A 72089-nucleotide genomic window follows, 5' to 3' on the forward strand; every position below is an offset into this window, starting at 1 on the left:
CCCGAACCATCTGAGTCTTGCTTCCCGCATCTTGTCCTCCATGGGGGCCACACCCACCTTCTCTCGAATATCTTCATTTCTAATCTTATCCTTCCTTGTATGCCCGCACATCCACCTCAACATCCTCATCTCTGCAACTTTCATCCTCTGGATGTGTGAGATCTTCACCGGCCAACACTCGGTCCCATACAACATAGCAGGCCTAACCACTGCCCTATAAAATTTACCTTTCAGTAACAGAGGCACTTTCTTGTCACACAGGACTCCCGTCGCTAACCTCCATTTCATCCACCCCACCCCTATACGGTGTGTGACATCCTCGTCGATCTCCCCGGACCCCTGAATAAACGACCCCAGGTACTTGAAACTACCCCTCTTAGGGATGACTTGAGAATCAAGCCTCACTTCCACTCCCGCTTCCGTCGGCTCTGCCCCAAATTTGCACTCAAGGTATTCCGTCTTCGTCTTGCTCAACCTGAAACATTTGGACTCAAGGATATGTCTCCAAACCTCTAACCTCTCGGTGATGCCACGTCGTGTCTCGTCGATTAGGACTATGTCATCAGCAAATAGCATGCACCATGGCACCTCCCCCTGAATATGATGCGTTATAGCATCCATCACCAGGGCAAATAGGAAAGGGCTGAACGCAGACCCTTGGTGCAACCCCGTAATAACCGGAAAATAATCTGAATCTCCTCCTGCTATCCTAACCCGAGTCTTAGCTCCATCATACATGTCCTTAATCGCCCTAATGTAGGCAACCAGGACCCCTTTAGCCTCTAAGCATCTCCATAAGACCTCCCTAGGAACCCTGTCGTACGCTTTCTCTAGATCGATAAACACCATGTGGAGATCCTTCTTCTTATCCCTGTATTGTTCCACCATCCTCCTAATAAGGTGGATAGCTTCTGTGGTAGATCGCCCCGGCATGAACCCGAACTGGTTGTCTGAAATAGACACCGTCCTTCGCACTCTCATTTCTACCACTCTCCCAGACTTTCATGGTATGACTTAGTAATTTAATACCCCTATAGTTGTTACAGATCTGGATATCGCCTTTGTTCTTATACAACGGGACCATTGTACTCCACCTCCACTCTTCGGGCATCCTATTAGTCTTGGATATAACATTAAGCAACTTAATAAGCCATTCCAAGCCTGCTCTACCCATACACCTCCAAAGCTCAACCGGAATTTCATCTGGTCCGGTAGCTCTGCCCCTTCTCATCTTACGCATTGCCTCCATGACCTCATCGACCTCAATGTCCCGACAATCACTTAGTTCATGGGGGCTGTCTGCGTTCCTCAATTCACCTAGTACAATATCCTGATCCCCTTCCTCATTTAGAAGTTTATGAAAGTAGGTCTGCCATCTCCTCTTTATCTGGTCATCCCCCAACAAAACTTTGCCGTCCTCATCTTTTATGCACCTCACTTGGTCCAAATCCCGAGCCGTCCTCTCTCTCGCCTTAGCGAGTCGGAGTAACTTCTTCTCCCCGTCTTTGTTCCCTAGTTCCTCATACAAACGAGCAAAAGCTGCCATCTTTGCCTCCGTCACTGCCATCTTTGCCTCTTTCCTAGCTACCTTATATCTCGCAATGTTCGCTCTCTTCTCCTCCTCTCCAGCGCTCCCCACTAACCGCAGGTAAGCCACCTTCTTCGCTTCCACTTTACCTTGTACAACTGCATTCCACCACCAGTCTCCTTTGTGGCCACCGGTGCGGCCTGAAGATACCCCTAACACCTCTCTCGCCGCCTTCCTTATATAGTCCGCCGTCGTCGACCACATAGTGTTTGCGTCCCCACTACTTCTCCAAGCTCCCATTGCCGACAACCTTCCTTCCAACTCCTGGGCTTTAACCTTAGTCAAGGCGTCCCACCTAATCCTCGGGCGGCCTCGTACTGACCTCTGTTTCCTTCTTATCCTAATACTAACGTCCATCACCAAGAGCCTATGTTGCGTTGCAAGGGTCTCACCTGGGATAACTTTGCAATCCTCGCACAACCTTCTGTCGCATCTCCTGAGGAGGAGATAGTCAATTTGAGTCTTCGCCACCGAACTTTGGTAAGTAACCAAATGCTCCTCTCGCTTCGGAAAACTCGAGTTTGCAATCACTAGATCGAATGCCTTGGCAAAATCCAGCAGTGAGATGCCCCTTCCATTCCGTTCCCCGAAACCAAAGCCGCCATGAACCTCCGTATAACCACCTGCAGACGACCCAATATGGCCATTGAAATCCCCTCCTATGAATAGCCTCTCGGAAGGCGGAATACTACGAACAATGTCATCCAACCCTTCCCAAAAATGCCTTTTAATCTCCTCCTCACAATCTACTTGCGGTGCGTACGCGCTAACGACGTTTAAAGTACACTCACCAACGTAATGATATTCATTATTCAGTCAAACTGGCATGTAATTACGAGTTTCCATAAAAAGTGATACTGATAGGAACCTTGAAAATAAAATAGATCACCTATTATAAGTTAAAATAGTAATAATTTTTACACTATCAACGTGTATATAAGTTAAGTTATATACATATTGGCAGGAGCATATTAAGTTATACACCTTGGCAGGGGCGTATCTAGGTTATTGTATACGGTAAACAATGTATTATAATGTTATATTTCTTCAAAACTATTAAAATATATGTGCGTGCACTCATGCTTAAAGAATAATTACTTGGTGCACCTCTACGAGCGAAATGGCAGATCAAATCCCACTCCAGACAGTCTTATTTTCGACACGAATTATAAATATATAAGTGAAAATCAATAAAATTTCAAAAAGAATATAATTTTGAACCTATAATTTCAAAAATATAGTGGGTTCATGGTAGACACTATAATTAAATTCGTCAATATAAATTCTTGATTCACCTCTTCATAATAGTGCACCTGTATGGGTCAAAATCGGCCATAGAATATTTAAAATAAGATAATACTAAAGAAAGAATTCTCGAGTAGTCGTTAGCCGAGGTGAACCAGGAAGCAGCAAGACTCATAGCCGAAGAATCGCCGAGAGCTGTGGTCAGATGTTAATAATAGTCGAGGTTGAGCACCCGTTGATGAAGTTGTAACAGCTAGTTTTCGAAATAGAATATTAAAGAGATTATTCTAGTGGATATTTTCTGCACTTGTACTATTAGGGTTTACTAGAAATATGTCTTATATATATATATATATATATATATATATATATATATATATATATATATAAAATAAAAAAAGACAATGATACGAGGCATGTGATATTCATTTGTAAAAATACACTTTGACAAAAAAGATTCTCTCTCTTTCTCCCTCACTAAGATATAAACACCGTCTTTTCACTAAGATTCTTGTCTGTGTTATTCCATACTTTTCCATCAGATCCGAGAATAACTCAAGCATTCAAGGATTTGTCTGTAGCTAATCATTTTCAGGAGGAATAACCATCTAGTTCATCCTTTATTAGGTGAATCGATTCTCCTTTTACTTAAATGACATTTATTGTTTATCATTGCCATTAAATGTTACATTGTTGTTCATGCTTTTTGGAATAGTTATTGCATACTGTTATCACTATTCGACCAAATCTATACGACTTTATCACACCCTTGGAAGCTACATCTAGAAATATTATTGTTAACTAAGTTTAATCTATAATCACAAAAATTTAATTATTTGAACCAAGAGTTATATTTTTTTTTCAAATAATTTGGCGTCGAATGTGAGGATTTATTAGTTAAATCCTTTGGCTCCTTCTAGATCTACAACTAGCACGGGTCACAAACGTAAAAAAAATTAAAAAGCAAGCAAAAACAAGATCTCCTTTCTTTGTGTGCACAAATCCTAACATGGCAGGTAACCGAGAAGAGAGAATGAGAATAATAAGTGACCTTCCAATCATCAGTGAAATTTGTGAAATGCCAGACGAAGGCACGACGCCCAGCACCTCCCTAAGGCGAGATGGGTCACCGCCCCTCGCTGTAACATCACAAAATCTCTTGGTAAGGGAGCCTCCATATCTGTAGGGGAAGAGACGGCCCCAACTATAAAAAAAACCTCCTCGAAACATGGTGATCTCGCCCAAACTCACACCACAATTATAGGTAGTGAGGCGGTCGAAACAATAATAAAACCCAACGCGAGTCGGGGTCGATTTCTCAGGGATTTAGAATTGGGATTAGGTATATAACTAGAGTAGTTGTATGATGTGACTCAATTTGTACTTCCACATATTCATTGGTTGTTTCTATTTCTATTTTAACTAATGATTGCAAATAATAAATTAGAAGATAATGTTTTTGGTTTTGGTTGTTTTCAAATGGTAAAGGATCTAGGGTCGTGACTTCCACCTAGGTGGCTACCTAACAGGTTATAAACTATAGGGCAAGTTTGATTAATTGGGATCGCGGTATAGCAATCACACGCAATTGCTCACTCTATACCTCTAGGTAGTTTGAGTGATTTTGCCCAATTTGACTTTCTCAAGCCCAAATGGGTTTTGCACAAATCAAATGATATATGCTCAAGTCGGATCTTACTAGCTCTAGATTTGACCCTTTAATTGGGGCTACCAATTTTTTGAGTTCACCCCAATTCTTTGTTAGCCAAGTTTTCCCAAACTTAGTCTCTCTTTCTCAAGTAAAGACTAGGTAAACTAGGCATGAATCAATATTTGCAACCATTAATTCTAGAATTCAAGCATAAACAAGGCTAAATATCACTAACCAATATCAAACAAGACCTAAATTTAAATACTCTCTTAGTACCTACACTAGGGTTGAGCCACAACCCTAGCTAAAGATTCAGCTACTCATGAAAAATAAAGAAATACAAGAAGAAATTAAGATAGAATGCGTAATAATTGATTAAACAAAGAAAATTTAATGTTGATAAGTTAATCTAGTACAAAATTACTCTAAAATGTAAAGAGAACGGCTCAGGTGCACTTCTGAAAATCGAATTTAACCTAAAAATGACAAAAAGTTCTATTTATACTAAGCTGAAAATATCTGACAAAAATGCCCCTGCGAAGGTTGCACGACCACATAATTCTGGTGTGGTCCGCATAATGGGCTTCTGCGGCCGCACAGTTATCGTGCGGTCTGCAATCTAGGGAATTTGAGCTTGGAACTTCAGGCTTCTGCGGTCCGTATAAAAGTGGGTGCGGCCTCGTTTAAGATTATGTGGCCGCACAAAAGTGATACGATCCACACTCCTTTACTTTTCAGCTCTCTGAATCTTCGATCCTGCGGATCGCATAATAATGGATGCGGTCGCACTTGATCTCCTACGGCTGCAAAATTTCAATGTGGTCCGCACTCCCTAAGTTGGACAAAACACTACTCTCTGAATCTCCCTTCTATGGCCGCACTGCTAGCCTTTTTGCCTTGTTTTGGTTCTTGTTCACTTTAGACTCCTTTATTAGTTGATTTTGACCTCTTTGGCCTGTTTCCCAATATTCCTGTAAGTAAGCACATTTCGTTAGTTTTCAGAAATACCTTTAAGCATTTTTGAGCTAAAACACAAGTAAAAGAGAGCAAATAAGCGGTCAAAATCCCTACTTATCAACTGCCCCAAACTTAAGCTTTTGCTTGTCCTCAAGCAAATAAGGCAATTCCCACCTCCATTAGAAAAAGGGATATTTCAGCTAGCCTAAGGTGAATCAATTACACATCAATTGGGACCAACAGTTGCCCATAACACATATGAATTATCAACAACGCAATGGTTTGACTTTTTGAGTACAATAGTTCTAGTGTGACACCAGAGCATCAAGAGTTAACTCTATTCATCAAGGAAGCTCGCTCTTTTAGGTAGGTCGTTGTGGATCCCAAACTCCTCCTCCTCTACTCTCCATTAGCAAATCTCACTTTAGAATGTAACAGTCGAAGCAAGGATTGTGAAAAATTCGCTCATCTCTCTCAAAAGAATGTCACAAGTCCGGCTTTAAATACCATAAGCTTGCCCCTCATGTAAATCACCACTAATATAAACTCACTCAACTTGAAATCATGTAGGGCTTTTGCGGGATGTAATGAATGCTTTTGGATCAATGTAGGACTTGTTGGAATAGAATTGTTTCATCTTTCCTTAAGCACTCAATTTTTTCTTTTTGGCTCATACTTTCTCGACTCTTTGAGTCATTTTCTTCTTCCTCGGGGGAATTAAAGAGACATAACGTCACTCTTTCTTGAGAATGACATTCATTTTTCTCCTTTTCTATTTACTTTCAGCCTTTCCTCCTTATTTTCTTTGGATTCCCTTCACTCTTCACTTAATTCACTTTCTTTTTGGAATTTTTGTTCTTTCTTTCTTTTCTTTGCCTTCCATTTTCTTTATTTCTTTCTCTTCTTTATACATTTTATCATTTTTAAACTCCTCTTCTCTCCCCCAAACTTACGTTTTTGCCAATTATTTCTCAAGAACGCTAAAGAAAGATCGGGTGCCAAGAGAGGGTCATTACAAAAGGGATAAAGGCGTGTAACGTGGTTATTGAAAGGAAAAGGGCTTCGGCTCAAAGGGGTTGATTAGGGATATCACATTGGTAGGATATGGAAGATTTCAAACTTCAATTTGGATCAAGCAGAGCCTACAATCATTTCTCAAGCCAAGCTACACTTAGAATTTTGCCTAGACAAACATTCGGGGCAAGTTCTAGACTATTAGCACGGGTACTTAGACTTGTAACTAAATATCTCACCTCTCATGCTTCTGGATTGCTAAAGAGAACATAGTCGAGGACCTACAACAACCCTAGCTAAGATTGAGAATCACAAATAGCTTGATTTGAACCACTGGATGACTACTTAAGTCAACACAAGAGTCAAAAGAGTCACAACTAGAACTGCCAACAACTTGTTTTTAACCATACGATCATATGTAAATGTGTTGGTACCAAGTGAAAGATGCTTGATATCCCTTTTATTCATTACTACTATATTTATCAAAACATAGTAGCAATACTCAATCTGTTAGAGAGGAGTTGGAGAAAAGGGACGAGGAACTAATGTGGTCTATCCGCAGATGCAGCGAGCTCGAGAAGTTACTCAATGCTAAATACAAGGAGCTTGAAGTGGGAAAAGGGGTTGTGGCAGAGTACGAAGACCTTCAGGCGAAGGTGTCGTCTTTGCGAGCCGAGCTTGAATAAAACACCACTAGAGTCGCCGATCTAAGTGTAGAATGGACGGAGAAAGTGGCTGAGCTAGAAAAGAAGGTGGCCGAGTTGGAGAGAGTCGAGGGGGCTCGAGTGTCGCCTTTGGAAAGGGCGGTGGCATTGGAAGACACTATCAGCATCCTTAGGTCTGAGCGGGAAGCCGAGAGGGAGACGACCATACTGAGGAAGGCACGACTCGAGGAGTGGATTAGTGAACTTTATCGGGAAGCTTCAACCCTAGGATATCGAGTTACGATTCTCGAGGCTGAGAAGGCGCAGTTATTGGCTCAAGCCCGCCCTCAAGAATCTGCCCATGTTGCTGTCCCCCGACGCTTGTATTAGCTGTGGGTTCATGCCGAGGCCCAACGATATATATATAAGGGCTTTTGGGAGGCGGGGAGCGTTCCTGAGGTCACTTTTAAAGATGCTCGGGCAAAGGCACGCGAGGCTCATCTTGCCTTTAGTTATGACCCTACGACAACGGAGGTTGGTGAGGGTGCTGAGATTGAAGATGGGCTTCCTTTTGATGACGACGATGCTGGGGAGAACGGCGGTGGAGATGATGCCGAGTGAAATATTTTTGCAGCTTTTGTACTTAGTTGTTTTTTTGTTATTTTATTGTCTGTTGCACATGTACATTTTTTGAATAGAATACTCGTTTTGCCTTTGGTTACATATCTTTTGACTTTCTTTCTCTCTATTTTTTTTGAAAAAGATCTTCGGGTTTCCCCGTGATGAGTCCCTGATTTTTAATTGGGAATTCAAATGAGGTCGAATTTAGTTCGCTTGATCCGTCTGAGATCAGATCTTGTTTTGTGAGTTCGAATGAAGTCACTTTTGATCTGCAAATTCGAGCGAGGTTGACTTCTGATTTGCCAATTTGGGCAAAATCAATTTTGACTTGTAAATTTGAGCGAGGTCAAAAGCAAACTTGCCGACTTGGGCAGAATCAGTTTTGACTTATATATTCTAGGGAGGTCGAATTCGGACTTGCCAACTTGGGAGAAGTCAGTTTTGACTTGTATATTCGAGCGAGGTTGAATTCAGACTTGCCAACTTGGCCGAGGTCAGACATATATATTTGAGCGAGGTTGAATTCAGACTTTCCAACTTGGGCGAGGTCAGTTTTGACTTGTATATTCGAGCGAGGTTGAATTTAGACTTGCCAACTTGGCCGAGGTTAGTTTTGATATGTATATTCGAGCGAGGTCGAATTCAGACTTGCCAACTTGGGCGAGGTCAGTTTTGACTTGTATATTCGAGTGAGGTCGAATTTTACTAACGCCAGGCGATGGCCAGGGGCCATAGGGGCATGAATTCGAGCGAGGTCGAATTATGACCCGTTATGAGTTCGACGCGGTCGAACTTTGACTTGTTAATTCGAGCGAGATCGAAATTAGACTTCCGTTTGCTGATGGTTGATAGCTGTAAGGGTGTAAATTTGAGCGAGGTCGAAATTGTAACCCGTTGTGAGTTCGAGAGAAGTCGAACTTTCCTTTCACTTGGCGATGGCCGATGGCCGTAAGGGTGTAAATTCGAGCGAGGTCGGAATTGTAACCTGTTGTGATTTATAGCAAAGTTAAACTTTCCTTTTACTTGGTGATGACTGATGGCCGTAAGGGTGTAAATTCGAACAAGGTAGAAATTGTAACTCGTTATGAGTTTGAGCGAAGTCAAACTTTCCTTTCACTTGGCGATAGCTGATGGACATAAGGGTGTAAATTCGAGTGAGGTCAAAATTGTAACCCGTTATGAGTTCGAGCGAAGTCGAACTTTCCTTTTACTTGGCGATGGCCAATGGCCGTAAGCTTGTAAATTTGAGTGAGGTCAAAATTGTAACCCGTTATGAGTTCGAGCGAAGTCAAACTTTCCTTTCACTTGGCGATGGTCGATGGCCGTAAGGGTGTAAATTCGAGTGAAGGCAAAATTGTAACCCATTATGAGTTCGAGCGAAGTCGAACTTTCCTTTCACTTGGCGATATGCGGGCTTGGTGGGATGGTGAGATTTGCTTGTTGCATTACTTTTATTGGTGAACATTTCTCGTTGCTGCATTATTTATGCGTGCATCGGGGTGAGTCCTGATTTGTTTAATTTTTCTTTTATTGGAGAGTACTATACATCGGGGTGAGTCCCAGTCTATTTAGTCCCTTCTTTGGTGGGATGGGCGATGAATTTTGTCGCTTGTGCTTCTGGACACCCTAGGACTCGATTAATTTCGAATGAAGTTAGGGCATGATTCGTAATATCTAGTTGACTGAACCGGCATATAACTGCCATGGCGAGCAGCCGTGCATACTTTTTGTGCTTATGTTCTGCTTGTGTTGGAGAGATTGTAAGCCATTTGTCCGTTATTAGTAATATGGTACGGTGTGGAGGGTTTTGCTCCACCGTCACCTACGGGATAGTGTGGTGCGGAACGTTGTCCTGATGTGTTTGGTGGCGTTTGTTCCTTGTTCGCGCACCTATAAGAATGCTCGTGTTCCTGTCCCGATCAAAAAAAGAAAAACAACAAGTTAAGCCCAAACTAAATTGCCTGTTACCTTAACTTGATAAGTCGGCGAAGGGAGAAGGGCGTTGTAGGACGACTCATTTTATCCCGTACTCAAATGGCGATTTGAGATTTGGTAGCCTCGTGTTTGGCTTTGCCGTTAGTTGCATCTAGGCTTTTTATGGGCTGAACATACTTTTTGCCCGTTGGGATCTCGATCTCGGGTCCCGGTCCAATCCCGTCTGATATGCACGAAAATAAGGAAAACATAAGTTATACTCGGTACATAAATTACTCACTAAGCATATAGGTACAAAAATAAGGCAGAATAAGCCGATTATTTCAAAGAATCACACAGCAGGCTATCGTCCTTCCCTAAGAGGTGGAAGTATAGATCGATATATAATGTTAATATAACAAATAGGATTGTGGACGTGCTAAGTGCGTAGTGGCTGTAATCCCACTTTGAGTACTCGTACGATGTACCAAACCCATCGCTACAACGAGACGTGGATTATATATAGATATCAGAGATAATTTCGATTTCATGCAAGGATCTGACCCTAATTGGTTTGGTTATTTTATAATCTTGTCTACCACTTTTTCAAGTTGGTGTTTATATTGAGATGGTGACGCTATGTCAACCGGGAAGTGATACTTTGGCTGGTTTTAGATCTAGAGAGAACTAAGATTTTGGCTAGAAAATCCCTATAGACAGCTCCAAATTGTTCGACCAAAAAGATTTAGACTTTAGGTTGAACTAAATAAATAAGAAGGTTTTGGGTAAATCCTTGTCACGACCCTAGTTCGCCCTCCGTGAACTATCGTGACGACACCTAGCCTCTATGACTAGGTAAGCCTAACAATTTGTGAAAAAAGAAAACAACAAATAAAAACTAATAGAAACTGCAGATAAACATAATGAAAATGTTTAAGATGCTGCTCGACATATACAAATACTCACTCTCAACTGAAAAGATCTCCCAAAACCCGGAATCTCATGAAATCACAAGCTATGGATACTACATAGTGCCCTAACTCCATAATGTATACATTAAAGAAGGGCTGTAACTACAAGAGAGAATGGAGAGGGACTCCTCAGTCTGCAAACGCGGTAGATATACCTCGAAGTCTCTGAAGAATTGCCTCGCCTCAAGGATGGGTAGGGCTGAGCCGAAGAACCTGAATCTACACATGAAAAATATGTGCAGGAAGGGCATGAGTACACCACAACGGTACTTAGTAAGTGCCAAGCCTAACCTCAGCCGAGTAGTGACGAGGAAAGTCAGGGCCCTACTGATTATAGATGAAAAATAAGGTAAAACATTATAGAATACGACAATGTAATGCTATCAGTCTATGACGAATAAAAACACAGAAAGAATCTAACTCAGTACACAGAAATAGCAATAGCGAATCTCCCGAGATATCGTTCCGTATTCCCAAACGTAAATATGCAAGGGAAACTCCCGGAATACCAAATCCGTAGTCCCAAAGTAAATATCCAGTATGGGGAATCTAATCGATGCTATCCTGTTGTCCTAATCATAAATGTGCAGGGGGGATCTACTGGAATACCGATCTGTAGTCCCCAAGTAAACAAGCAGGGATATCTCCCGGGATATCGTCCCCTAGTCCCAAAGTAAACACACAGCAGCAACACGAAGAGTATTCAAATCAATCAAATATCATACCAAGTAAAACATGTATTTCTAACCTAGCATGCTGCACAGAATTCAAATAAAGCAGTTTGAACAAGTAAGACAATTAAGTCACTTAGACATGCTTCCCTAACCTAACAGTAGGCTTAAATTGCAAATAATGTACAACAAGGAAGAAAAAAAACACATTTATAGTTACTTGATGAAAACCGGATTTTCCAAAAATTAGCACATGTACGCACTCGTCACCTCACGTACAAGACATTTCATATATCAACAATATCAAATCCTAAGGGGAGTTCCCCCCACAAGGTTAGACAAGCCACTTACGTCGAACCGGCTCAATCAACTCGATATCACGTTCTTGCCACGAGTACCCGACTCTAAATGGCCCAAATCTATTCAAATGAATTGCATAATGTAAATATAACTTCAAGTAACCAATTACACTAATTAATTCGAAGCTAACACGCGAAATTAGGAAAATCGCCTAAAACGTCCACCGGGTCCACATCTCAAAATCGGATAAAATTCGCAAAACTAGAATCCTCACACTCTCACGAGTTCATACATACCAAATACACGAAAATCTAACCACAAACAACCCCTCAAATCCCCAATTCCATGTCTCTAATTTCAAACCCTAAACCCCCAAATTTAACCCCTTATTTTCCATAAATTTCTTGCCAAATCAGTAGAAAAATACCATAATAACGAGTTTGGGTTCCAAAAATCTTACCTCCTTGAAGCTCCCTTGAATCCTCTCTCAAAAACTTCCCAAAAGCTCAAATTCGCGGATAAATGGTGAAAGAATAGGCCAAAATCGCGACAGAAACCTTATATAGGTTTTGGCCCAGGGTTTCCGCACTTGCGGCCATTTCCTCGCACATGCGGACTCGCACATGCGGTCCTAGGTGCGCATCTAGGATAATTCATTTAAAGCACCAAGCCGCACCTGCGCTTCTTCTACCGCACCTGCGGTCTCGCAGGTGCGCTCCAGCTCTCGCACCTACGACTTCAGAACTCCAAACGCCCAGCCGCATGCGGCTTCTCCATCATTTCTGCGGGCCTGCACCTGCGGTCCCATGCACGCAGGTGCGATTATGATAAGCCAACTTCAGATTTTTCCTAAGTCCAAGTCAACTTCCGTTAAGCACCCAAAACTCACCCGAGGCCCCCGGGACCTCAACCAAGCATGCCAACCAATCCTAAAACATCATACGAACTTATTCCAACCCTCGAATCACGTCAAACAATGCTAAAACCATAAATTGCTCTCCAATCCAAGCCTAAGGATTTCCAAAACTTCCAAATTCCGCTTTCGATCAAAAAGTCTATAAAACCTCGTCCAAATGACCTGAAATTTTGCACACACGTCACACTCAACACTACGGAGCTACTCTAACTCTCGGAATTCCATTCCAACCCCTAGATCAAAATCTCACAATTGAACCTGAAACTTCAAAAATTCAACTTTCAGCATTTCAAGCCTAAATAAGCTACGGTCATCCAAACACAATCCAAAAATGCCCCTAAGCCCGAAATCACCCAACGGAGCTAACGAAATCGATGGAATTCCATTCTGAGACCGTATTCACACTACTCCAACTCGGTCCAAATTCTAAAGCTTAAACTCTCTTTTAGGGACTAAGTGTCCTAAAACACTCCGAAACTCAAAACAAATCATCCTGGCAAATCAAAATAGAAGAAACAAACATGGGGAATGCAGTTAATAAGGGATCGGGACATTAATTCTTAAAACGACCGGTCGGGTCGTTACATCCTCCCTCTCTTAAAAAATCCGTTCGTCCTTGAATGGGCATAGAGACATACCTGAAGTGGTAGAAAGATGAGGGTAATAGCTACGCATATCCTGCTCGGTCTCCCAGGTCGCCTCCTCGACCGGCTAACTCCGCCACTGAACCTTCACTGATGCAATGTTCTTTGACCTCAATTTCTGAACCTGCATGTCCAATATTGCCACTGGCTCCTCAACATAAGATATATCCTTGTCCAACTGGACTGAACTGAAATACAATACATGTGATGGATCGTCGTGATACTTCCGGAGCATCGAAACATAAAATACCAGATGAACCCCTGCCAAGCTGGGAGGTAAGGCAAGCTTATAAGTAACCTCCCCAACACGTCGCAATATCTCAAAAGGACCAATAAACCTTAGACTCAACTTCCCTTTCTTCCCAAATATGATAACGCCTTCATAGGCAAAGCACGAAGCAGAACTCGCTCTCCCACCATATAGGAAACATCATGAACCTTCCGGTCCACGTAGCTTTTCTGTTTGAACTAGGCTGTACCGAGTCTATCCTTAATCATCCTAACCTTCTCCAAAGCATCCTGAACCAAGTCTATGCCCAATAATCTAGCCTTACCCGACTCAAACCAACCCACTGGGGATCTACACTGCCTACCATACAAGGCCTCATACGGTGCCATCTGAATGCTGGATTGCTAGCTGTTATTATAGGTAAACTCTGCCAGTGGTAAGAATTGATCCCAAGAACCTCCAAACTCCATCACACATGTACATAGTATATCCTCAAGAATCTGAATAGTGCGCTCGGACTCTCCATCCGTCTGGGGGTGAAAGCTGTGCTCAACTACACCCTAGTACCTAACTCATGCTGTACGTTCCTCCAGAACCGTGATGTGAACTGATTACCTTTTTCTGAAATGACGGAAACTGGAATATCATGTAGGCGAACAATCTCTCAGATATAAATCTCCGCCAACCGCTCCGAAGAATAGGTAGTACACACTGGAATGAAGTGCGCGGACTTGTTCAGCCGATCCATAATCACCCAAATGGCATCGAACTTTCTCAAAGTTTGTGGGAGCCCAACTACGAAGTCCATGGTGATCCGCTCCCACTTCTACTCCGGAATCTCTATCTGCTGAAACAACCTACCCAGTTTCTGGTGCTCATACTTTACCTGCTGACAATTGAGACACCAAGCTACAAACCCAACTATATCTTTCTTCATCCGCCTCCACCAATAGTGCTGCCTCAAATCCTGATACATCTTCACGACACCCGGATGAATGGAATACTGCGAACTATGGGCGTCCTCTAGAATCAACTCTTGAAGCCCATCAACATTGGGTACACATACCCGACCCTGCATCCTCAATACCCTGTCATCACTAATATTCATATCTCTAGCATCACCGTGAAGAACCTTGTCCTTGAGGACGAGCAAATGAGGGTTATCATATTGACGCTCCCTGATACGATCAAATAAGGAAGACCGAGAGACCGCGCAGGCTAGAACCCGATTGGGCTCCGAAAGATCCAATCTCACAAACTGGCTGGCTAAGGCCTGAACATCCATCGCTATGGGCCTCTTCGCTGCTGATAGATAAGCCAAACTCCCCAAACTCTCCGCCTGTCGACTCAAAGCATCGGCCACCACATTGGCCTTGCCCGGGTGATACAAGATAGTGATATCATAGTCCTTCAGTAGCTCTAACCGCCTCCTCTGGCGCAAATTAAGATCATTTTGCTTGAACATATGCTGCAAACTCTAGTGATCTGTATAGATCTCATAAGGAACACTGTACAAATAATGATGCCAGATCTTCAATGCGTGGACAATAACATCTAACTCGAGATCATGGACATGATAATTCTTCTCATGTACCTTCAACTGTCTGGATGCATAAGCAATCACCCTACCGTCCTACATCAATACTGCTCCAAGGACAATCCTCGAGACATCATAATAGACAGTATAATACCTCGAACCTGTAGGCAATATCAAAACTGGGGCTGTAGTAAAAGCTGTCTTGAGCTTCTGGAAGCTCACCTCACACTCTTCTATCCATTAGAACGGATCACCCTTCTAGGTCAGCCTAGTTATAGGTGCTACAATAGATGAAAACCCCTCAACAAATCGACGGTAATAACCCACCAAGCCAAGAAAACCGCAGATCTCTGTAGCTGAGGATGGTTTGGACTAACTCTGCACTACTTCCACTTTCTTCGGATCCACCTGTATACCCTCACTCAATACCACGTGACCCAAGAATGCCATGGAATCTAACCAAACTCACATTTCGAGAACTTTGCATATAACTTCTTTTCCCTTAAAGTTTGAAGTACTATCCTCAGGTGCTACTCATGATCCTCCCGACTCTGGGAGTATACCAGAATATCATTAATAAAGACAATGACGAACGAGTCGAGATATGGTCAGAACACACTGTGCATCAAATACATGAAGGCTGCTGGTCCATTGGTCATCCCAAACGACATAACAATGAACTCATAATGACCATACCGAGTCCTAAAAACAGTCTTCGGGATATCTGGATCCCGAATCTTCAACTGATGGTAACCTGACCGCAAGTCAATCTTAGAAAACACTTGTGCATCTGGTAACTGGTCAAACAGATCATCAATACGAGGCAAATGATAACAATTCTTCACTGTAACTTTGTTCAACTGGCGATAATCAATGCACATACGCATAGAACCATCCTTTTTCTTCACAAACAAGACAGGAGCACCCCAAGGTGATACATTGGGCCGAATAAAACCCTTATCAAACAATTACTGTATCTACTCCTTCAACTCCTTCAACTCAAGAGGAGCTATACGATACGGAGGAATAAAAATGGGCTGAGTGCTCGACAACAAATCAATGCCAAAATCAATATCTTTGTCAGGCGGCATACTCGGGAGATCAGTTGGAAACACATCAGGAAAGTCCCGTACTATTGGGACTGAATGAACTGTAGGGGTATCAACACTAACATCTCTTACATAGGCCAGATACGCGTCATACCCCTTCTTAACCATTCGCTGAGCTTTAAGGAAAGAGTTAACTCTACTGAGAGTGTGATCTAAAGTACCCCTCTACTCTACTCGGGGTACACCTGGCATAGCTAGTGTCACGGTTTTGGCGTGACAATCAAGAATAGCATAATGGGGTGACAACTAGTCCATGCCCAAGATAATATCAAAATCTACCATACTGAGCAATAATAAATCAGCTTTGGTCTCAAAACCACTAAGAGCAACCAAACATGACTGATAAACACGATCCACAACAAGAGAATCCCCCACAAGAGTGGAAACATAAATAGTGGAACTCAAAGAATCCCGAGATATGCCTAAATGCAGGGAAAAATAAGAAGAAACATAATAATAAGTGGAGCCTGAATCGAATAGAATCAATGCATCTCTATGACAAACCAGGATAATACCTGTGATGACAGAATTGGAGGAGACAACCTCGGTACGGGCAGGAAGGACATATTATCTGGCTTGGCCTCCCCCTCTTGGGCAACCTCTACCTCCCCGACCTCTACCTCTAGCTGGCTGAGCAAGTGGGGTAGCAACTGGTGCTGGAACCATAGCTTGGGAACTCTGCGGGGCATATTGTGGCTGAGGAGGCTGTGGAGGTACACCCCTCCTAAGTCTGGGGAAATCCCTCACTGATAGGTTACAAGTAACTTGGGCATAAGTACTTTACTTTATGTTTTGATGATGTAACAAACTTACCATCCAGAACTAGATAAGGAACCTGTTACACATTTGCAAGACCTTGAGATCGAAAGGTTCCAGGTTGGGACCCAACGTTAGATATAACTCAACTCTCCAGAGTGGAAGGAACAACTGAGGGAACATGTCCCTACCAGTTCTCGAGGAGACTGTATGAAGTCAACTCTCCAGCAGGAAAGTTGCTGCCTGCATACGCTACTACACAAGAACAGTACAACAGTCAACTTTCTGTGGAAGGCTCTTTACCTACCTTGCCTACATCATTGTAAGTGATATCACACACATATAAATACAATAAAGGAAGGTAAAACAACTTACTTTATGAGAGAACCAGATAAAGGATCTGAAGCATGTCTGGTACAATCATTCAAGTTAATCGACTCAAAATAATGTAGGCAGTGTGCCTTTAGATTTACAAGAACCAGATTAGGGACCTGATTCCTCAGTGTCCCCCTAACAGAAGTATAGTCAACTATACAGTTGGAAAGCAACTGCAGAAAGTGACTGCCTGCAACAGTACACACAACAGTACAGCAGACAATGCAGCAGACACTTTCCATTAGGAAGAGGCATGTACTAATCAAGAATTGACATCACTATTATGAATTGACATCACCATAGTGATGTCTTTTGTAGTATAAACCTAGTGCAAGGCACAAGACACTCTTCCAAACACTTACAAAATCAAAAGAAAATATTCTCTCAAGTGCTTGGCACAACCTCCCTCAAGAACAAAGTTGCTGCAATCTCAAGGACCAGATCCAAGATTAAAGATATCTTAAGTCCTTAGGTTTGTTGAGTCTTTGTTATTTGTTCTTCATTTGTAACTCCTACTTAGCTTAGTTAGAAGCATTGTGTAGGAAACCCTTTGTAAATCATAAACTCTTGTGTTTGTGTCTTTGCTAGAGTTAGTCGAGATATGAAGCCTTTGTAATAGAGTTATTACAAAGTGGCTTGTAATAATATTATTAAAAGTTAGAGTGATTAAATTCTTTGTAACTAGAGAGTGACAAAGTGGCTTGTGGTGAGTGTGAGCACGTGATTTTTGTTTACACGACAATCACTCCAAAAGAAATAAAAATAATGGCAAATGGTCTTGCTGTACAAGTTTTGGATTTTACGTGGCATTTTTGGTAGTTATTTGTGATCTTCCCCTTTTGTATTTTTATCAAACAAAACATAAAAAATATGTGTCGTGTGTAAAAAATATAAAGTGATGTTATTTTTTGTTAATTGTGTGATTGATTGTTGTTTAATATTTTTATTAGTATTTGTTTAATTTGATTAAGAGATTAAAGAGGAAAAGGGATTTTCGGATTGGGCCAGTCCAAATCAAATAAAAACAAGCCCAAACCAAATTATCCGGTCCAGATCAGTTCGGCCCCAGGTGTATCCCAACGACGTCGTTTGAGTCATGCCTGATCTGGGCCGTTGATCTCAGAATGATCAACGGCCAAGATCACATCCCCCATATCCACAAACAAACCCGACCCGTTCAACCCCGGACCAACCCAACCCCTTTGCGCTTGAAACGACACCGTTCCCCACCAGCTGAAAGATCCTGGCCCTTCATCTCGTCTCATCCGACGGCCAGGATCTATTCACTCACTAACTATATAAGCCTATAACCTTACCCTACGCCCCATCCAAACACCCCTCTACCTTTCATCGTCCTCACCACAGACCCAAACCCTTTAGAACCCTAGCCGCCCCCTTTCCCCTCACCATTAATCCCGGCGGCATGGACGCCGATAACCCCCACCTTAACACCATAGGACCGCCTCACCACCCTGAACATAGATCTGTTGTCCCTTCGTCTCGAATCCCCTCCCACCTTCTCGAATCTTCATTTGAAGATTCGAGTCGGACCTCGCTTACACCAAACCCCCCCGGTTTCATACCAGGCCCTCCTCTGACCTCCCTCGTGACCAAACCATGCTTGGTTTGGTCCGAATCTAACCAGGGAAACATAAATCCCAAATCTGCCTTTAGGAGCCCTAGGAGTCCTCATGTCTGATCTGTGTCCGTTTGAGCCAAATGATTAGGGTCTAATGGACCTTAATCGAAGTGTTCTCAGTTGAGAACACTTCGATTAAAGTCCGTTCAACCCCAATAAAGGTCGATTCAAATCTGAGCTAGGGTTTGCTGATTTCTCAAGATTTCAGGTATTTTTTGTTTTCTTTTTTTTATCAGTTCATGAGTTTTTGTTGTAATTGAATGTCTGTTCATATGTCTAAATGTTTTGTTTAATTTATGTTTTGAATTTTTATCGACTGTGTTGTCCACCTTGCCCGGACCTCTGTATTTGGCCAAGTTTTCTCCATTTGCTGATCATGTGTATATGTATAAGCTGTACAATCAATCGAACTTAAATTTGACTGATTAATTAATCCCCCAGTACAACTTTTACTTAGTCAGTACAATTTGAATCGCATGTTGATACTGTTAGATTTCTGATCATGGGCTTCGATTGTATGTGTTGCAATTAGTATAGTCGAGTCGATATACGTCGTCATAAGTTCAGCTTTGAATGATAATAATTTGATTGGTTTTTCTGCTGAAGTTCTACTTAAATCAAATTAGGAATTGAGTATAGCTACTTATATTTGATGTATTTGAATCAGAAAAATCTAAGGATTGGTTTGTTTAGCTGCAGTCTGAATTGATAGCATGTGCATTTGTGGACAGCATGTACATTAAGGCTTCTTAGAAATTAAAATAACCTGACAACATGTGCTGTCAGGCCATTTTCAGCTTGCCCATACCTTTGTTTAGTTTAATAAGTGGATTAAAAGGGGCTGTCAGGGAATATCATGGGAGGGGTTTCTTTTTCTTATTTTAAGTAGTTGAGTGGAAAGACAGCAGACCACATGGGAGGGGTTTCTGATTGCTTAACAGGATGTTAAATGGCCTGATGTTAGGCCATAAATAGGGGGATCCAGGAAAGGAACAAGGGGGGACCAGATATAGATTCAGAAAAGAGAGAGAGAGGCATATACATACATACACAGAGAGAGACCACAAAAACAGGTATAACATAGACACATATTGAGAAAAGACATATACAGATAGATAGAGGAGGAGAGATAGGAATCACAGAGACAAAAATCAGAAACTATTTTTCCCATTGTTTGTCTTGATTTCACTTGTTTCGACTTGTTTTAACCAATACTGATCTTTCCAAGTCCTAACTGAGTTTACTGGTTGAGTGTTTTTCATTGGTTTATTTCTGGATTTGGTCTGTCTGGAGTTCTGATTCTACTCCACTGCTTGCTGCTGTCATTTTGCTACCTTTTCCATCGGCCATAACTGCATCTTGCACTGGAACTTGTTTTGCTGTTACTTATCTGTTACTATTGTTGTTCGTTTACACTGCTGCTCAACTGACTCTCCTGCTTCTTCATTGTAAGCATTTCCCAGGTACACATTTCGAGTCCCACATTGGTGTAACTGATGTAACAATGAAAAGCATGAATTGAAAGATTTGAAGGAATTATAATCATCTGTTGTTTTACTTACAGCTTTTTCTAAATGTTGTTAAGTTGTGTAAATTTTAGTTTGCAGTTCAATAGAGAATACACTAGTAAGTTTGTACTTAATTGAAGCTTATGCTGATCTAAAACCGCGATATGTGATTCGTTTAGTGGTATACAGGATGTAACTATAATTCATGGAATATGCAACCATTTAGTATGATTGTTAATTCAAACTCGTTCTTCAGCATGCTTTGAATATGTAGGGTGGAAACGACTTTTAAATCTCGCCAAATACAATACAGTTTTAGATTCTCGAGTTTCAACTTCATTAGGCAGTTTATAGGACGAGTTTTGAACACCGTTAGTAACATCCTTTAATAAGGAATTCTGTTAATCCTGTTTAAGTGAGTTAATTTGAATTTAGCTTAAGGAGTGTTTGGAGTAAGTGTAGTATTTCGTCAATCTCGTATGTAATTCCTTTTGTCAAATTAAATTATGTTCCATGAGGTACATCATTCTTCACCTTGTAAATAATCAATCAGATAACTAATAAGAGGCTGGGATTAGCTAAGCATGCAATTCAATTAGCATACACTTTCTTTCTTCTATTTTTTTAGAGACGAACATAATAGAAATGTAGTCACTTTAGGATATTCCTTCTAAAATAACAAGACGAGCCTCGCCAAATAAAAAATGCAAATTGCTGGGCCCTCATAAATGTATATATATTAAAAATACTTAGAATTCGGGAAGGGTCGTTCAAGCGAATTTCATGGCCTTCCTCAAAGATAATAACGTGTTAGTCTCTTTAGGCATGTTTTTAATAATATTACTTTCCTAAAATTAGGGTGCGCATTTATGTGACTCAAATCCAAATCTCAACGGAGTCGAAATGTGTTAACAACTGCGGGTGCATTGATTGTGACGTGGTTTGAGATGCATTTTCACGACATTGCAATTCTATAAAAATAAATGATAATAAAAGCGGTTTAAACTTAACAAAAGCACGTAAGTTACAACATGTATTTAAATCAGATATTTAGCCATTATAACAATTTAAGCGACCGTGCTAGAACCACGGGATTCGAGGGTGCCTAACACCTTCCCTCGGGTCAACAGAATTCCTTACTTAGAATTTCTGGTTCGCAGACTTCATTTGGAAAGTCGAATATTTTCCTCGATTTGGGATTCAAGATAAACTGGTGACTTGGGACACCAAAAGCCAAACCTTTCCCAAGTGGCGACTCTGAATTAAATAAATAATCCCATTTCGAATATTGTCACTTAAATTGGAAAAACTCCCTCGCACATTTTACCCTTCGGGGCGGGCGCGCAAAAAGGAGGTGTGACAGCTCTGGCGACTCTGCTGGGGATTTAACCCAGAACCACTGGTTCAGGGTTCAAGAATTCGAGCTTAGAATAATTGTTATATTTGGCTTTATTATCTGATATTTATTACATGTTTTAACGTGCTAAATGTTGTCTTTTACCGCTTTGATATTATCTGAACTGTATATAAACTGTGCCGAAACCCTTCTCTCTTCACCTCCGGGGATGTGCTTACTGGTTGAGACTCCCTATTCTGTTAGTGTCAATACCTGAAATAAGAAAGAGGACGGACAAGTTACGAAGCCGGATGGCCTTTTGGTTCCCGGTAAGTTGCCCCCTCCTCTACTCGAGTCGTCCGCTCGGGTACACAGTCTAGAACATATACCTAGGTTATAAACCTAGTATAACAAAACCTCATGCCGGATCCCTAGTAGGAACGTTTATTTGCATCATGTGCATTCGACCTAGGGGACTCAACACAGGGGTTGGATCCGTCTAGGACAGGCAACCTGAAATGAAAAGACCATCCTTCTGCATCCCGTTTGTTTTGCGCATCTATTTGCTTCGGGTCTGCATGCTGACCGGTTTCCAAAAGTTTCAAAAAAAAAAGAATAGCAGCGTAGGGAGATAATTACTTATTTTTGGAAAAATAAAACCAATGTCCAAGTAATGTTGAAACCTCGCCGGAATTTTCTTAAAAAAAATGAAAATATAGTTTGTCTTTTAGTTTTGATTTATTCCTTTTAATCACTTTCAAAATCCAAAATATATATATAAATAAAAAAAGGGGAAAAAATTCAAAAAAAAATTATGGTTTCATTTGTAGTATCTCTTTAAAAGATTTTCAAAATTTCAATAAAAAATGAAAAAAGAAGTTTAAATGTATAAATATTTCCTTAGTCTCTTTTCAAAAAAAAAAAATATAAAATAAAATAAAAATATATATAAAATTCCAGAAAAATAGTTATTCCTCTTTTCTTTAAAAAGATTTTATTTGTTTCCCCTATTTCTGATCGGACCGAATTACGCCGGTTTGATTCTCATCGGATGTGAGATACGTAGGCAACCCCCATCGGGTTTAACCCCACCTTTTGCTAAGATAGCCGAAACCAATAAAACAAAAAAAAATGACAAAATGTCGCCACTTTTATAAAGAGTCGGGTGAGGCCGTTTTTGTAAAAACAGCCGAATATTCCCAAGCGGGACGCCGGAAGGCTAACATTGCATAAACGGCCATTTTCGGTCATCATTTTTGATCGGTTGGTCCTCGCAGCCTTAAAGTATTTATTCTCGAAGTACTAAAAGGCCGCATTTTGGAAATCGAGTTCGTCATTTTGGAAAAAATAAAATAATAAAAAATAAAAAATAAATCTTGAAAAAAATCTAGATAGTTTTATTTTGAGTCTAATAAAAGTCTTTTCATTAGCATAATCACCCTAATAAATGTGCAGGATGAGCACGATACAAAACGAACCCTTTTCAATAATGACCAAGATCCCTTTTGAGTTGCGATTATGGTGGAACGACTTAGGCAAGGAGGGGCAAGACAAAGTAAGGAAATATCTGAAAGATCTCCCGGATTTACTAGACATTCAGCCTCGGGGTGATATTATTAGATCATTGGTCACTTGCTGGGATTCAGCGCACAATGTATTTTATTTCTCAGACTTTGAGCTCACCCCAACGTTGGAAGAAATAGCGGGATACATTGGAGGTGATGAAGCTCCGTTAAGGTTCAAATACTTGATTGCACCTAGAGCCGTCACGATACACCGGTTTTTGGATTTCTTAAAAATACCCCGAACATTTCACCATCCAGATCTTGCCAAAGGTTTCTGCAGTCTCCACCTCATGTATGCTAGATACGGCCACGTGAGCGGGTTCAATAAGCCAGATTTCAAACTATGTAGTAGAGGCAACCGACAAAAGTGGGACGAACACATGCTGTTAGCTTTTATGACAGCCTTTTTGGGTCTTATAGTATTCCCAAGGAAAGACGGAAACATCGATCTAAAAGTAACTGGGGTCGTCAGTACTTTGCTCACCCAAGATAAAAGTACTCTGGCACCTATGATTATGGCTGACATTTTCCGGGCTCTCACTGCTTGCCGAGCCAGGGCCGACTTTTTCGAAGGATGTAACCTACTGTTGCAAATGTGGATGACCGATCATTTATGCCACCGCTCCCCGCTTTTGGGTTACAGTTCGCCCGAAAAAACTTGTATTGGAGAATTCTACACAAGAATCAAAAGGTTCAGTCTACCCGAGGGAGTCACAGCATGGACCTCATTTCTCCGAACTCTCACTGCCAACCAAATCCAGTGGACGCTCGGATGGTTACCCATTGAGGAAGTCTTATACATGCCAGCAACTAGGCCCCACTTTCTGTTAATGGGACTTAAAAGCATCCAAACCTATGCACCGTATCGGGTTTTGAGGCAACTTGGGAGGTATCAAATAGTACCAAAAGATGAAGATCTGAGTACTCAAGTGATTGAAATCAGCCCGGATGGTCATTTCCCCGAAGAGGAAGTTCGCCAAATCTGGAGTGAGTGCCAACATTTGACAGCAAACACTTGTGTGGTGGATACAACAAAAAGGGAAGTTGACCCAGGGTATCACGCTTGGTTCATAGGTGACCTGTCCTGCGAGAGACCAGCTAAGAGACCTCATCTCAAAGATTTCGTTGAGTCGTCCCAAGGGCAATGGAACTGGTTAGCGAAAGAAAAGGGGTATCGGGCAGAGATCGGTGATTTGAAGCTACAAATTAACAGTCTGAAATTCAATAACAACATACAAATCGCTGCAGATCGAAGCGAAAAGAATAGATTGATCCAAGAGAATGAAGAACTTAAGGCCCAAATCCAGGAATCGAGATTGGCTCTTGATGAACAGCCCAGAAGTCGATCAGACAAGCAGTTGATAAAAGGTTTGAAAAGAGAAGTCAAGGAATGGCGAGATGGTTTAGAAGAGTCTGAAAATGTCATAGTAGAGCTCAAAGCACAGTGGGGTACAAGAACAGATAAGCATCGTCGATACTTGAACCAACTGAAACGTGACCACGAGAAAACTGTTGCTAAAATGAAGAGAGAGATGACTACACTTGAGTTTAAAGCAGCTAAATGAGCCGAGGATTTCCAATTTGAAATCAGATACTGTTACGACCTGTTAGCCCAAATGAAGTTAGAAATGCAGCAACTGAAGAATCAGTATATACAGGATGCTTAGATATTCAAGATGTGCAGCGATCAGATAAAACGCCTGCTCATAGAGAAGAAGCAAACCAGAGATAAGATCAGGGCCATTGCCCACGCCATCATCAGACGATGTCTGCGTTGTGAGAACATGCCCAGTGTTACCATTCTCTCGGCAGTGATGAGTTATGTCAAGCAGACCATGCATGAGCTGGAACAACTTGAAAGGGATCTCACACCTAGGACCGCGGCGAGGCCGAACGATGCCCCGCGGGCACAAATTTTCGAAACCATAATGTATTCATAGGTCGAGTCTGTATCTTAACATCTTCTGTTTGCCTTTTTCACATCAGGGTGTTTTAGTCTGTTTGAGTCTATGTTTATTTTCAAGTTTTGTTTTTCCTTTTTTCGAAATATTGCTTGTAATAGATCATTTCAGTAATAAAATGTGTGTTTCTTTTACATTCATCTGTTTTTGAACTACTTAATGATCTGATTCACGTGGCATCGTGATACATAGGCAATCCTCATCGGATCCGGTCGCATTTTAACCACAAAAATTGAAAACAGTAACAAGAAAAGAAAGAAAAACATAAAAAAAATATAATAATAAAAAGGGGAAAGAAAAAGGGGAATCCTAAAAGGGAAGCTGGAATGACGCATGCTTTCGTCGCAAACATATAGGAATCCATTTAACTATATAGGTGCATCATGCCCCAACGTGAGATTGCCTATCTGTTATTTGTTTCGAATTAACCGTTCATTTGTCGTTGAGTTCCTCCAGGTTTTGGAAAAGGCGGTTGGTTTGGTGAAAGTCTGGCCTCGCACTCATACTTCACGAGGTCGAAAGGGAGTGTTCAATTACCTGTTATTAAGTCAGGAGGCGGTGCTCACACTTATTTCACAAGGTCCAAAGGAAGCATAGAAATGTCTGCAGAAATTCCTTTACCAACAGTTCCTGTTTCCGAGGAGAGTTTGATCTCGGCTATCCTCACGCCCGAGTCCGCAACCGCGGAGGAAAATAGAATCCTGCGGCTCCGCATGTTGGAAATGCTGGATGACTGGAATAACGGAAAAGAGCCACCAAGCATCGTCCCTGGATTCCCTGAGTTATTCTCCAGGACAAACGGAACTTCTAATGTCCCTATAAGCTATCCTGCCACCCCATTCGGGTACCCAGCCATTTCAGCCTTCTTTGCTGGATCGCCCTCTGATTCTTATCCCCAAGTGTCAACAACGGATGTAAACACAAACATCTTTACTGCACCACCTTGCCCGATCACGGCACAACCTGCTGCATACAAGCCGAATTTTGACTCGTCCTCGTTTACATTCCAAGCACCATCTTTCTCAATGGAACCAACTAGGTTTGCCACCAGCACTCTTCCTTCATAGCCTCAGTACGAGCTTGCACCTGGGCAGGATCAGAACCCCAGAATTGCTGAACAAAATGAGATGGCCAAAAGAATAAGAAGCCTTGAACAGAGTTTGAAGAACATGCAAGGTTTGAGCGGACAGAAAAGCGTCTCCTACACCGATCTATGCATGTTCCCTCACGTGCACCTACCAGTGGGTTTCAAGACCCCAAAGTTTGAGAAGTACGATGGACACGGTGACCCCATTGCTCATCTCAAGAAATATTGCAACCAATTGCGGGGAGCCGGCGGAAAAGAGGAACTACTAATGGCATATTTTGGGGAAAGTCTGGTAGGGATAGCCTCAGAATGGTATATGGACCCGGAAATGTCCCGATGGCATATATGGGATGATCTCGCTAGAGATTTTGTGAGACAATTCCAGTATAACATCGACATTGCACCAGACCGAAATTCTCTGTCGAACTTGAAGAAGAAACCTTCAGAAAGCTTCAGAGAATATGCTATTAAGTGGCGCGAGCAGGCGTCGAGGGTGAAGCCTCCCATGGATGAGGTAGAAATGGTCACTACTTTTCTCCAGGCTCAAGAGTCCGACTATTTCAAAAACATGATGTCAGCCATGGGAAAGCCGTTCGCAGAAGCGATTAAGATTGGAGAGATGGTGGAGAATGGTTTGAAAACAGGTAGGATTTTGAGTCAAGCAGCCATAAGGGTAACCTCCCAAACCGTCCAAAGAGGGTCCGGAGGAATGGCAAGAGGAAAGAAAAAGGAGGAAACGGCCATGGCAGCATCAGAAGTAAGGGAATATCGTAATCCCAGGCCCCGTTTTCCAGAAAGGACCCCACAACACTACTACCCCTACCAAAACATGGCATATGCTCCTCAACCCTACATGGTCATGAACACCCAGCCTTATGTCCATCCGCCACAACAAGCCAACCGAGGCCAAGCTCCACCTCCCAGAAATCAGCCTCCATACCGCAACCACTATAACCCGCAGCCTCCTCAAAATAACTTCCGCCCTCAGGAACCACCTAGAAGGCGGACTTTCACGCCTATCGGTGAGCCATACTCTACTTTGTTCCCGAAGCTAGTCCATTTGGGTTTCCTGCAGCCGGTCCCTCAGATAAGGCACAATCCGGCATCACCTTCTTACAAAGCCGGTGTTAGATGCGCCTATCATTCAGGAGCGGAAGGGCACGATACAAATAATTGCTGGGCTTTGAGAAGGGTAGTCGAGAATTTAATAGAGCAAGGAAAAATAGTGCTAAGGGACGAGGAGGTCCCAAATGTGACTAACAATCCATTACCTGCTCACAATAATGGGCCGCTGATCAGAATGATTTGCGAAGACAAAGAATTTGACCCTGCTTTGAAAGCTATAATCGCCATTGTCAACGCAGGGAAAAAGCCTGAAACAGCCCAGAAACCAGAAAAATGGGAAAAGGCCAGTACTGTAAAGTGCGAGCCCGAAAAGAAGGTGGAGAAGAAGGCGGTGCCTGTGAAGAATGGAGTTCTTTACATCCCACGAGGTCGAGCAGAGAAGCCGCAGAGCTTCGAGGTCAAAAGGGCAAAACCTATGTACGTGCCAAAGGGGGCCTATGTGGTCCGGGGGACGATTCAACCACCTCGGCTGAATGAGCCAGTGGTTATCGAACGCGTGCCACAAAAGCCGATGACAAACCCGTCCACAGTACCGTGGAACTATCAGAGGATGTTGGTAATGTACAAAGGTAAAGAAGTCACGGGAGAACTTCCGGAAAATACTTTCATTGGAAGGTATTCGAACACCCAAGAGCTAAACAACGCCACACGGAGACGCTTCCCACCAAAGAAGCCTGTAAGCGTTGAAGAAGCGGAAGTTTTCTTCCAACAGATAAAAATGCCGGACTATGAAGTGGTAGATCAACTGCGCAAGTGCCCCGAGCAAGTGTCCATGCTATCATTGCTGATGAGGTCGGCCGAGCATCAAAAGATCTTACTCAAGACCCTGAACGAAGCATACGTGCCAGTTGAAACCTCAGTCGAACAACTGGAACGAATGACAGAAAGGTTCTTCGCCGTTAACCAGGTCTCTTTCAGCAAGAACGATTTACCCCCAGAGGGAGCGGCACACAACAAAGCCTTGCATCTAACAGTTAAATGCGAAGACTACTACGTCAAGCGGGTAATGTTGGATGGGGGTTCAGGTGTTGACATTTGTCTGCTCTCCACGCTACAGAGAATGGAAATTGGGGCCGGAAGAATCCGCCCCAATAATGTCTGCGTAAGGGCTTTTGACGGCATCAAGAGAGACACCCTTGGGGAAATAGATTTGGTGTTGACCATAGGGCCAGTGGAGTTTGAAGTAACTTTCCAAGTGCTTGACATGGATACGTCCTACAATTTCCTCCTCGGCAGACCTTGGATTCATGCGGCAGGAGCTGTGCCTTCCACTCTTCACCAGATGGTGAAGTTTGAGTACGAAGACCGAGAGATCGTGGTCCATGGAGAAGACGAGCATGCTATTTATCGGGACCCATCCATCCCATATCTTGAACCAAGAGAAGGGAGCGAACACACGGTCTATCAAGCTTTCGAGATTGTGTTAGCAGAGCAACATGAAGAGGGAAGACCTTGCCCCCAACCTTTCTTGTCTAACGCCTCGGTTATGGTGACTAAAGAGATGATCCAGCACGGATTCAGGCCAGGGAAAGGGCTCGGACGAACATTGCAGGGAATAACGGAACCCATCACCCTGCCTTCCGCCAAAAAACTTTTTGGGATAGGTTTTCAACCCACTCTAGAAGATGAAGAATGGGCAAAGAAAAGGAAGAATTGGGGGGTGGAAACTGCCTCGGCCACTGCCGGATTTATATGAAACTTTCGTCGAACCAAAATACACTGAAGAAGAAGACGATGAGGTTTTCACGACTGAGGAAATAGAGGAGATATGTGGGGCAATGAGAGAAATGCTCTACGAGGCTCACATGGTTCAACCAGGAGAGGGCACCAGCACTGCCGAAATACTATATATGGGGCAAAACGCCAAACTCCGAAACTGGGAGGCCACGCCATTCCCGACTAGGCGGAAGTCCGGGTAGACCTGTCCTGCCACCTTTCCTGCATCACAAGTTATCTCCAGGATATAACTTGGATGTTTTCTTCTTTTAATTGTTGTTTTGAATTCCTGAGTTTGTAAACATTGTTGTCTTCCAAATTTCAAGAAGAAAAATAAAAAAAATCATCATTGTTTTCCCATTTTCCCTTTGTTCTGATTTTGTTATTTTTCCTTTATCTTTTCTTTCAGTTATAATAATGCGACTTTAAATATGACATGCTTGCGGACTTCACGCCCAGATCACAACGAGCTATTTAATTGTGAAATAATGAACCCAGAACCAAAATATGATGGAGAAGAGGCTTTTAGGGAAATAAACCGAGAATTGGAACATTTTGAGAATAAACCTAAGCCAAATCTGAATGACACCGAACTGGTTAATTTAGGAACTCCTGAAGAAATTCGGGAGACCAAAATAAGCATTCACATGGACAAGAAAACGCGGGACGCAATAATTCAACTCCTTTTTGAGTTTAAAGATGTGTTTGCTTGGTCATACGATGACATGCCAGGACTAGGTGTTGATCTAGTGGTTCATAAATTGCCAATTCACCCTGATTGTCCTCCAGTTCAACAAAAGCAATGAAAGTTCAAAACTGAGGTCAGTGACAAGATTAAAGAGGAGATCACCAAGCAGCTGAAAACGGGAGTGATTTCGGGTAGTCCAGTATACAACATGGTTGGCAAATGTGGTTCCAGTGCCGAAAAAAGATGGGAAGACTCGGGTATGTGTGGACTATCGAGACCTGAATAGAGCGAGTCCCAAAGATAATTTCCCATTACCCAACATCCATATCCTTGTTGATAATTGCGCCAAACATGAGATCCAGTCTTTCGTATATTGTTACGCTGGGTATCATCAGGTATTGATGGATGAAGGAGACGCCGAGAAGACTGCCTTCACCACGCCTTGGGGCACTTACTGTTATCGGGTTATGCCATTTGGTCTGAAGAATGCTGGGGCAACTTACATGAGAGCCATGACTGCCATTTTTCATGACATGATGCATCAAGAAATAGAGGTGTACGTGGACGATGTGATAATCAAATCCAGGACGCAGGATAATCACATCCAAGACTTGAGGAAGTTCTTCGAGAGACTAAGGAAGTACGACTTGAAGCTTAACCCAGCCAAATGTGCTTTCAGAGTCCCATCGGGCAAGCTTTTGGGCTTCATAGTGAGCATGAGAGGTATCGAATTAGATCCAACAAAGATAAGATCTATCAGGGATCTACCTCCCCCAAGAACGAAGAAAGACGTGATGAGTTTGTTGGGCAGGTTGAACTATATCAGTCGATTCATTGCCCAACTAACTAGCACGTGTGAGCCCATATTTAAGCTATTGAGGAAATATGCGGCGATCAAATGGACGGCTGAGTGTCAAGAAGCTTTTGACAAAATTAAAGGATATCTTTCAAATCCCCCAGTTTTGGTCCCACCAGAGCCAGAAAGACCACTGTTCTTGTATCTGACAGTCTTGGAAAATTCTTTCAGTTGCGTCCTCGGGCAACATGACATAACCGGAAAGAAAGAACAAGCAATCTACTACTTGAGCAAGAAATTCACCGGCTACGAGGCCAAGTACACTCTGCTAGAAAGAACATGTTGCGCTCTGACATGGGTTGCTCAAAAGCTGAGACACTATCTCCAAGCTCACACTACTTTCCTCATAAGCAGGCTGGATCCTTTGAAGTATATATTTCAGAAACCGATGCCTACCGGAAGACTGGCCAAGTGGCAAATCTTGCTTACTAAATTCGACATAGTCTATGTCACTCGCACGGCAATGAAAACCCAGGCGCTAGCAGATCATTTGGCCGAAAATCCAATCGATGAGGAATATCAGCCATTGAGTACCTATTTACCAGATGAAGAAATAAACACCGTAGAAGTGGTCTCGGAGAACGCTCATGTTTGGAAGATGTTCTTTGATGGAGCCGTAAACGCCAAAGGTGTAGGAATCGGGGCAATTTTGATTTCGCCTTCCGGTCAGCATTATCCCGCCACAGCTAGACTGCGTTTCTTTTGCATGAACAATACAGCTGAGTATGAAGCCTGCATCATGGGCATGCATATGGCGATCGATCAGGATGTCGAAGACTTACTGATTATGGGAGATTCTGACCTGATTATCCGGCAAGCCCAAGGTGAATGGGAAACTCGGGATGTCAAGCTTATCCCTTACCGACAGCACGTGGAGGACCTCGGCAAGCGTTTTAAATCAATAGAGTTCAGGTATATCCCGCGGTGTCACAATGAACTAGCGGATGCACTTGCTACTTTGGCTTCAATGCTACCTTACCCAGGCAACGCCCACGTCAATCCCTTGGAAATCCAAATCAGGGAAATACATGGCTACTGCAACGCAATCGAGACAAGATCGAGTATACAGCCATGGTACCATGATATCAAGAGGTTCTTGAAAACACAAGAATACCCCGAGCATGCTACTGGAGATTAAAAGAGAACCATTAGGCGACATGCAAATGGTTTCTTTTTGAGCGGTGAGTTGTTGTATAAGAGGACCCCGGACCTCAATCTACTAAGATGTGTTGACACCGAGGAGGCAAGAAAGATCATGCACGAAGTACACGCAGGAGTGTGCGGACCCCACATGAACGAGTACGTCTTGGCAAAGAAAATCCTTCGAGCAGGTTATTACTGGATGACCATGGAAAAGGACTGCTTTAGCTTCGTTTGGAAGTGTCATCAGTGTCAGGTGCATGGTGATTTGATTCATGCACCTCCCACGGAATTGCATCCCACGTCTGCACCTTGGCCATTTGTTGCCTGGGGAATGGACATCATCGGTCCGATCGAGCCAAAGGCTTCAAATGGACATAGATTTATACTGGTTGCCATCGACTACTTCACCAAATGGGTAGAGACTGTCACTCTCAAGTCGGTCACCAAAAAAGCTGTAGTGGATTTTGTACATTCAAATCTTATTTGTCGTTTCGGTATTCCTGCAACTATCATCACAGATAACGCAACAAACCTGAACAGTCACTTGATGGGAGATGTATACGAGCAATTCAAGATAACGCATAGGAATTCCACTCCTTATCGGCCCAAGGCCAATGGCGCTGTAGAAGCAGCAAACAAGAACATCAAGAAGATTTTGAGGAAGACGATCCAGGGTTCCCGGCAGTGGCACGAACAGCTACCCTTTGCATTATTGGGATATCGCACTACGGTACGCACGTCAGTAGGGGCAACCCCTTATCTCTTGGTTTATGGGACCGAAGCTGTGATACCAGCAGAGGTAGAAATTCCTTCGCTTCGAACCATTGTTGAAGCAGAGATCGAAGACAACGAGTGGGTTAAGACTCGATTGGAGCAGTTGACTTTGATTGACGAGAAACGAATGGCTGCAGTTTGTCACGGGCAATTGTACCAACGAAGAATGGCTCGTGCTTACAACAAGAAAGTCCGACCCAGGAATTTCGAAGTGGGTCAACTGGTACTGAGGCGCATTCTGCCACATCACCAAGAAGCAAAAGGGAAATTTGCTCCAAACTGGAAAGGCCCATACATCATCAGGAAGATCTTGCCGAAAGGAGAATTGTACCTGGGTGATATTGAAGGAAATGATCCCAAAACAGCAGTGAATGCGGATGCAGTCAAAAGATACTACGTCTGAGTGACACCCCAGCGATCCTGACGCATTTGAAATGATGGAGGTTTTATTCCCACTACCCCAAACACTATCAACTCTCTCTACAAGCCTTTGAGCCGGTTACAGTTCTTTGGTTACAAAAAAAAAAAAAACTCGCAAGGATACATTGAAACATTGAAAAAAAACAAAACAAAACATTGATCGAGGCCTGAACTACGTTTGACTTGATTCCGAAAAGATACGTAGGCAGCCTCTCTCTGAGGTTCAGTCACACCAACAATAAAATCCCATTTACCCTGAAATTGAAACCGGGGCACGTCAAGTGGCTTAGAAGTCGTAGTATCATCTACTTTTCTTTGCCAAGCACAAGCTTTTCAAATCAATTACCAAAGGTAGCGGGAAGCCAAGAAGCATCACGAATGGAGACCGGTACACTGTAAATTGAGAGAAATAAAATGAGAGAGTCTCGTCGGTGAAAACCTCCGGGCACCGCGAGGCGACGGGAGTAGAGAAACCAAAATGAGAGAGCTTGTGTAGTAGAAACTCGCAAAGAGTGCTATCAAGCGACAACAAAGAGAGAAATGAGAGAGGTCAGCTAGCGAAAACCCGCAAAGGGCGCTGTTGGCCGAAAGAACGACTCCACCCAAAGAGGTCTCGGCAAAGTTCCACCGGTTTGGAAAATACAGATCCATTTTTGATCGGGAGGAAATGCAAGTTCATTGAAGGTCAGGCGTCCAGTCCAAAGAGCATGTCATGTCCATTTAAAGTCAGCATTGTCTTCCTCAGATAAGTCTTTCTCGTCCCGAAAGGGACACTTCTTTTCTGAAGTTTGCTTTCTCCTTTCTTTGTTTTTCTTCGAATCCCTTTCATTTTTAACCCTAAGTTCCAAATATACCGGAAAGGACAGGTGGTAGGTTTGGTTTCACGGAATTCTGTTTCACGAAGGAAAACACCTCGTTTCGTTGGTACATTTGTCCAAACCTGATGAATCATGATGTTTGACTACGTTTAAAGTACAGTAAAAAAAAGAGAAATTTCCCCAGCAAGTCCTCCTTGTACAAATCCCCACAGAACTTCCCTTTGTACAAATCCCCACAGAGCCTCCCTTTGTAAAAATTCCCCAGCGAGCTTGCCCCAACAAATCATGGCAAGTCCGTTTTGCAACAAATCCCCAACAAGTCCGCCTTGTACAAATCCCCACAGAGCTTCCCCTTGTACAAACCCCCATAGGGTATCCCCAATAAAATCCCCGTTGAAAAATCCCCAAGCAAAACCGGATGGAAAAACCAAAGCCTTACAAGGCAAATCATCACAGAATCTGGAAACGCAGGCCTGAGCAGTCTAAAGGGTTTTGCCATTTGAATCCAATCAATGACAGAGTTTCTCAACAGAAATAAGATCGCAACAAAGCAACTGGAATAATCAAGGTCACCGAACCAACCGCCATTTCCGAGCTAACGATTGTTCTTTGTTTGAAAAGTTGAAACAGGTATGATCCAAGACAACCGTGCAAGAAGCAGGTGTCACCCAAAGAAGAAAAGAAACACATGAGTGCAAGAAGCAGTTTGGCAATAAGGAATCCACTCGAAAGGGAAGTTTCCACAAAATTCTCTTTTACATTTTTACTAAAACAAGGAAAACTCAAAAAAAACGGTTCAGTTAGTATCCCCAGAGCATTTTTCATTTAGTCAGCATTAGGCTCCAACCCTAAACTGAATTTTTTCCTTTAGTCAGCATTAGGGCTCCAACCCTAAACTGAACTTTTTCCAGTTAGTCAGCATTAGGGATCCAACCCTAAACTGAACTTTTCCCTTTAGTCAGCATTAGGGCTCCAACCCTAAACTGAACTTTCCCCAGTCAATCAGCATTAGGGCTCTAACCCTAGACTGAACTTTTCCGTTTAGTCAGCATTAGGGCTCCAACCCTAAACTGAACTTTCCCAGTTAGTCAGCATTAGAGCTCAACCCTAAACTGAACTTTTCCGTTTAGTCAGCATTGGGGCTCCAACCCTGAACTGAACCTTTTCCATTTAGTCAGCATTAGGGCTCCGACCCTAAACTGAACTTTTCCGTTTAGTCAGCATTAGGGCTCCAACCCTGAACTGAACTTTTTCATTTCCGCCAGCATTAGGGCTCCAACCCTGAACTGAGCATCTGTCTGTTAGTCAGCATTGGGGTTCCAACCCTGAATTGAACTTTTCCGTTCAGTCAGTATCAGGGCTTCAACCCTGAACTGAACTCTTTCCATTTAGCCAGCATTAGGGCTTCAACCCTGAACTGAGCATTGTCTGTTAGTCAGCATTAGGGCTCCGACCCTAAACTGAACTTTTTTCATTTAGTCAGCATTAGGGCTCCAACCCTAAACTGAACTTTTCCGTTTAGTCAGCATTAGGGCTCCAACCCTGAACTGAACTTTTTCATTTCTGCCAGCATTAGGGCTCCAACCCTGAACTGAGAATCTGTCTATTAGTCAGCATTAGGGCTCCGACCCTAAACTGAACTTTTCCATTTAGTCAGCATTAGGGCTCCAACCCTAAACTGAACTTTTTCATTTAGTCAGCATCAGGGCTCCAACCCTGAACTGAACTTTTTCCATTTAATCAGCATTAGGGCTCCAACCCTAAACCGAGCTTTTCCGTTTAGTCTGCATTAGGGTTCCAACCCTGAACTGAACTTTTTCATTTCCGCCAGCATTAGGGTTCCAACCCTGAACTGAGCATTGTCTGTTAGTCAGCATTAGGGCTCCGACCCTAAACTAAACTTTTCCATTTAGTCAACATTAGGGCTCCAACCCTAAACTGAACTTTTCCATTTAGTCAGCATTAGGGCTCCAACCATAAACTGAACTTTTCCCTCTAGTCAGCATTAGAGCTCCAACCCTAAACTGAACTTTTTCCTCTAGTCAGCATTAGGGCTCCAACCCTAAACTGAACTTTCCCCTTTATTCAGCATTAGGGCTCCAACCCTGAACTGAATTTTTTCCATTCCGCCAGCATTGGGGCTCCAACCCTGAACTGAGCATTGTCTGTTAGTCAGCATTAGGGCTCCAACCCTAAACTGAACTTTCCCTTTAGTCAGCATTAGGGTTCCAACCCTGAACTGAACTTTTCCATTTAGTCAGCATCAGGGCTCCAACCCTGAACTGAACTCTTTCCATTCAGTCAGCATCAGGGCTCCAACCCTGAACTGAACTTTTTCCATTTAGTCAGCATTAGGGCTCCAACCCTGAACTGAACTTTGTCCATTTAGCCAGCATTAGGGCTCCGACCCTGAACTGAGCATTTTTTACCTTATGGCAATATTAGGGATCCAATCCCGGAGTTGCATTTTGTAGACCAGAATTTTCCAATCCCTTCATCAATTCTATAAATTTCCTGGCAACTGACTCACGAAATTTTCCTAGTAGAACTGGGGCAGAAAATTTTGTCCGTTTGTTTTTCCCCGCAGGTCTGACCTCGAGACGCATGGATCAGGGCGACCCACAAGATGAGTCTCAACCCAGAATAGAGAAAAGAAAGAAAAAGAAAAAAGGATGTTCCGGGAGACGAAGGGCGGACCGCTCAAAGATTCAATCAGGGTCCCGAATTCTACCAACCCTGTCTCACTCAATATCGCAGAAATAAACAGGCACCTACAACTTGCAAGCATCAAGATTCAGATCGAAGTCTACAAGCAAAATCAGCTAAGACCCAAGATCAAGTTGCAAAAGAATCATAGATAGGAATCTTGTAACTAGAAATTGACAAGCACACTTAGTTAGTCCAATTTCAATTTTCCTTTGGTTGTAATAAGGGAGTCGGTAAGCAGCAGCGGCAACGGCAACAGCAGTAACGGCAAGCATTGCAATCCCATGGTAGTTCCAGCTACCAAAGCTTCCCGAACTACATTGACCTGATTCCTGTTTAGCCCAGGATATGTAGGAAATCTTTGAAGCGAAGATTCGGTCAAATCTTCCAAAAAAAAAGTGCTTCACGCGGAGTATTCCGATAGGCAAAACTCGCTCATATCCGCTCACTTTATCTTTGCACGAAAACTCTTCGTGTTTCCGAACAAAGAGGGGCAGCTGTGAGCACGTGATTTTTGTTTACATGACAATCACTCCAAAAGAAATAAAAATAATGGCAAATGGTCTTGCTGTACAAGTTTTGGATTTTACGTGGCATTTTTGGTAGTTATTTGTGATCTTCCCCTTTTGTATTTTTATCAAACAAAACATAAAAAATATGTGTCGTGTGTAAAAAATATAAAGTGATGTTATTTTTTGTTAATTGTGTGATTGATTGTTGTTTAATATTTTTATTAGTATTTGTTTAATTTGATTAAGAGATTAAAGAGGAAAAGGGATTTTCGGATTGGGCCAGTCCAAATCAAATAAAAACAAGCCCAAACCAAATTATCCGGTCCAGATCAGTCCGGCCCCAGGTGTATCCCAACGACGTCGTTTGAGTCATGCCTGATCTGGGCCGTTGATCTCAGAATGATCAACGGCCAAGATCACATCCCCCATATCCACAAGCAAACCCGACCCGTTCAACCCCGAACCAACCCAACCTCTTTGCGCTTGAAACGACACCGTTCCCCACCAGCTGAAAGATCCTGGCCCTTCATCTCATCTCATTCGACGACTAGGATCTATTCACTCACTAACTATATAAGCCTATAACCTTACCCTACGCCCCATCCAAACACCCCTCTACCCTTCATCGTCCTTACCACAGACCCAAACCCTTTAGAACCCTAGCCGCCCCTTTCCCCTCACCATTAATCCCGGCGGCATGGACGCCGGTGACCCCCACCTTAACACCATAGAACCGCCTCACCACCCTGAACATAGATCTGTTGTCCCTTTGTCTCGAATCCCCTCCCACCTTCTCGAATCTTCATTTGAAGATTCGAGTCGGACCTCGCTTACACCAAACCCCCCGGGATTCATACCAGGCCCTCCTCTGACCTCCCTCGTGACCAAACCATGCTTGGTTTGGTCCGAATCTAACCAGGGAAACATAAATCCCAAATCTGCCTTTAGGAGCCCTAGGAGTCCTCATGTCTGATCTGTGTCCGTTTGAGCCAAATGATTAGCGTCTAATGGACCTTAATCGAAGTGTTCTCAGTTGAGAACACTTCGATTAAAGTCCGTTCAACCCCAAGAAAGGTCGATTCAAATCCGAGCTAGGGTTTGCTGATTTCTTAAGATTTCAGGTATTTTTTGTTTTCTTTTTTTTTTTATCAGTTCATGAGTTATTGTTGTAATTGAATGTCTGTTCATATGTCTAAATGTTTTGTTTAATTTATGTTTTGAATTTTTATCGACTGTGTTGTCCACCTTGCCCGGACCTCTGTATTTGGCCAAGTTTTCTCCATTTGCTGATCATGTGTATATGTATAAGCTGTACAATCAATCAAACTTTAATTTGACTGATTAATTAATCCCCCAGTACAACTTTTACTTAGTCAGTACAATTTGAATCGCATGTTGATACTGTTAGATTTCTGATCATGGGCTTCGATTGTATGTGTTACAATTAGTATAGTCGAGTCGATATACGTCGTCATAAGTTCAGCTTTGAATGATAATAATTTGATTGGTTTTTCTGCTGAAGTCCTACTTAAATCAAATTAGGAATTGAGTATAGCTACTTATAATTGATGTATTTGAATCAGAAAAATCTAAGGATTGGTTTGTTTAGCTGCAGTCTGAATTGATAGCATGTGCATTTGTGGACAGGATGTACATTAAGGCTTCTTAGAAATTAAAATAACCTGATAGCATGTGCTGTCAGGCCATTTTCAGTTTGCCCATACCTTTGTTTAGTTTAATAAGTGGATTAAAAGGGGCTGTCAGGGAATATCATGGGAGGGGTTTCTTTTTCTTATTTTAAGTAGTTGAGTGGAAAGACAGCAGACCACATGGGAGGGGTTTCTGATTTCTTAACAGGCTGTTAAATGGCCTGATGTTAGGCCATAAATAGGGGGATCCAGGAAAGGAACAAGGGGGACCAGATATAGATTCAGAAAAGAGAGAGAGAGGCATATACACACATAACAGAGAGAGACCACAAAAACAGGCATAACACAGACACATATTGAGAAAAGACATATACAAATAGATAGAGGAGGAGAGATAGGAATCACAGAGACAAAAATCAGAAACTATTTTTCCCATTGTTTGTCTTGATTTCACTTGTTTCGACTTGTTTTAACCAATACTGATCTTTCCAAGTCCCAACTGAGTTTACTGGTTGAGTGTTTTTCATTGGTTTATTTCTGCATTTGGTCTGTCTGGAGTTCTGATTCTACTCCACTGCTTGCTGCTGTCATTTTGCTACCTTTTCCATCGGCCATAACTGCATCTTGCACTGGAACTTGTTCTGCTGTTACTTATCTGTTACTGCTGTTGTTTGTTTACACTGCTGCTCAACTGACTCTCCTGCTTCTTCATTGTAAGCATTTCCCAGGTACACATTTCGAGTCCCACATTGGTGTAACTAATGTAACAATGAAAAGCATGAATTGAAAGATCTGAAGGAATTATAATCATCTGTTGTTTTACTTACAGCTTTTTATAAATGTTGTTAAGTTGTGTAAATTTTAGTTTGCAGTTCAATAGAGAATACACTAGTAAGTTTGTACTTAATTGAAGCTTATGCTGATCTAAAACCGCGATATGTGATTCGTTTAGTGGTATACAGGATGTAACTATAATTCATGGAATATGCAACCATTTAATATGATTGTTAATTCAAACTCGTTCTTCAGCATGCTTTGAATATGTAAGGGGGAACGGCTTTTAAATCTCGCCAAATACAATACAGTTTTAGATTCTCGAGTTTCAACTTCATTAGGCAGTTTATAGGACGAGTTTTGAACACCGTTAGTAACATCCTTTAATAAGGAATTCTATTAATCCTGTTTAAGTGAGTTAATTTGAATTTAGCTTAAGGAGTGTTTGGAGTAAGTGTAGTATTTCGTCAATCTCGTATGTAATTCCTTTTGTCAAATTAAAGTATGTTCCATGAGGTACATCATTCTTCACCTTGTAAATAATCAATTAGATAACTAATAAGAGGCCGGGATTAGCTAAGCATGCAATTCAATTAGCATACACTTTCTTTCTTCTATTTTTTTAGAGACGAACATAATAGAAATGTAGTCACTTTAGGATATTCCTTCTAAAATAACAAGACGAGCCTCGCCAAATAAAAAATGCAAATTGCGGGGCCCTCATAAATGTATATATATTAAAAATACTTAGAATTCGGGAAGGGCCATTCAAGCGAATTTCATGGCCTTCCTCAAAGATAATAACGTGTTAGTCTCTTTAGGCACGTTTTTAATAATATTACTTTCCTAAAATTAGGGTGCACATTTATGTGACTCAAATCCAAATCTCAACGGAGTCGAAATGTGTTAACAACTACGGGTGCATTGATTGTGACGTGGTTCGAGATGCATTTTCACGACGTTGCAATTCTATAAAAATAAATGATAATAAAAGCGGTTTAAACTTAACAAAAGCACGTAAGTCACAACATGTATTTAAATCAGATATTTAGCCATTATAACAATTTAGGCGACCGTGCTAGAACCACGGGATTCGAGGGTGCCTAACACCTTCCCTCGGGTCAACAGAATTCCTTACTTAGAATTTCTGGTTCGCAGACTTCATTTGGAAAGTCGAATATTTTCCTCGATTTGGGATTCAAGATAAACCGGTGACTTGGGACACCAAAAGCCAAACCTTTCCCAAGTGACGACTCTGAATTAAATAAATAATCCCATTTCGAATATTGTCACTTAAATTGGAAAAACTCCCCTCGCGCATTTTTACCCTTCGGGGCGGGGGCGCGCAAAAAGGAGGTGTGACAGTCAATCAACCAATAGACCATAAAGATTTCAGAAAATGGTTCGTAGAAATGGAGGCACTCCCAAGAAGTGTAGTTCTACCAGAAACACTAAAGGATATGATTGTTGTCTCAAGTGCGGACCAGGGCATTTCATCAAAGACTGCCCACTTCTAAAACAAGAGCATTACAAACACAACTCTGACAAAGTATCAAAAAGGAATCCGGTTCCTGACAAACGATTCAGTCAAAAAGGTGCACCTGACAATGTTGTGAAGTAAGCTCTTGCTGCATGGGGATACTCCTCAAGTGAATCAGAAGAGGAACCAGATGCAGGAAGTAGCTCCATGATGGCAGTGGAAAATGAAGCAAAGGAATATGATTCATCGTTTGCACTGATGGCTCAGTCCGATACGGATGAAGAGGATGACAATGATGAGGTAAATTTCAGGGATGTTCAGAGAAATCTGAAGTCCTACTCTTCGAAGAAATAGATGTCATTGTAAAATGTTTTGATACGTTTTATAGTTTTGTTAATGATAAAGATGCCCTAATCATAGAGCTAGGAAATGCTGAAAAATGTAGAGATGATCTGGTAATCTGTATGGTTGATTTAAATGAGACCATAGGCAATCTTGAAAAAGAAAAAGAAGTTGTAAATGAAAAAATAGATAGTGTAGTAAATGAGAGAGATGTTTTGATGGTAGTGGTTGTTGACTTGAAGGAAACCATAGAGAACCTTAGCAAAGAAAAGAATTCTCTAATAGAGAAAATTGCAGTTACTAAGCAAGAAAAGGATGATTTTTTGGTGATAATCACAGACCTAGAGGAAACAACTGAGGGACAAATCAGAACATAGGCCTGTAAGTATTGAGAAAGGTAAGGAAGTAGCTAGTGAGTCACACATCAAGCTTGAAAAGGAATTAAATGATGTGAAAACTAGTTTATGTGGTGAACTCGAGAAAAATAGGCAACTTCAAGCTGAATTGGAGAAAGTAAAAATTGATCTTGAAAAATCTCTTAATTAAAACTGGTCCTCAGACGATGTCACTGCCATGTACTTCAACAATAGTGGAAACAGGCAGGGAATCGGGTTCCGAAAGGATAAAACTCCTTACAACCCTCACAACAAGTACGTCACTGAACCTGATAACTAGCTTTGTACCCACTGTGGGAACAATGGACAATTTAAAGAAAATTGCTAGGCCAGGGTTCAATCTGTTTGAAAAAATAAAGTGTTTGCTGAAAAAGTGACTACTAAAGAGGGACCAGGTACCACTCGCAAAAATCGCACATTGCTTGCATGGACTAAAAAAACTCTTATCCACCATTTTCCTCATTACAAGGTACCCAAACTAGTTTGGGTTCCTAAATCTAACCTATTATTTATATGCACAGGGAACAATGAGATGAAGCGGGTTGCAATGGATCATGGACAGTGGATGCTCAAAGCACATGACTGAAAACACCTCCGATTTTCTCTCACTGAAAGCCCTGTAGGTGTTGATACCTATTTTTTTTATGTATATTTTTTAGTATGCAAAATAGCATATATAAGCATGTCCAAAGTTTTTATTATTTTTTTCATAATTTTAAAGGTTCAAATTGATTTATTTCCTTCCTTTTTATCCATAAAATCCTCAATAATTATTTCTAAAATTATTGTTTTGATAATTCATTTATGGTATTTTTATACTTATGCCAAAATATGGCTAAATTTATTTTTACAATTTTATTTAGTATTTTTAAAGCTAAATTGCACATAATTCAATATTAGCCATTTTAAGGTTTAATTATGCTTTATACGCATAAAATTAGATCTTGTATTTTTAAATTATTAATTATGTATTATAAATAATTTTATCCTTTTAAATTAGTTTTCAAAAACTATTTACTATTTTTTATAATTTAAATAGAGAAAAATGACTATTTAAATTATAGCCAAATTTGGCTTTTAATTATAGCCAAATCAAGACCCCAATTCCCAACCCAATTAAAATTCACCGGACCCAAGCCCAAACCTAATTTTATAACTCGACCCCAAGCCGTTGATCACAGAGATCAATGGCCACCATTCACTCTTACATAATTAATCCCAAACGACCCCCCAAACCCTCTCATTCTCACAATCTGCTTCCCTTGAATCCCCTCTCCTCTCCAACTCTCTCTGAAACCTAAAGCTAACCCTAGCTGTCGCCACCCAAACTAACCCTAATCCCTTCAATCCTCACTAAATCCATGGACTCCTATGACTGTTTGAGACGTATACTTGTCTCCTACGTCTTTTGGTTGCCCGTTTTCATGATTTCGTGGAAAGATCTCGAAGAGATCTAGTCCAGACTTTGCTCAACTTCTATCCATGGTCTTTTATGCTACTTTCCAGCCATCCATGGCTGTTCGAGTCAGATCCATGGCTTTTCCAGCTAAAACCGATAACGATCTAATGTTTTCTCATCCTCTTTGGGTTCTTTGAAACCCTAGCTCTTAAGATTATTTTTACTTTTCTTCAGATTTGTCTTCGATCTAGGTGTATCCATGGGTTTTAACCAATCTTTTCTTTGTCTCTATTATTTTTTTTGAAAACAACCTAGCTATAAATCCTCCGATCTTTTAGATCTGTGATGGATATATGGGTTTCTCAAGGTTTTCACTTGTTTTCCTCAATATATTTCTCCGATTTCAAACGGTTTCTTAATTTTCCAAACTAGGGTTTCAAAACCCTTTTTGTAAAAACGATTTCTTTCTGATTTTAGCAATTACTTTGATTTTTAGCATGTTTAATCATTACCTGAGTCTTTCCTTTTTGCTCGATTCATTTTTTGTCAAGAAACCCTAATACCTTTGGTTTTGATTCGAAGTTTGAATTTGTTTGCGATGTGTTTACAATTATCATGAACATTCTGGGCTTTATGTGTGTTCTATATGCTCTTGTGCTTCCTGTTTTAATTTGTTCTTAAGGTTTCTTTGATTTTGTCAAAACCCGTGGTATTTATGGGTCCGACCATTTGTCTTATTAATCGTTCACATAATTTATGTTGATTCTGTGCAATCTCCTTAAACCTGCATCTTTGGTTTTGTGTATTTTCCGTGTAATTCTGTACTGATTTTTTGAAGTTGCTTCCTCGCTTTTGTGATACTTTCCTTAGTTGGTGCCGATTCCCTATGATTTTCAATCTCACTCGTGATTCTTTGAATTGATTTTCAGAATCAAATTGTACTCTACCTTGTTTATGTGCTATTAATTAACGTGCACTTTTCTTATGTTGAAACTATTCTGTACTTAGACCTTATTACATGCTACATGCTTTTACTATTTCTATTATGGTAAAATCAGTCTTACAAGCAATTCTTTTCCTTATTTAATATAACTTGTACCCACTCCCTAATTGAAGGAAGTCAGGATCTTTAATTGATTCTGATTTGTATTATTTATATAATTATACTAAGTCAGTACTTATTACCTTATTTTCATGCCTGTTTTCAAAAACTATAAATATTCTACCCTCTCTTAGCATAACACACGAACAATAGTTCAGAACACATACATACACACTCAAACTCTCTTTTCTTTCTCTAATACTTGTGCTACTGCTTTGTCTAGCCGGCTGAAAGCCAGGGCTAGACTGTGGAACTCTGATTGCTTTACTTTTTCTGCACTTTACTTCCTTAACTGGTATGTTCCTAGTTCAATTCTAAAACTCAACTCTATGTGTTCCATTGTTTTGTTAATCCCTGTCTCTTTCTGTATTAACTTAATGACTCATGTTGTTTAGTTGCACTTCTTGTTTACTGCTTTACTCAGCATGTTTAAGTTCTGCCCTCTCTTGTTCAAAATGTAACCAACATGTCTACGTGAGTTTTTGGTTATGTCCCTCATCTAGTATGTCCCTCAATGTACTTGATTAATGCCAAATCATGACTAATTAGGAGTAATAGACCCCTGCATGACTACTCTTATACCCTATCCCATGCCTTATTACCATTATAATTTCAAGCATGATTCCCTTGTTAACTCTTTGAAGTAATTGTTTGTGTTCTGAAGACCAATCAATCCCTACTTGTTGTTTGTATTTACTGGTCTATATGCATCTCTCAGCCATGTCTATGTGTTTCTAATTTGGACCCTCTGTGTCCCCAACCCGACTTCCCTGTTTTTAACTTCTGAAGTTGTACTGCTCTTTGAACTTGTTCTATATGTGTTGTTGTTGCTCTTATCCCCTTCCCCTTTCAAAACTGGTTTCCCTAAGAAACTGTTATGTTGTTTTTTGCAAACTCACTTCAAACATGACTATTTTCAAAACTGTTTTCCAACTCAACTCCTTATATGTCAAGCACTATCACACATACTCTTAGACTACTAGGTTCTGCCCCTTTTGTGTGAGCCTTGCTTTGGGACCCTTGAGCTCCCTCTGAACCTGGACACATAAGAGCTGGTCCTTCCACACTACACTTACTCTTGGTTATGCAATCTGGGTGTGCGCATTGATAACTAGGGATTTTGATACATTTTATACTCCTAGCTTTAGTTTTGATTAGAAAGGTGTACAAAATAGTCCCAAAAACTCACAAGTTGTGCTTGATTGCAGGTTTGATCAACAAAGTGACAAGATGTCAAAGATCAGCTCAAAAAAGAGTGAAACTTGCACAAGTACCAAGACAAGACAAAGCTCAAGGAAAACAGGGCCAATGTGGCCGCACACCATTCTGTACGGTCTGCACAAGTGAGGTTCAGAGAGTTCGATTTCCAAGCTAACAGGCAATGCGGCCGCATGAGACTTAATGCGGTCCGCACTGGAGTTACTGCGGCCGCACTCGATTTAGTGCAGTCCGCATTACCAAGGATTAGAGAGTTTCTAGTTTTGGAGATTGAAGCCAATGCGGTCCGCACTAGAAGCCACCACGACCGCACTCGATCCTGTGCGGTCCGTATTGCCCGAGTTCAGAGAGTTGGATTCTCAAGTTCAGAGCCCTAGTGCGGCCGCACATATTTTTGTCCAGATTTTTAAGCTTAGTATAAATAGCTTCTTTTCCCATTTTTAGGTCATCATATAGATTTTGTACTGAGCTGCGCTTGTGACTTCCGTTTCTTTAGCTATTTTGGGCAATTTTATCTTCATTTCAACATTGAATCTTCTAGTTTATCTTAGCAATTAATTAACATGAGTTTTTCTTCATCTATTTCTTTGTTTCCTTCTTCAATTATGAGTAGCTAGACCCATAACCTAGGGTTGTGGCTCAAATGGTCTTGTATTTTAGGGCTAGATTGACTATGAGTGTTTGATATTTGGGCTAATTTCATGTTTAATTGCTAAATTATTGGTTGCAAATACTAGTTTGTATTTAGTTGACTTTGGGATCTTCTTGAGAAAGTGAGCCTAAGTCTCTGAAATTGATCCAACAAGGAATTGGGGCGTACTCAAGAGATTGATAGCCCCAATTAAAGGGTTAAACCTAGAGATAGTAATACCCGATTTGAACCGTGATTGCTTGTGCAAATTTGCATACCCAATTTGTCTTGAGAAAGTCAATTCAGATAAAATCACTCGAACTACTGAGAGGTGTAGAACTCCCCAAATATGTCAATCATGCCTTAGACTCAAGTATCCGTCAATTGACCACCTAGGCGAAAGTCACTACCCTAATGTCTTTTTTACTATTTGAACAACTCACAATAGTTTACTCTTAACTTATTCTAGTTTAATTTAGCATTGTAGTTTGATAAAATTAGAAGTAAAACAAAAATCCAAAAATGTTTAGAAGTGTAATTTGGAACACATACGCAACTCTCGATTAGATAGACACCCGACTCCAACTTCTAGCTCCCTGTGAAAATCGATCCCGACCTTAATCGGGTAAAAGTTTCTTCGACCCTCTCTCGCTACTCAATAGTAGTGCAGGGTAGGCCTCGATCACTTTTTGGCACCGTTCTAAGGATTTTTATACATTTTATACTCCTTCTTGCTTAAGTTTTGATTAGAAATACGTACAAAATAACACCAAAAGGCTCACAAGTTGTGCTTGATTGTAGGTTTGATCAACAAGGTAACAAGATGTCAAAGATCAACTCAAAAAGGAGTGAAACTTGCACAAGTATCAAGACAAGACAAAGCTCAGGCAAAACAGGGCAAGTGCGGCCGCACACATTCTGTGCGGTCCGCACAAGTGAGATTCAGAGAGTATGATATTCAGGAAAAAAGGAAATGCCGCCACACTAGGTTTTGTGCGGTCCGCACTAGGATCAATGCGGCCGCACTCGATTTAGTGCGGTTCACAGAGAGAAGGATCAGAGAGTTGCTAGTTTCAAGTTTAAAGCGCAATACGGTCCGCGCTCCATTTCATGCGGACCGACCTAGAAGCCTCCGCGGCCACACTCGATATTGTACAGTCCGTATTGCCCAAGTTCAGAGAGCCATTTATTCAAGTTCAGAGCCCTAGTGCGGCCGCACGTGATTTTGTGCAGTCCGCACTAACCCCGCAGGGGTATTTTTGTCCAGATTTTTCAACTTTGTATAAATAGATTCTTTTCCCATTTTTAGGTCATCAGATAGATTTTGTACTAAGCCGCGCTCGTGACTTTCGTTTCTTTAGTTATTTTGGGCAATTTTATCTTCATTTCAATATTGAATCTTCTAGTTTATCTTAGCAATTAATTAATATGAGTTTTTCTTCATCTATTTCTTTGTTTCATTCTTCAATTATGAGTATCTAGACCCATAAGCTAGGTTGTGGCTCAACCCTAGTGTGGGTAATTGATGGGTCTTGTGTTTTAGGGCTAGATTGACTATGAGTGTTTGATATTTGGGCTAATTTCATGTTTAATTGCTGAATTAGTGGTTACAAACACTAGTTTGTGTTTAGTTGACTTTGGGCTCTTCTTGAGAAAGAAAGCCTAAGTCTCTGAAATTGGTCCAACAAGGAATTGAGGCGTACTCAAGAGATTGATAACCCCAATTAAAGGGTTAAACCTAGAGATAGTAATACCCGACTTGAACTATGATTGCTTGTGCAAATTTGCATACCCAGTTGGTCTTGAGAAAGTCGATTCAGGCAAAATCACTCAAACCACCGAGAGGTGTAGAACTCCCCAAATATGTCAATCATTCCTTAGACTCAAGTATCCATCAATTTACCACCTAGGCAAAAGTCACTACCCTATTGCCTTTTTTACCATTTGAACAACTCACAATAGTTTACTCTTAGTTTATTATAGTTTAATTTAGCCTTGTAGTTTGATAAAATTAGAAGTAAAACAAAAACCCAAAAATGTTTAGAAATGTAATTTGGAACATATACACAACTCTCGATTAGATAGACACCCGACTCTAACTTCTAGCTCCCTGTGGAAATCGATCCCGACCTTAATCGGATAAAAGCTGCTTCAACCCTCTCTCGCTACTCAATAGTAGTGCAAGGTAGGCCTCGATCACTTTTTGGCACCGTTGCCGGGGAGCTAACGGTTTTGGCTATCTATCTAACTAGTTTTGTGCGTTGTTCTTCTTTCCTTCTTTGTTACTAATTTGTTTGTGTCACAAGTCAGGTACCAAATGGCAGCGAACAATGCCAATGACCCCCTTGGAAATATGATTGCGGGGGAGGAGGTAGATGATGTCGGAGATGATGAGGTGCCTCTTGTACCTCAAGGACAACGTAGAGGCCGCCAGGCCAATGCTAATGTTAATGACAATATTTCAGACCCTCCTCCGCCACCTCCAAGAGTGGCTCCTAGAGTGCTTTCGAACCAAGGCTGTGCAAGTGCTATTATCACGCCCCAAATCCGGGCAGGCAATTTTCAAATAACCGATATGATGTTGACTTTACTAGAGTAACATGAGTATTTTGCGGGCGCTGCAAAATCAAAATGCTTACAAACATCTCAAGGGGTTCATGGATACATGTTGGTGGAACAAGCAGACTAATGTGTCCGAGGATGATCTTAGGTTGATACTCTTCCCATTCTCACTCAAAGGGAAGGCATTGGATTGGCTCGAGTGACTTCCTAACCATTCCATCACCAGGGCATATGGCTGCATTGAGAGATGAGATATTGGCTTTCAAGCAAGAGCCCATGGAACCTTTGCATGAGATTTGGGAGCGTTATAGATCAATGGTGAATGAATTCCCCAACAATGATATGACCGAGGCGATGATCCAACAAATTTTCTATCAGGCATTAATACAACAAACTAATGCATAGTGAACCAACTTGCTGGGGGCAACTTTATGAAACTGTCATATGATAAGGCATGTGATATTCTTGACGAGATGGCTAACACTTCTTCTGCATGGCAACGTAGAGCCATTGTGCCCCAGGGTGACCCCACGGTTACTCATTTGCACAAGGAATTACATGATCACAGGCAGGTTATAGCTGAGTTGACAACTACGATGAACTAACTAGCAAAGACACAATTGCAACAAGTTCAAAATCCTCGCCAAGTGAATGCCATGGAGAGTGTCAATATGCTTGTCAACAAAAGAAGGCAAAGAGGGCAACAAAACCAAGGGAATTCTGAGCAATTTGACAATGATTGTGGTGGATTTCAAAATTATGGCTATGATGAACAAAGTGAAGAGGTGCAATATGTGAATAATTATCAAGGACAAAGGGCAAATTCTTCCAACCAACAACAATGGAGACCTCAAGGCAATTGGGGCAATCAACAACAAGGTAATGGTAATTGGGGGAACAACAACCAAAACAACAACTGGGGTAATCAGAACAACACTCAAAACAACCAAGGAAATTGGAATGGTAATAACAACAATTGGGGTGGTAATAATAATCAAGGTGAATGGAACAATGGAAACCAAGGAAACCGGAGGCAAGGCTTTCAAAGGCCCCCAATGTACCAACAACTTAATAGTCCACCCCCATTTCCATCTCAAAGTCCTAGTTCTTCTAGCAATGATATAGGTAGAATTGAAATGATGTTCGAACAAATAATGAAGAAGAATGCGAATTCTGATGCATAGTTGGCTTCCCACAATACCTCAATCAGAAAGTTGGAGGTTCAATTAGGCCAAATCTCTCAATCCTTGAATACACGCCCTAAGGGTGCTTTACCAAGTGATACGATAGTGAACTCGAAGGTTGGGAACAATCATGTTATGGCGGTAACTACAAGGAGTGGATGAGGCGGTAATGTGAATGCCTCCAAACAAAAGCAAATTTTGGGTGATGATGTTGAGTTGCTAGAAGATGAAGTTCCTTTGGTAGTTGAAGATGTGGTTGATGACAATATGAATGAATAAGTGAGGATTGATATTCAAGATGTCGAGGTGGAAACCCAAAATGATGTGAACCTGTCTAGGGAACATATAATAGACATACCGGAGCTGGTTGTTCCTAAAGCCAAGGCTCCTTTGGCAAGGCCACCTCCACCTTATCCTCAAAGGCTCACGAATCAGAAAAATGAGAATCAGTTTAAAAAGTTCATTGAAATGATGAAGAGCTTATCCATTATTGTGCCTTTGGTGGAGGCTCTTGAACAAATGCCGAGCTATGCTAAATTCATGAAGGTCTTGGTCACAAAGAAGCGTTCTATGGATTGTGAAACTTTAAAGATGACTCATCAAGTTAGTGCTATAGTGCATTCAATGGCCCCGAAGCTTGAAGATCTTGGTGCTTTCACCATTCCTTGCACCATTAGAAGTGCGGATTTTGCTAAGGCTCTATATGATTTGGGAGCTAGTTTCAATTTGATGCCCTAGTCAGTTTTCAAAACCTTAGGTATTGGGCAACCTAGGCTGACTTTCATGATATTACAAATGGCGGATAGATCGATGAAGAGACCATTGGGTATTATTGATGATGTGCTTGTCCGGGTGGACAAATCTATCTTGCCAGCTGACTTTGTGATCTTGGACTGTGAGGTGGACTATGAAGTTCCTATCATATTGGGAAGACCTTTCTTTGCTATGGGGAAGGCCTTAGTTGATGTGAAAGCAGGGGAACTCACCTTCCCGATGGGTGATGATAAGGTGATCTTTCATATGTGCAAATCAATGAACAGCCCAACAGTACCGAGGTGTACTCTTTTGCGGACCTCGTCACAGCAGTGATAATTGATAACACCAGTGCAATAATCAATGTGGAGGACCCATTGGAGGACGTATTGTTGAATCTAGATGTCAATGAGGATGCAAGCCGAGTGGAGTGTATGAATACTTTACATGGGATGGGCTCTTATTCTTATGAGCCTAGGAAATTATCTTTGGACCTCGAGAATAGAAAGACTCCACCAACAAAACCTTCAATTGAGGAGCCTCCGATGTTGGAGTTGAAACCACTTCCTCCACACCTCAGGTATGAGTTCTTCGGCTCAAATTCTACTTTGCTAGTTATTCTTTCTTCTTGCCTTACTAACATGCAGGTTGATGCCACATTGGAGGTGCTTTAAAAGCGGAAAAAGGCAATTGGATGGACTTTAGCTGATATTCGGGGGATAAGCCCCGCATTCTGTATGCACAAGATTATTCTGGAAGATGATGCAAAGCCCTCCTTGGAGCATCAAAGGAGTTTGAACGAAGCAATGCAAGAAGTTGTGAAAAAGGAGGTGATCAAGTGGTTGGATGCCGGGGTTATGTACCCCATCTTTGATAGCTCTTAGATTTCACCGGTGCAGTGTGTACCGAAGAAGGGTGGTATGACTGTGGTTACAAATTCCTAAAATGAGTTGATTCCTACCAGAACTGTCACCGGTTAGAGGGTATGCATGGACTACCGCAAGTTGAATAAAGTGACCTGCAAGGATCACTTTCCTAGCCCTTCCTTGATTAGATGTTAGACTGATTTTCTGGGCGTATCTTCTACTGTTTCTTGGATGGGTATTATGGGTACAACCAAATCTTTATTGCTCCGAAAGATCAGGCAAAGAACACATTCACTTGTCCATATGACACCTTTGCCTTTTCTAGGATGCCTTTTGGGTTGTGTAATGCACCGGCTACATTTTAGCGGTGTATGATGGCCATTTTCACGGATATGGTGGAAGAAATTTTAGAGGTGTTCATGGACGACTTTAGTGTTGTGGGGGATTCATTTGATGAGTGCTTGAAAAATCTTGATCGAGTTTTGGCCCATTGTGAAGAAACTAATCTTGTTCTCAATTGGGAGAAATGCCACTTTATGGTGGAAGAGGGCATAATTATTGGGCATAAAATTTCAAAGCATGGTATCGAGGTAGACAAAGCAAAAATTGATGTGATTTCAAGGCTCCCTCCCCCTATATCTGTCAAGGGAGTTTGAAGTTTTCTTGGGCATATGGGGTTCTACCGGCGATTTATCAAAGACTTTTTGAAGGTAGTGAATCCCTTGTGCAAGTTATTGAAAAAAGATGTTAAGTTCGTGTTTGATAAAAAGTGTATGCAAGACTTTGAACTTCTCAAACATAAGTTGACCACCACTCCTATCATTACCATACCCTTTGAGCTCATGTGTGATGCGAGCGATGTTGCGGTTGGGGAGGTTTTGGGTCAAAGAGTGAAAAATTATTTCATCCAGTGTACTATGCGAGCAAGATAATGAATGATGCTCAAGTTAACTACACGGTGACCGAGAAAGAACTGTTGGCTATTGTGTTCGCAATAGAAAATTCTGGCCGTATCTTATGGGTGCTAAGGTTATTATTCATACCGACCATGCCGCGCTCTAGTACTTGATGACGAAGAAGGACTCCAAAGCTAGACTAATGCGATGGGTCTTATTACTTTAGGAGTTTGATTTGGAGATTGTGGACCGGAAGGATAGTGAGAACCAAGTGGCGGAACACTTGTCCCGCTTGGAGGAGGAGGTGAGGCCTCGTTACGGCCTATAGATCAATGATTCATTTCCCGACGAACAAGTCCATTTGGTGTCGATGAATGATATGCCATGGTTTGCTGATGTTGCTACTTTCCTTATGACTGGTATAATCCCGTGTGAGCTCTCTTCTATCCAAAGGAAGAAGCTTAAGCGAGATAGTTTGGATTTTTAATGGGATGAGCCGTACTTGTTCAAGATTTGAACGGATGGTGTGATTCGAAGGTTTGTCCCGGAGGAAGAGCAATTGAGTATCTTGGAGGCTTGTCATTCCTCTCCCTATGGTGGCTATCATGGCGGTGCGAGGACGGCTTCCAAAGTTCTTAGTTGTGGGTTTTATTGGCCAACTTTATTCAAAGATGTGGGTGATTTTGTGAAGAGATGCGACGAATGCCAAAGAGTGGGTGGAATTTCAAAGAAAGATGAGATGCCTCTCAATACCATCCTTGAGGTTGATATTTTTGATGTATGGGGCATTGATTTTATGGGCCTGTTTGTTAGCTCATGTGGGAACACATACATTATTGTGGCGGTGGCCTATGTTTCAAAATGGGTTGAAGCCATGGCTTTACCCAACAATGAGGCCCAGAGTTTGTTGCATTTCTTAAGAAGTGCATCTTTACAAGGTTTGGTACTCCTCGTGCAATCATAAGTGATGGGGGTCTCATTTTTGCAATAGAGCTTTTGACACTTTACTTGCAAATTATGGTGTCAATCACAAAGTTTCTACTCCCTATCATCCTCAAGCAAGTGGTTAAGTTGAAGTTTCGAACAGGGAAATCAAAAGAATATTGTCAAAGACGGTCAATGCAAATAGGACCGATTGTTCAACGAAGTTGGATGATGCTCTATGGGCTTATAGGACTACTTACAAAACTCCGATTGATATGTCTCCATATCAGTTGGTGTTTGGGAAAATTTGCCATCTACCGGTCGAGTTAGATCACAAGGCCATGTGGGCTTTGAGGAAACTAAATCTTGAATGGGATGTTGCAGCAAATCTTCGTGTGGAGCAGCTTAATGAACTTGATGAATTCCGATTCCATGCCTACTCCAGTTCATCCTTGTACAAGGACAAGATGAAATACCTTCATGATAAATATGCTTGTAGCAAGGAGTTCAAAGTTGGTGATTTGGTTCTCTTGTTCAATTCTCGGTTACGTCTATTTCCGGGAAAGCATAAGTCAAAATGGAGTTGGACCTTTTGAAGTAGTGTGTGTGACCCCGTTTGGTGTTCTTGATTTAAAGAACAAAAATGGGGAAGTTTTCCAAGTAAATGGGAATAGGGTCAAGCATTACTTGGGAAAAGTTGATGACAGTCATGTGGTGGCACTTCTTCATCTCAAATGATTTGATGGTAACCTGCGTCGTGCCGCGACGTTAAATCAGGCGCTTCTTGGGAGGCAACCCATGTGTTTTTCTTCTTGTTTTTATTTGATTTCATTGTAGTATAGGATTTATTTTTGGACTAACTAGTTGTGAGATGCTACATGATTGTGTTGATATTGTGAAGGACATAGTGGAAAAAGAGTTCAGGTCTCTGAAGTTTTCAATGCGCACGCACTACATTTAGTGCGGACCACACTGATGAAGGATGAAAAGTTTATCTCTCTGAAGTTTGCCACCGTGGTCACATTACGTTTTGTGCGGTCTGCGGTGAACCACTGCGACCGCATGATATTTTGTGCGGACCGCAGTGGGTTACCTTCTCAAACTTGAAAAATGCTGTGTGGTGCGGTCCACAATCCATTTTGTGCAGTTCGCATTGGGTTGGTAAGCTGGGCCCCAGGTCCTTTTCTATAAATAGGGCCTGAGGTCCTCCTTTTACACTTTTCGATCCTTTGCTCTCAGAACTCTTAAAAGCACTGTTCATCTTGCCTTTTGCTCGTAATTAATTGCTTGGACTCATTTACCTTCCGTTCTTCTCACATCTAGTACCATTAACTTCTTTTTAATTGTTTAATTTTGTTATTTTTCTTTTATTTTTTGTTTTTCTTGTTTCTTATTCTGTTCTTCCTGTATTTCTTTCATTTTATTAGGTTAGGGTAGTTAAATTCTTGCTTAAGATAGGATTAGGTAGTTAAAAACACTGGGCAACCACTTAGGGACCTATTTTAAATTAAAAATGGACTTAAAAGTGAAAATTTCATAAACCCTAAGTTAGTGCCGCAGCTGGGCACTCAGTGCGGACCGCGATCGATTCTGTGCGGTCCGCAGTAACATTTTGTGCAGACCTCATTGATGAGCGTATGTAATCAGATCTTTGGGGACTGCGGACACACTACATTTTGTGCGCTCCGCATTGGTCCCTGTGTGACCGCGATACATTTTGTGCGGTCCGCATTGGTCCCTGTGCGGCCGCACTACATTTTGTGCGGTCTGCATTGCCTGGATACAGAGAGTGGGTAGTCTGAACCCCACCTCTGTGCGGATCGCATTGCCATTTTGTGCGGTCCGCATTGACCTCTGTACGGCCACACTCCATTTTATGTGGTCCACACTGTGTAACCTTTGCAACTGTCTGCAACTTTTTCTTTTCTACAACTCTGATCTTAATTGTTTCTATTGATACTAACAAGCCTAATGGTTGTTGTTTGCAGACGATGGTAAAACAAAGAGGCAAGGGATCTAAACAACCAGGCATAGGAGAATCCTCCTAGGGAGGGAAACAGAAAATGATAAGACTGACTGCTCAATCCCGGAAAAATATTAAAAACACAAGGAGGTTGATTAAGGCTGCTGATAGAGCCATTGACATGTCTGGGGGTGAGTACGCGCCCTCCCGGGAGATATTTTCAGACTCCGTGCCAGAATACATCCCTGACTCACCGGAAAGGAACAGGCTAAGCGACACTCCTCCACCTTCCCCCACTGCCCAAGCATCAATGAATGTATCTTCTGGGTCGTCTGAAGGCTCAGCTGAAGGTAGTGGGGAATACTCTACCTCTCCCACAGTTTCATTATCCGGAGAGGGTGCAGTAGGAGACAGTGAGGAAGAAGGAGGAGAAGGGGTAGTAGGAGAAGTAGGAGAAGGGGGTGAACCTCAGGTGGGAGGTGTTGCTAGAACTAGGAAACCGGAGGTGTGGAAAGACCGGTTTGTAAGCGAGGTAACTTATCATAAATTTAGGTAATGGTGGCCGGTGAGGAAGTTAATCCCGGAGAGGAGCTTTATTGACAGTGACCTGTTGCCTCACAACCCCAATGTAAGGAGGCAGTTTAGGGAGAGGGTTGGCTGGGAGTATTTTTTTAGGAGAGTGTGTAGATGCCAACGAGCACTTGGTCAAGGAATTCTATACCAATGCTGCCCACATCAAAAAGGGCACAAAATTGACCAATGTGCTAAATCTGAAGGTGCTTTTTGACGGGAAGACAATAAATGACTACCTCGACTTTGAGGAGGAGGATGAGGCACTGTATATGGCAAAGATGGAATTGGGAGAGGAGGTGCGTCTCTGGTTGGCACAGTATCTAGCAATCCCAGGTACCACCCCCAATTGGTTGAATGCGAGCGTAAAGATTCCGAGAAGAAGTTTGAACTTCGAGGCCAAGGGGTGGGAAACGTTTGTGTGCAGCAGATTGGACCCCACTACTCATGACAACTCCCTTCCTCTTCACCGGGCAGGTTTAGTGGCATCGATCATGGCGGGGTACCCGATAAATGTCGGGAATGTAATATCTCGGGTGATCACTCAGGTAGTTAGTGAGGGTGATAGAAACTACCCCTTCCCCAGCTTCTTGACCATGTACTTCAAGGACCTCAAGGTTGAAAAGAGGCCATTTGATATAAAGGTCAAGGCTAAGGACCCGTTCTCCTGGTACAGTATGCAGGGTGATGACAACCCAAATGGTAAGAACTTCAATGGAACAACCACTGCTCCAACTGGCCAGTCTGAAGAGCCTGTTGTGGTTGTGGCTCCTACTCAGCCTGCCTCCACCTCCACAGACATTCCTCCTGGACCATCCACTTCAGCAGATCCCGAGATACCCTCTTCCCGAGCCTATCCAGTGACTGCACACCGACTGAGACAAGCTCTTCTCAGCATCAACAATTGGATGCAGACAGCTTCATCCAAGTTGTCTATCCTTACTACTACAGTAGAAGCTCAGTCGGCACCTCCGCCTCCGCAGGTCCCGCAGTCTATTGAGGATGCCCTCAAGGAGATTTTGGCCAACCAGAAGAAAATCCTTGACACCCAAAAAGTGCTCACAGACACTGTTGATTCACTTGGCAAGGCTCTCAAGGAGCTTGCTAAGGAGCACAAGAAGTTGAGGAAGACGCGGGCCTCCAATAAGTTCATAAAAGAGCCGAGGGTTGATGTTGACAGGTTGATGGCAGATCATCTGCCTTTGGACTTATTGCTATAGGATCCGGTACCAGCAACTTATCCCCAACCTGAGTAGTCCTAGAGGCCTCCTAAGAGGAAGAGGATGATTCCCCGAGCAGACGATGCAGTCATCCAGTTGGCAGACCCACCGGAGACCTCCTCCAGTCAGCCACTGGATGCACCTTAGGAGCCCGTCCAGGTCGAGACCCAGGTCCTAGCAGCAGATCAGCAGGCCACAAGGAACTACTTTGAGGTTCTAGAGCATATTAAGGACCCATGGACCACTCAGGAGCCCATGCAGACAGACTGGCTATAGGGAGTCTCTATATCCTTTTCCCTTTTCTTTTTGGTGCTTATTTGATAGTTGGCATTGGGGACAATGCCAGCTTTCATTTAAGAGGGTAGACCCTACTTTTATGGATTTTGGATGATTGTATATATTTGACAGTTTTTATGCTTTCTTTATTTTTCATCTTTGGTTTATATATAATTTTAACATTTTGTTACATTTCTCGTACTTTTATTTTACTTTGGGTCTGTATATAAAGTTATGTTACATTGTACATATTCATCCCATCTATTGTATATTCGATTAAATCCCCTCTTGTATATATTCATTACTTTCCGCAATCTTTCTTTCTTAGCTTCTTATTTATGTTCGTAGCTTCTTGTTTTGAACGTTTGCAATAAGCCTTTGGTTTTCTTAATGCCACGGTTCTTTCCAAAGGTGGAGTTTGTGTGAACTGGGTGGCTCTTCCCAATGATGGATGGCGTGACAACCTTCTTAAGGGTTTGAGTCCGTTTTTCTTTTTATTTTTAGTAGTTAGTGATAAGGGCGCCTCACGCAAAGCTTCACTTGGGCCTAGCACATTTTCCATTGATGGTGAAAGTCGTGACCTTGAGACTCTTGTGTTGACTGATAATCATCAAGTGGTTTTTCGGGACCATTGTGCGCTCAAATCTTATCTAAGATCGTTGTGGGCCCCTGACTCTATGTCTTTAGTGATCCCATAGCTTGTGTGGTGAGAAATTGTATTGCAAATCCAAGTCTCGAGCCATTAGTCTAGAACATGCCCTGAATGTTTGTCGAGGAGAAATCCTAAGTGAATTTTGACTTGAGACATGATTATAGGCTCTCCTTGGTCCAAATGATAGCTTGAACACTTCCATAGCCTACCAATGGTAAAATCCCTAGTCAACCCTTTTGAGCCTTAGACCTTTTTCCTTCAAGAACCATGATACAAGCCTTTACCCGTTCTAAATGAGACCCTCTCTTGGCACCCGATCTTTCCTTTAGCACATGGCAAAAGTATAAGTTTGGGGGGAGAGACGAGGATTGCAACAAAGTGGTAAAAAGGTACAAACATGAATAAAAGGAAAAGCAATGAAAACAAAGAAAAGCAAAAAGACAAAAAGAATGTTCAATGTGTAAGAGAATAAAAAGGGATTCAAGAAAAGCAAAGAATGAAAGGTGTGGAAAGTTGAAAAAGGAGAAAAGATTTGAAATGAACAATAAAAAGTGATAGTGTGTCTCTTTAACCCCTTAGAAAGAAGTGAAAAGATTTAAAAAGTCAATTTGAATGTGTGCCAAAATGAAACAAAAGAAATGCTTAAGGAAAGATGGAACCTACTTAGACCAAACATTGCCTACCCGGAACCAAAAGCCTTCACTATGTCTCCACAAAAGCCCTATATGATCTCTAGTTGGATGAAACTTACATTAGTGGTAACTCACATAAGGGGCAAGCATATGGTACTTAGAGCCAGACTTGCGACTTTTCCTTGAGAGAGATGAGTGATTTTCCATTAACCTTGTTCTGAGTGCTACTATTCTGAAGGTGAGGTTTGCTTAGGGAGAGTTGAGGACGTGTGAGTTTGGGTTCCACAATGACCAGAGTAATAGAAATAGTTCTTTGATGTGTTGAGTCAACTCTTGATGCTCTTGTGTCGCACTTAATCCATGGTGTTTCAAGGAGTAACTGTTGTTAATGATTCACTTGTATTGAGGGCAATCATTAGTCCCAATTGATGCTAGATGAGGTCGCTTTAGGATAGCTAAAATTTTCTTGGATGTTCTCTTAAGGGGTGGGTCTTATTTTGTTTGCTTGAAGACAAGCAAAAGTTTAAGTTTGGGGGAGTTGATAACTAGGGATTTTGATACATTTTATACTCCTTCTAGCTTTAGTTTTGATTAGAAATGTGTACAAAATAGTCCCAAAAGGCTCACAAGTTGTGCTGGATTGCAGGTTTGATCAATAAAGTGATAAGATATCAAAGATCAACTCAAAAAGGAGTGAAACTTGCACAAGTACCAAGACAAGACAAAGATTAGGTAAAACAGGGCTAATGCGGCTGCACACCATTCTGTGCGGTCCGCACAAGTGAGGTTCAGAGAGTTCGATTTCCTGGCCAACACGCAAAGCGGCCGCATTGGATTTAATGCAGTCCGCACTGGAATTACTGTGGCCACACTCAATTTAGTGCGGTCCGCACTACCAAGGATCAGAGAGTTGCCAGTTTTGGAGATTGAAGCCAATGCGGTCCGCGTTCCATTTCATGCGGACCGCACCAGAAACCACCGTGACCGCACTCGATTCTATGCGATCCGCATTGCCCAAGTTCAGAGAGTTGGATTCTCAAGTTCAGAGCCCTAGTGCAGCCGCACGTGATTTTTGTGTGGTCCGCACTAATCCCGCAGGGGTATTTTTGTCCAGATTTTTTAGCTTAGTATAAATTTCTTCTTTTCCCATTTTTAGGTCATCAGATAGATTTTGTACTGAGCTGCGCTCATGACTTACATATCTTTAGCTATTTTGGGCAATTTTATCTTCATTTCAACATTGAATCTTCTAGTTTATCTTAGAAATTAATATGAGTTTTTCTTCATCTATTTCTTTGTTTCCTTCTTCAATTATGAGTAGCTAGACCCATAATCTAGGGTTGTGGCTCAACCCTAGTGTGGGTAATTGATGGGTCTTTTGTTTTAGGACTAGATTGACTATGTGTGTTTTATATTTGGACTAATTTCATGTTTAATTGCTGAATTAGTGGTTGCAAACACTAGTTTGTGTTTAGTTGAATTTGGGCTCTTCTTGAGAAAAAGAGCTTAAGTCTCTGAAGTTGGTCCAACAAGGAATTGGGGCATACTCAAGAGATTGATAGCCCCAATTAAAGGGTTAAACCTAGAGATAGTAATACCCGACTTGAACCGTGATTGCTTGTGCAAATTTACATACCCAATTGGTCTTGCGAAAGTCGATTCGGGCAAAATTACTCGAACCATCGAGAGGTGTAGAGTGGGTAGAATCGTGCAACGGTTATATCATACTTCCCAAATATGTCAATCATGCCTTAGACTCAAGTATCCGTCAATTGACCCCCTAGGAGAAAGTCACTACCCTAGTGCCTTTTTTACCATTTGAACAACTCACAATAGTTTACTCTTAGCTTATTCTAGTTTAATTTAACATTGTAGTTTGATAAAATTAGAAGTAAAACAAAAACCCAAAAATATTTAGAAGTGTTATTTGGAACACATACGCAACTCTCGATTAGATAGACACCTGACTCCAACTTATAGCTCCCTATGAAAATTGATCCCGACCTTAATCGAGTAAAAGCTGCTTTGACCCTCTCTCCCTACTCAATAGTAGTGCAGGGTAGGCCTCGATCAAGCACTACTCAGGATCCCTTGAGGTCCTTAGAGAACTCTGACACACCCATATATGAGAAAGGATATGGAACAATATTGACATTTGAGGTGGTTTATTACATAATTTAGAGAGGAAGTCCAAATCAGGCTTCCTATAGTTGTAACTTCTTATTTTTTATTTCTTATGTAATTCACTCACATAGCCCGTAATAATTTGTAAACAAGCATTGGGGTGGCTAGTGAAAAGGGATAGGGTAAATATACATGTTATAATTTGTTAAGGGTAGAAAACATGTTATTATGTTTATATTCCTAATTGTGCAATAGAAACCATGCTTAGGATTCGTATATGCATTAGAAATCATGCTCTTAGGACTCCTGTTTCTTGCTTCAGCATCTCATCACTAATCCATGTTTTATCACTTAGAAATCCTGCTCCTAGGACAATAACAACATTGGCATATAAGCTGTTACTCTTGTACTTTCAGAAGTTGTATTTCAACAATTCTGCAACTCTTGTGTACATTTAGAAATCATGCTTTAGGGACTCTATTTTTAACAACCCTGCCATTTGTGTGTGTATATTAGATATCATGCTCTAGGATACTGTTTGCATTTTGTTTAAAATGCCTAGTTAATTACTGATTCACGAAAAGGTAGTAAAATAATAATTTTCACACTGTGATATTTCTGAATATAACTGGTAATAATCTCTGCATTTGACTAGAACAACATGTTCTTAGGGTAAAAATAATCTCCAAACCGTCTCAATAACTCGGAATAACTACTGCATATCACTTTATGCCTAGGCAAGCCTTAGGTAATAACCTAAATAAAACTGGAACTGCCTTTGTTTAATTATCAACTGTTAAAATCAGTAGGTAAGCCTGATTCGGACTCCTTTTCTGAGTTATATAATAAATCTAGTTCTGAGTTATCACTTAAACACCCTGCTTTAGGATCTTAAATTCAGACCTTAATTGTGTATAAGTCATGCTATCTATGTGCATTATTTGTAGAGGTATATCTGAGCCTTCTACTTGTTTCTGTGTTTTCCCCTTTTAAAATGCAGTCCTACCTATTTTGTATGCCGCCTTAGTATTTTGCCTTTAAACCTGAGAGTCTGCCTAGAACCTCCTTCTTATAAGATAGGAGTCCTAAAGTTCCTCCGGGACTGATAGGAAGGGACGAGTAACAACATGCAATAGGGGTCGATACCAACCCTCGCTTTAATTACCTCCACGGGGCAGGAAAGGGAAGATATGGATATGATGACCAGTGCGCTAATACCACGTGTAGCCCCTCTTTTGAGGAGTGTCATACCGGGTATTGCATTGATGTGATCCATATTATTATAAAGCCTAGGATCCCCTCCCCCTTTTATAAGCATGCTTAGATTGTAACTCTGTTCAAAACCTTACTTTCATTAGTCGTTTTCAAACACTTGTGTATTTAAACTTAAATCCCCTATTATTTTAGCCCTACTTGTTTATTTGCTAATTGCACAAATTTACAAAGACTCTCTGGCGGGGAACCACACTAGTGGATCTTGAGGGGTGCCTAATGTCGCACCTCCTTTTTCCGCCCCCGCGAGGGTGCAGGGATTTTTTTCAATTAAAGGACAGTCGAAACGGGATTTGTTTATTTATTTCAGAGTCGCCACTTGGGAGATTTAGGGTGTCCCAAGTCACCAGTTTAATCCCGAATCGAGGAAAAGAATGACTCTGTATTACAGTCCGCGAACCAGAAATCCGGATAAGGAATTCTGTTAACCCGGGAGAAGGTGTTAGGCATTCCCGAATTCCGTGGTTCTAGCACGGTCGCTCAACTGTTATATTTGGCTTGATTATTTGATATAATACGTATTATAAACTTATGTGCAAATTTTATCCTTTGACCGCTTTTATTATTATATTTTTAAAGAATGTGAACATCGTTTAAAAACATGTCTTTGGATTGCGTCACATAAAATGCATCCACGATCCGGAACATATTTTTATTCAATGTTTTGGGATTTGGATTTGGGTCGCATAAATGTGTACCCGTGTTTAAGAATGTATTATATCGCGCCTAAAGCGATTAGTGCTTTATTACTTTGGGGAAGGCCGTGAAACTTGCTAAACGGCCCATCCCGAAGTCTAAGTAATCAATTATATTTTTATCGAGGGCCCCGCAATTTGTGTGTTTTATTTGGCAAGGCTCGTCTCATTTATTTTAAAAGGATAATCCTAAAGTGCCTACATTTTTCCTATTAAATTTGTCTCTACAAAATGAAAGAGAAAATGTCTTAATTTATTTACATGTTAGTACCTAGTTACATTATATTAGGCATGTTCTCAGTTTGTCAAATTAAAAAAAAAACATGGCAATCTAATTTTAATCCTAGACCATTTACATGCTGAAATTAACCAATATTATTTAACTTAAACAATATTTCTGCCAAGTTCCACTAGATGGAGTAGTAATCCCAAAACAAATGCTTCCAACTTTTATGAAACAACAACAATTAATGCTGATTTCAAACAATGAAAGAAAGCAGAAGATTTTTTTTTAGTTTCTTTTATTTGAAAGTTTGAATATTTTTCGGAATTTTTCTCTCTCTTAAATATTCAGCTTTTTTTTCTCTCTTATTCTCTTTCTGTTCTGTTATTCTCAATTTTTTTTTCCAGATTCGTTCCCTCTTTGTTCTTCTAAATCAGATTCAAGACTTCTATATATATCCCATCCCATAAATCTTTCAATCAATTAAAATCAATATTTTTTCCTACCAAACCCATTATTCTTCCCACTCATCCCCATTACATTAAATAAATATATCATCACCACCCCATTATCTTTTGTCCCCCATGCTTCACTAAACAAATACAAGATTCCTCCCCACTAAATTTTGTCTTGTCCCCCCTTTATATTAAACAACTATATCAAAAACCCACCTCATTACATTTTGTCCCCCATGCTTAACATAAAGAATTACAAAATGTTCAATTACCAAACTACCCCTCCGACCTTATTGCAATTACCATTTTACCCCTGAACGTACTACAAATTACCAAACTACCCCATCAGCTATAACAAACAATTAATCAAACTTAACAAAAATATAGACAATATGATTAATTTCTAACAATGTTCAAACAACAAATTTCATGAACATGATTTCTTCAACATTTCAACAACAAATCACATGAACACAAATTACACAACAAAGAACAACTAAAATTTGATTGAACAATATTTTTAGCAACAACAAACCTATTTTCGGATTCAACAACAACAATCAAACAAGTATATTTAGATTTCTAAATTCAATAATGTTGAACTTAAAATCAACTCTAACAACATTACAACAAACAATTCCTATATTAAAATTTAAACAAGATTATGAGACAAATTCAAGAAATAATCATAAATGGTAAACAAGAAATCAAGCTATACAAATTTCGGATTCAAGAACAAACAAACAAAGTATGAACATGAATGAAATCTATTTTAAACAACAAACATGATGGATTCAAACGATTAAATCAACATATTTCCCTTAACACAACTAAATTCTTTTAGACAAATAACAAGATCGACGAAGAAACAATTATGAACTTAAACTTGAACTTAACAATATTAACAATTTCTAAAAATACATAAACACATGAAACAATTTGAAGAAACAATTAATTAAACTTCAATTTGTATCTCACCAACATTAGACTAACAACTTTTACCTAAACAATAAAACAAACATGAAAAACCACTAATTAAATTTCCATTTGAAATCTGAAAATTAATTCAATCAAAACACATGAACAAACTAAAAATTAATTCAACGATGAACAACGAACAAAACAAGAATCAAATATTTAACGATTTTAACTTTGAGAAATATAAAAACGAAATATGGACAAAAATAAAACTCAAAAACAACTAACCGGAGAAGAATCAATGACGAACTCGATCGTAAACAAATCTGTCCGGGTTTCGACTCAAATAAAAAAATAAACCTTCGAACTTTGACGAGACGAAGGAGATGAAACAACGTGAAGCAGAAACACGAAGCAACTGCTACGACGAGCAGCAGCAGCAGTCCATCGAGTGGGGAAGAAGAAGCAGCATGAAGCATTAGCAGCGGGGAGCAGAAACGGAGGAAGCAACATCGCTTCACAATAGAGCTGGTCGACGCACCTGTGCGTGCTCGTCCATGGCGGAGAAGCAGCAGCTCGGAGGAGAAGGAACAGCAGCAACACGAGTAACAGAAACGTGAGCAGCACTGCTGGTCATGGCGAAGAGGCAGCAGCGACGCAGCAGCACGACAGAGCAACGATGGAGCTCGTTTTTGGGCTGGTTTCGAGCAGCTCTCATTGCTGCGTTTTGGAGAATGGAGCATCTTGGTCGTTTGGACTTGAGGTTGAGAAGATGGAAGAAGAAAGACCTCCATGGATGACGAAGGAACAACAGTAGCAGCTGCAACGACTGGAAGAAAACGCAGCAACAATGGCGGACGTGAAGCTACTCCAATGGTCGTTTGGTTTCGACAACGGGAAATGGGGGGGAAAGCAGCCATGACTGCTCATGTTGGGGTCGATGGGACGATGGAGAATGTCGTGTGTGTGTGTGTGTGTGTGTGTTGAGGTGGTGGAGGCGTGAGGAAGGGCAGCCATGGGAGGTGGGGCTTGGAGGTTGGAGAAGATGAAGATAGGAGGGGGGGCGGATGGCTTAGCTCTTTTTTGTTTTGTTTTGTGTTGTTTTTTTGAAATGTAAGATAATAGGGGTGTTGGGTTATGGACTGGGTCGACCCAGTTCGAAATGGACTGGGTCGTTTGGGAAGATTGGGTCATTTTTTGGGCCTGTGGCTTGAAATCGAAGAAGAGGCCTAATTCCGACTTTCTTTATATTTTTGCTCTCTTTTCTTCTTTTATTTTTCTAAAACTAAATTATAAAAAATACTTAACTTATTATTAAGAACTAAATTAAGTTATAAAAGCGCAAATTAACTCCCAATAACAATTAACGCACAATTAAGTAATAATTAAGCATAAAATTGTATATTTGGACATTAAATGCTAAAAATGCAAACGATGCCTATTTTTGTAATTTTTATTTTTTGTAAAAAAAACTTAATTACTAACAATTGTAGAATTAAATCCTACATGCAAAATGCGATATATTTTTGTATTTTTATTAATTTAACAAATAAATATGCACAGACAAAATACAAATAATTATTCAAAAATATCACAAAATATCACAAAATTGCACACCCCGGAAAATTATTTTATTTTTGAATTTTTTGGGAGTAATTCTCATATTGGGCAAAAATCACGTGCTTACACCTAACACCTTCCCCTTAGGATAATTTCAAGCCCTTACCCTATCTCTGGTTATCAAATGTAGTCGTAGATGAACCATATAGGTTCCCTAACGCACCTTAAAATCATTAGGTGGCAACTCTTCAAAAATGCAAACCCCTTTTACCAAAAGGAATAAGTTGTCCCATACCAAAAATGTCATGAACCCGATTTTGGGGGGGGGGGGAGAGGGCGCGACAACATGGCGACTCTGCTGGGGATGTTTATGCTTTTACCATTTCATACCTTTTTGTGAATTTGTACCCCTATGTGCAATTACTTGTTTAATTTTTTTAAGCATTTAATTTCTTCTTCAAAAGTGAAACTGGCATATCTTTCTTGTTTCCCTCCTTTTCTGTTGCTTTAAATCATAAAACTACTGTATTTATCACTTTCTTAACGTGCAAATACCTGTCAACATGCCTTTAATTATTTCATAATCATGCTCAACATCATACTCCACTCGTGCCAAATAAATACTATAGCAATGCTTGATGAGTGGTTGTGCTCTTCCTATATCATTACCCCCTAAATTCGGAAAGGAGTATTTACGGTAAAACTAGTCGATCAGCGGTGCAGTGGCGACAGTTTCGTGCCTTCTCCCTTGAGTTGTCCGATCAAGGATACCAGTCTAAAACCCCATAGAAACCTTACTCTGTTTAAATTGTGCATGCATCATGGTCAAACCTAGCCGGGTCAGTTATGTTGTCCACATAATGATCCTTTAAGATAGTCTTGTCCAAAAGTCCATTGGGTTTCCCTAAAACCCAAACAAACGTTATCAAGTCCATTACATTTATTTGGAGAACTAAATGCTTCGTGCTAATTGTTGATATTAAATAGTCGAGTCTGGTGGGGGTAAGGGCCTAACCTTGTTTGTCTTGCAGAAGTATGAGGCACGAAGTCCCCAGATTCGACATGGTCACCAATATCCACCTAAGATTGCTGAGTTAGTGGGAAGATTTACATTCTAGTGACAAAACTCTCGTCAAAAAATATCTAGGTAGTCTACCATCCCTCCTGGAGATTCACCCTAACAACATGATCATAGAAGCTGCTACATTATTTTAGGATTGCGAAAGGGCCGTGTTCCGCTTTGGGGATATTGAAATGACACCTTTGCTAGAGGAGATAGGAGGACTGGCTGGTTTAGTGTAAGAAACTCCAGGTTTGCTAATGTCTGAGAACCGCACAGGCAAGGGTTTCCTTAAAATGATGGGCTTGAAGAAAAATACCGAATTGGTATGCCTGAAAGAATCGTATATCCCTTTTGACTACCTGTATGAAAGATACGGTCACAACAAATCATACCGTAGCTACCCTAACGAGTTTGCATCACGTCCTTGGACACATCCATCGTAGGGTTTTCGTCTTCATATTTTGCTTCCTGGGTCTGATCGTGTGTCCAATAAAGAAAAGGAGAATCCATACTAGGCTGGCTATGGTAACCAAGACCCTAATGGAGGGGATTGGTGGGCAGACATTCAGCATTGTACCCATGATCATTGCAGACATATACCGAGCCTTAGAGAAGTGTCAACGAGGAGCAAGACACTTCGAGGGTTGTAATCTACTACTTCAGCTTTGGCTCATGGAACATCTCCAAAAGGGAAACTACCAACAAGAAATTTAGTGAAGGGTCTGGGAAGATCACATCGCTTTCCACCACCTAAAGCGATTGAATTACATCCCCGACATGTTTGCTCAACTTGAGAATGCCAAAGGATAGGTTGAGCTCTTTGATAATCTGACTGAAGAACAGATTCAATGGATGTTCGAGTGGTTTCCGACAGAGGAGTTCATCACCCGATCTAGAGATGCACCTTTCCTGATACTGATTGGTCTAAGAGGAACATACCCTTACGTCCCTCTTTGAGTGATAAGGCAGGCAGGTAGGAAGCAAGTCATACCTAGGGTCGACAAGATGAGCCATTTCCGAGCTGACTTCCAAAATGATGATAGTCCCTACAAGTGCCAAGCCCAACACATATGGCACTGCAAGATCGTAATGGGGAAAAACACCATCGAGCCAGACATATATCATGCTGGTTGTACTCCTTTCTATTCTGGTTGGTTGAAAGATAATTGGGATGGTCTAGGCCAGCCAGGGTTCGTTCGAGGTCACAGAATTATAGATGAAAAGGCCGAGGCACAAGTCAAGTACAACCAACTACGCAAAAGGATCTATGAATGTGAAAGCGAACACCGCGAGATACAAGAGTCCAACGAGAAGCTGATTAAGGAATGGAAAGACATGGCTATCAGTGCCAACAAAAGGCTAGGATACTTGGAGCGAGGCATAGTAGAATTGGAGAGAAAATTTCTCAAAAGGGTTGAAGATTGTCAAAAGGCTGAAGGAACCGAAGGTGTGCATCTATCCAGAGCATACCTGTTGCTAGGACTTCGTGAATAGGGGAACCTATTCGACGGATCCAGGGATGCCGAGTCTGGGGAAGGTCCTTCTGGGACCAAATAGATAGGAATTTACTTTTTCACTTTATGAATGTAATAAGGCCAATAGCCATTAGTGATTTTTATTTCATGCTTATTTAGTGTCATTTTGGGATTCGTCTATTTTTATCAATAAAGTGAGGCATTTAGCATTAAAATTTCTCCAAGTCTATTTGTCGCTAGGCCTACCACGGGCACAAAGAGGTTCCCAAATTAGGATGCATTTTACATTCCTACACTGTATGTTTAAATATCGCAATACTTTTCATAATCCTCGTTGACTTGATTACCTTTTGTTTTTATTATTCCCCTCCCCAAAGGTTAGTTCATGCACTCTAGAATCATCATCTTATTTCACAAGATCCAGGGGCCCTCCACCTACTCATCCTCTTAGTCTTGTTAAAAGCAAGAACAAAGGCAAAATGGAAGATTTAAACAACATCAGGAAGGAGAACATAGTTGAATGGGTAGAGGCCACTGATGGTCAGGGTATTCGGGATTCTAACGAGATTGTGTCACAACTTGAATAGAAACTGTTGAAATTCCAGGAAGAGCTCGATCAGGTTCGGAATTTGGCAAGCCTGTCATTTTCCCTTAGCACCCCAGTTGTCAACTTCCTCAACACTCAAAACCCTACACCTCCTCAAAATATCCCAAAACAATAGAATCATCCCACTCCTCAACATCACACTGATCCACCAAAGAACCAATACAAAACCTGCCATACCCCAAACAAGACTCCACTACTCATCCTAGAACCTCAGAACTCCACAAACGATCATTTTCACATCCATACACTAGGCCACCATAACACTCTCATCTACGTAGAGACCATGCCACACTCCACCCAACCTATCTCATGCACACCTGAGTATGATAAAAAGGATCTGCTTATCAAGAACTTGGCTGAGGAACTTAAGAAATTGACCAGCCGGATTCAGGGCATTGAAGGAAGCAAATGAATTGAGGGGCTGAACTATGAGGATCTTTGCATACAGCCTGATGTCGAACTGCCTGAGGGGTACAAACCTCATAAGTTTGAGATGTTTGATGGTACAGGTGATCCAAGGGTCCATCTGAAAACATATTGTGACAAGCTGGTTGGAGTAGGGAAGGATGAAAGAATCCGCATGAAGCTGTTCATGAGGAGTCTAAAAGGAGATGCATTATCTTGGTACATCAGCCAAGATCCCAAGAAGTGGTCAAACTGGGTAGGCATGACATTTGACTTCATGGACAGATTCAGGTTTAATACAGAGAACACACAGATGTGTTCTATATCCAGAATTTGAAGAAAAAGCCCACATAGATGTTTCGCGAGTATGCTACTCGCTATCCGAAGCTGCTAAGGTCAGACCCGCCTTAGAAGATGAGCAAATGACAAGTTCTTTGTCTGGGATCAGGACCCGCAATACTATGAACAATTGATGATGATTAAGAGACACAAGTTCTCTGACATCATCAAATTAGGTGAAAGAATTGAAGAAGGTATCAAAAGTGGTATGGTTACAAATTTTGAGGCCTTGCAAGCTACAAATAAGGCTTTACAGTCCGGTGGTGTGTCCAAGAAAAGGGACGTAGGGGCCGTGATGGTTGCACAAAGTACCAAATCTCCTCTCAAATACCAAACTTACCCAACACCTCCACTCACATACCAGGCAACCCCAAATTACCAAGCACCCTCACCCTCATACCAAGCTCTGCCACCAACTTATCAGTCATCTCCACCTCCTACATATCAACCTACTTCACCCAGATACTCTTAACCCACTCATGTCTACCAAACCTATAATGCTCAACCATCCCATTATCAATCACCCCCTACACGCCAAAATTTCCCTAGACCTCGACCTAATTTTGATCGCAGATATCCAAAACAATATACAGCCATCGCCAAACCCATCGACCAGCTGTATGAGAGACTTAAAGCTACTGGTTATGTCACCTCCATCCCGGCTGCAACCCCTGAGTATCCTTCTCCGTGGTTTAACACAAACAAATCCTGTGCATACCACTCCGGCATGAAAGGGTACACCATCGATGAATGTCGTTCCTTGAAAGACAGGATACAATCATTAATTGATAACAAGATCATTGTGGCAAAGGAACACACTCCAAACATACGCAACAACCCTCTACCAGACCATAAGAGTGGAGGTATCCACATGATTGAAGTAGAAGATGACTGGGATCCTGAGGGATCAATCGGATTGATCGCAGAAGGTGATGACCCGAAGAAACCAACAATTACTCTCAATCCAATCATAGTCCAGATCCAACCGTTTGAGGACACTGAGGTGAATATGTCTGCACCTCTTGAGTTTGAAACAACGTCACCCACAAAAACACCCGCACTAATTGAGGTTGAATTCATGTCTCCGGCAAATACACCCGCACCATTTGAGGTTGCAGTCTTGCCACCCAAGGCACATGTTCTGTTCGGAGTGAGGATAGCCGCATCGATCCCAGTAGTGATGTCAACTATGCCATCATTCTATACAAATGTTGTACCCTGGGACTATACAACCGAGGTAAGAAGGATAAGCAAGTTCAAGATCGAAGAAACTGTCGCAGCACAGGGTATGACAAGAACTGGTAGAGTTTATACCCCTGAACATCTAGCTGAATCAAGAAAGCAGGCCTCTAATCAGCCGCCCCTCATTGTGACAAGTCCGGACGACCTTTGGAGGAAAATACAGGCCAAGGAATATTCATTCATCGACCAGTTAAACAAGATGCCAACACAAATATCCATTCTCTTTTTGCTGCAAAGTTCCGAGGTGCACAAGAATGCTCTATTGAGGGTGCTAAATGAAGCATACATACCAAGCAACATCACTAGTGGAGAGGTGGCTAATATCGTAGGACAAGTTCTGGAAATCCATAAGATCACCTTTCATAAGGACGAGCTGCCATCTGAAGGGCTGGGGCACAACAAAGCACTGCACATCACTGTGCAATGTGAAGACTACTTCATTACCAGAATCCTGATCGATTGAGCTTCTAGTCTTAACATTTGTCCGCTGGTAACACTCAAGAAGCTAGGTAAAGGACTGCATGAGATAAAGGATGGAGCAATCAATGTGAAAGCTTTCGATGGTTCTCAGAGGTCCACCATTGGTGAGATTATTCTATGCTTACAGATGGGGCCAACCTGGTTCGAGGACAATTTCTAGGTGATAGATGTACCAGCATCTTGCAACTTGCTGCTGGGACGGACGTGGATTCATGTCGCTGGGGCCGTAGCATCAACGCCGCATCAGGTGGTAAAGTTCGAATGGAATCACCAGGAAGTGATCATTCACGGCGACGGTAGCACCCCTATATACAGTCGCCATTCCATTCCGGCAATCAAGGGAAGAAGGAAGCTAGGTGGGGAAACTTACCACCACATTGAACGGGTCAATGCTATTGACAAAGACAAATGGCGGGATAACAAAATCGAGAGTATACTGAGTTGGAATGGGTACGAACCTGGCAAAGGGCTCGACAAGAACCTCTAAGGAATCTCTAAATCCATAAAACTCAAGAAACATGGCACTACCTTCGATTTGGGATATGATTACACCTGGGAAGAATTCAATAACTGGTCGCCACCATGACGCGGTCCTTACTATCCATTAGAGCAACCAATATCATATCTAGAATAGACTTTCCAACAAGCCGACATTATTTATGGTTCAGACGAAGAAGAAGCACTTGCAGTAATGAAGAACTTGTTTTTAGAGGACAGTGATATGGACTGTTGCGTTATTCTCGAGGA

The sequence above is a fragment of the Nicotiana tabacum genome, chromosome 8 (genome assembly GCF_000715075.1).
Source record: "Nicotiana tabacum cultivar K326 chromosome 8, ASM71507v2, whole genome shotgun sequence".
In the NCBI taxonomy this organism is placed as follows: Eukaryota; Viridiplantae; Streptophyta; class Magnoliopsida; order Solanales; family Solanaceae; genus Nicotiana; species Nicotiana tabacum.